This window comes from Oncorhynchus gorbuscha, linkage group LG11 (assembly GCF_021184085.1).
Source record: "Oncorhynchus gorbuscha isolate QuinsamMale2020 ecotype Even-year linkage group LG11, OgorEven_v1.0, whole genome shotgun sequence".
Classification (NCBI taxonomy): domain Eukaryota; kingdom Metazoa; phylum Chordata; class Actinopteri; order Salmoniformes; family Salmonidae; genus Oncorhynchus; species Oncorhynchus gorbuscha.
Window position 1 is genome coordinate 51938166 of NC_060183.1, and position 72089 is coordinate 52010254.

Genomic DNA, 72089 nt, shown 5'->3' on the forward strand with positions numbered 1-72089 from the left:
GCCCAAAAAGATCATCAAGGACAACAACCACCCGAGCCACTGCCTGTTCACCCCGCTACCACCCAGAAGGCGAGGTCAGTACAGGTGCATCAAAGCTGGGACCGATAGACTGAAAAACAGCTTCTACCTCAAGGCCATCAGACTGCTAAACAGCAATCACTAACTAAGATATGCTGCTGCCTACATAGAGACTCAAATCACTGGCCACTTTACAATGACACTTTAATAATGTTTACATATCTTACATTACTCATCTAATATGTATATACTGTACCTTATACCATATTTGCACCTTGCCTATGCTGCTCGGCCATCGTTCATCCATATATTTATATGTACATATTCTTATTTCATCCCTTTAGATTTATGTGTGGATGGTGAATTGTTAGATTGCTTGTTATATATTACTGCACTGACGGAACTAGAAGCACAAGCATTTCGCTACACTCGCATTAACATCTGCTAACCATGTGTATGTGACCAATAACATTTGATTTGATTGTCAGAGATCGACCTAATAAGAGAAACTGCCAATGCACAACCACATTTCGAAAATTGCACTTTGTGTATTCTACTCTTCTAACTCTCAACAGTAAATTGAGTCCCCAACTAAGGGAAACCTTATTCCTGTAGCCGGCCCTCACGTTTGCAAATGTGTTTGTTGTTGTTGCTAAAATACATTAACAAAATTAGCATAGACTTAAACTATATATTTCACTGCATACGTTATTTTTGCCAAACAAAACTAGAATATCTAGGCAATGACACACAGCAAGAGGGAGCTGAACGAGTCCACTATTAGGTGTGGGTTCATTTAATGAAAAGGGGCCATATCAAATCCACAGGGATCACCTGCCTCCTGTGTAATCATATAGGGAGTCAAAATATATCTGCATTTCAGCTAGGGCCAGCTCAGTTGAAATGGAAAAAGTTTAAGATTACTATTTTTGGGACCAGAGACAATGCTATTTCACATTAAACAAATTATCAACTGACTTTCAGCAAGCTTACAGGGAAGGGTACTCAACATGCATGGCACTTACATAAATGACTGATGATTGGCTGAAAGAAATTGATAATGTTCTGTTAGACTTCAGTGTAGCTTTTGACATTATCGATCATAATCTGCTTCTAGAAAAACTTGTTTTATGGCTTTACATCTCCTGCTATAGCGTGGATCGAGAGTTCTGTCTAACAGAAATGTCACATTCTTTATAAGGATCGGACCAAGGCGCAGCGTGGTGTGCGTACATTCTTATTTATTTAAAGAATGAACACTGAACAAAATAACAAAACGAAATGTGACGCTATACAACCGATTGCTGACAGGCAACTACACATAGACAAGATCCCACACCAGAAAGTGGGCAACAGGGCTGCCTAAATATGATCCCCAATCAGAGACAACGATAAACAGCTGTCTATGATTGGGAACCATATCAGGCCAACATAGAAATACAAAAACCCCTAGACCTACAATAACCCTAGACATACAAAACCCTAGACATACAAAACCCTAAACATACAAAACCCTAAACATACAAAACCCTAGACATACAACACTCGAGTACCCACCCTAGTCACACCCTGACCTAACCAAAATATATAGAAAAGCAGAGTTATCTAAAGTCAGGGTGTGACAAGAAAGCAGATGGTGTTTTTTAATGGAAGCCTCTCCAACATTATCCAGGTAGAGTCTGGCATTCCCTATGGCGGCTCTTTAGGCCCCTTCGTTTTTTCAATCTTTACTAATGACCTCGCACTGAGTAAAGCCTGTGTCTATGAATTCTGATGACATAACATCATACACATCAGCTACCACAGCATGTGAAATCACTGCAACACTTAAAACAAAGACCTGGAGTCAGTTTAAGAATTGGTGGCAAGTAATAAGCTAGTCCTAAATATTTCAAAGACTAAAATCATTGTATTTGGGACAAATCATTAATGAAACCCTAAACCACAACTAAATATTGCAATGAATGGAAATTGAGCAAGTTGAGGAAGGAAAGGAAAGGGGATACCTAGTCAGTTACACAAATGAGGCATTCAACCAAAATGTGTCTTCTTCATTTAACTCAATCCCTCTGAATCAGAGACTAAAGTGCTTGGTGTACCCCTGATTTGTAAACTGTCATGGTGTGAACATATTGATGCAACGGTAGCTAAGATCAAAGCAAATGTGTCACATGCGCTGAATACAACAGGTGTAGACTTTACAGTGAAATGCTAACTTACGAGCCCCTAACAGACAGTGCAGTTTCAAAAAATATGGATAAGAATAAGAGAAAAGTAACAAGTAATTAAAGAGGAGCATTAAAAAAGAACAATATACACAGGGGGTGCAGGTACAGAGTCAATGTGTGGGGGCACCGGTTAGTTGAGGTAATATGTACATGTAGGTTGAGTTAATTGGAGTGACTATGCATAGATGACAACCCTCTGTAGTGCCTTGCGGTCGGAGGCAGAGCAGTTGCCATACCAGGCAGTGATGCAAAAAGTCAGGATGCTCTCAATGTTGCAGCTGTAGAACATTTTGAGGATCTGAGGACACATGCCAAATCTTTTCAGTCTCCTGACGGGGAATAGGTTCTGTCGTGCCCGCTTCACGACTGTCATTGTGTGCTTGGACCATGTTAGTTTGTTGGTGATGTGGACACCAAGGAACTTGAAGCTCTCAACCTGCTCCATTGCAGCCCCTTCAATGAGAATGGGGACGTACGGAGTCCTCTTTTTCCTGTTGTCCACAATCATCTCCTTTGACTTGGACATGTTGAGGGAGAGGTTGTTGTCCTGGCACCACACGGCCAGGTCTCTGACCTCCTTATAGGCTGTCTCGTCGTTGTCGGTGATTAGGCCTACCACTGTGTCATCTTCAAATTTAATGATGGTGTTGGAGTCGTGCCTGGCCGTGCAGTCATGAGTGAACAGGGAGTACAGGAGAGGGCTGAGCACGCACCCCCGAGGGGCCCGTCTTGAGGATCAGCGAGGCGGATGTGTTGTTGCCTACCCTTACCACCTGGGGGCGGTCCGTCAGGAAGTCCAGGATTACGTTGTAGAGAGGTGTTTAGTCCCAGGGTTCTTAGCTCATTGATGAGCTTTGAGGGCACTATGGTGTTGAACGCTGAGCTGTAGTCAATGAATAGCATTCTCACATAGGTGTTCCTTTTGTCCAGGTACGAAATGGCAGTGTGGAGTGCAATAGAGACTGCATCTGTGGATCTGTTGGGGCGGTATGCAAATTGGAGTGGGTCTAGGGTTTCTGAGATTATGGTGGTGGTTTGAGCCATGACCAGCCTTTCAAAGCACTTCATGGCTACAGACATGAGTGGTTATTTAGACATGTTACCTTAGTGTTCTTGGGCACAGGTACTATGGAGGTCTGCTTAAAACATGTTGGTATTACAGACTCGGACAGGGAGAGGTTGAAAATGTCAGTGAAGACACTTGCTAGTTGGTCAGCACATGCTCGTAGTACACATCCTGGTAATCCATCTGGCCCAGCGACCTTGTAAATGTTGACCTGTCTAAAGGTCTTACCCACATCGGCTGCGGAAAGCGTGATCACACAGTCTTCCGGTCCATGGATGTTTGTGTTATTTGCCTCGAAGCGAGCATAGAAGTAGTTTAGCTTGTCCGGTAGGTCCGCGCCACTGGGCAGCCCTCGGCTGTGCTTCCCTTTGTCATCTGTAATGGTTTGCAGTCCCTGTCACATCTGATGAGCGTCAGAGCCGGTGTGGTATGACTCGATCGTAGTCCTGTGTTGGCGCTTTGCCTGTTTGATGGTTCGTCTGAGGGTATAGCGGGATTTCTTATAAGCTTCCGGGTTAGAGTCCCGCTCCTTGAAAGCGGCAGCTCTAGCCTTTAGCTCAGTGTGAATGCTGCATATAATGGGGAGATGTCGGCCCGTAATAAAGCACTGTTCTGCTTTCTTGACATTGCTATCAACAAAACAAGTCCTACAGGCCCTAGTTTTGTCACACCTGGACTACTGCCCAGTTATATGGTCAAGTGCCACAAAAAAGGACTTATGCATACAGTTGGCCCAGAACAGAGCAGTATGGCTGGCCCTTAAATGTACACGGAGAGTTAACATCAATGACATGCATGTCAATCTCTACTGGCTCAAAGTAGAGGAGGGAATGCATCACTACTTGTCTTTGTGAGTGGTATTCACATGCTGTAAGCATCGAGCTGTCTGTTCAAATGACTAGCACTGCACGGAACTTTATTCCACATCAAGTAACTCATGCAAGCAGTAAAATCATGTACAAAAACAGATAAACCTACACCTTGTGGAAAAATGCATACTATGACGACACACACGTACACACACATCCATACGCACACACCCGCCAGCACACGCACTCTACACACACGTAAGTATGGTGGTATTAGAAATGTTGTATTTTAGATATGTAGTGATATAATAATATTATACGTACTGTTTTATAAAATGTTTTATTTTTGCCTTAATTGGTTTGGACCTCAGGAAGACTAGCTGCTGATCCTTAAAGCATAATCAACAGGGGAACGTTGCACTCTCCCAGAGGTGTGGTTCGTGCGTAAAACCGGTGAATCCAGATAAACAAAAAGGTGTGATTGGTCTGCCCTCAAAAGATATATAACAACTGAGGCAGTGGGGGTTAACTTAAACCCTCATGCATGATAAGAAACACCTCCGTTCGACTGTACACTGGAGTGCATCATGGAGCACAGTGGATCTTACCGGACTCTCTCCCCAGTAATGAGTCTGCAGATATATAACAAAAGTTTGAATTATACAACCAATTTTTCAAAGCCTATAGTTATCAGAGGCCTGTGAAGTAGGTCTCAGCGAGATTACATACCAAGGACCGTGATTATTATTTTAAAAGGACATCTGAACCTTCTAAACCTATAGAGCTTAAAAAAGGATTCTATAGAACTGTAAAGAGGATTATCTTTGAGTTGAACTGCCTCCTAACCAAATGAAAATACTATTGAGCTACAACCCTATTCAGAAACGTGTACAACTATCCGAGGATGATGAAGGAGCTATAAAGACCAGTGGTAATTTAGCCTACATGTTGGGGATGAATCCCAATAAATGGGTATATTTATGTATATCCATGTCACATGTATTGCTGCTGGAGAGACGAAGCTAATAAGCTAAGTTAATAAATAACGGACATATGACGAGACAAGCACAGCTTCAGCAAACAGAAACTAAGACAAAAAACAATCAGTCCAACAGTGGGGATCAGAGCTGGGGAACAGACAGATATAGGGGAGGAAATAAAAGGGTGTTAAGTGAGTCCAGGTTAGTCCAATAACGCTGATGTGAGTGACGAGGGAGGGCAGGTGTGAGTGATGGATGGCAGGAGTGTGTGATGCAGGGTAATCTGCCGCCCTCAAGCGCCAGGGGAAGGGAAGTGCGGGAGCAGACGTGACAATACATGCAGGGTTGGACTACATGTTTGTGTATACCGACATCATATCCTATCAAAGGGTAGGAGACAGTTATGTGCCCCTCCTGAGAACAGTTCATATATATGGAAAGGATGGGGATGTGGTCACTGTCAACTATGACAAGCATCTCTACGCACCTGTAAGCAAGAAATATATTGAAAACATTCAGGTTGAGCTTAAAACAGATCAGAACGAAAATACAGATCTTACTTATGGTAAAACGATTATAAACTCCACTTTAGACCTGCCAAAGCTTCTCTACATATCTAATATATTATATATATATACATAATAAAGATAAATGAAAGTGGTTATGGTACACAACCACCATCTCGATCCTAACCGATATGTCTTATATTATGTTTGATCATGTGGGTAATGGATTTAGGCCTTAGCATAGCCAAACCTCATTTAAAATCATCAGCCAAAAATATAGTAAGTGGTGGTGGCTGATGCTATGGACGTGTGTCATCAGATCCTGAACATCTAGAAGGCTCAGGTCTTATGATGTCTCGAAGACCAAAGAAGAGACCTCCGGGGGGATGCAGAGGTTAAGGTGGTATATTTACGCCCGGAATTTTGTGTTTTCTTCATGTATTTTAGGATGGTTTTACCATTTATGAAGTTCTCAAAAGGCCTTAGCATTTAGCCAAACCTATGCTAAACCAGTTTAGCCAAACCATAAACATGGCCAAACCAGTTTTACTCTCCTTCACCATGATGAAAAGTGACAGAATCACCCACCACAGGACCAAGCAGCGTGTCAACAGGCAAATCGGAGGGATTTCTGGACTGGGAGGAAATCCTCCGGGAGAGGACCCTGGCAGCCCCAAATCTCTATGCAGGGGTGCCATCCAAAGATTGGAAAGGTTCATCCCCCTCTTCAAAGGGGGACCGACCCAAACTGCTACAGACCTATATCTATCCTCTGTATACAAACAGATTGAGGAATCTCACCATACCTTCTTGCTGTTGGGGAGTCTGGGTGATCCACTCAAGGTCCTCGATATCTTAACGCAGACAACAACCATTCTGTATACATCCTCCGGGCCCTTGGTTTTCAAATGATTTTGGACATTGTGTTCAAACAACCTCTGGCAGTCCTCCAGGCAAGCTTCAATGCCATGCAACTCTACGCAGACAACACCATTCTTCCGACATTGGCCTCCAATTGCTCTGGCCTCCAATTGCTCTTAAATACAAGTAAAACTAAATGCATGCTTTTCAACCGATCGCTACCTGCAGCTATCCGCCTGTCCAACATCACTACTCTGGATGGCTCTGACTTAGAATACGTGGACAACTACAAATACTTAGGTGTCTGGTTAGACTGTAAACTCTCCTTCCAGACCCATATCAAACATCTCCAATCCAAAGTTAAATCTAGAATTGGCTTCCTATTTCGCAACAAAGCATCCTTCACTCATGCTGCCAAACATACCCTTGTAAAACTGACCATCCTACCAATCCTCGACTTTGGCGATGTCATTTACAAAATAGCCTCCAATACCCTACTCAACAAACTGGATGCAGTCTATCACAGTGCAATCCGTTTTGTCACCAAAGCCCCATATACTACCCACCATTGAGACCTGTATGCACTCGTTGGCTGGCCCTCGCTTGATACTCGTCGCCAAACCCACTGGCTCCATGTCATCTACAAGACCCTGCTAGGTAAAGTCCCCCCTTATCTCAGATCGCTGGTCACCATAGCATCTCCCACCTGTAGCACATGCTTCAGCAGGTATATCTTTCTAGTCACCCCCAAAACCAATTCTTTCTTTGGCCGCCTCTCCTTCCAGTTCTCTGCCGCCAATGACTGGAACGAACTACAAAAATCTCTGAAACTGGAAACACTTATCTCCCTCACTAGCTTTAAACACCAAATGTCAGAGCAGCTCACAGATTACTGCACCTGTACATAGCCCACCTATAATTTAGCCCAAACAACTACCTCTTTCCCAACTGTATTTAATTTATTTATTGATTTTGCTCCTTTGCACCCCATTATTTTTGCACATTCTTCCATTGCAAAACTACCATTCCAGTGTTTTACTTGCTATATTGTATTTACTTTGCCACCATGGCCTTTTTTGCCTTTACCTCCCTTCTCACCTCATTTGCTCACATTGTATATAGACTTGTTTATACTGTATTATTGACTGTATGTTTGTTGTACTCCATGTGTAACTCTGTCGTTGTATCTGTCGAACTGCTTTGCTTTATCTTGGCCAGGTCGCAATTGTAAATGAGAACTTGTTCTCAACTTGCCTACCTGGTTAAATAAAAGGTAAAATAAATAAATAAAAATGAATCAAGCCACGTACAAGGTTGTCCTGGAAGAAAACATGCTTCCTTCTGCTCTGACAATGTTCCCCAAATCTGAGAATTGGTTTTTGCAGAAGGACAATGCTCCATGCCACACAACTTTCCAACTTCATTTAAAAGAAATCCTCAATAGTGGCAGTCATTCTGGGAGCACCCCCAGTCATTCAAACGTAGGAACTGGTTCCTCCAGGCTCCACACCCACCCCCGCCTGGCCATCTAGAGGTGTGAAGAGGACAGCCCACAAGTGGAGGAGGGCCAGTTCACCAGTTGCAATCACCGAGGTAGAGGCTTGTTGGCACACTGTGCTAGAGGATAATGTGGAGCCACTTCCACCAACATTTCGACCTAAAAGGCAGCCAGGACCTCAGCTGGACATGACTGGAATGTACAGCCCCTTCGTCTTTGTGTGTAAACATACATTTTTTATTACCATAGCATTTTTGTATGTTCTCTATAGTTATGTACTTGAAAACATAAATTCAGTGACTCGCTCCTGCAGGTTCATGCTCTACAACATCCGTAGAGTATGAACTTACCTCACACGGGAAGTGGCGCAGGTCCTAATCCAGGCACTTGTCCTCTTCCGTCTCGACTATTGCAACTCGCTGTTGGCTGGGCTCCTTGCTTGTGACATCAAACACCTGCAACTTATCTAGAATGCTGCAGCCTGCCTGGTGTTCAACATTCCCAAGTTCTCTCATGTCACCCCACTCCTCTGCACACTTCACTGGCTTCCGGTCGAAGCTCGCGTCCACTACAAGACCATGGTACCTGCCTAAGGAACAGCAAGAGGATCTGCCCCTTCCAACCTTCAGTCTATACTCAAACCCTACACCCTAACCCGAACACTGTTCTGCCTTCTCAGGTCTATTGACCCTCCCACCCCTACGGGAAGGCAGCTCCTGCTGAGCTCAGTTCTATGATTAAACAATCAAGGCCTATAAACACTTGTTGGACAACAATTGTAAAAATGAAATGCCTTTGATGGTCTCGCTGGGTGGGACTTGACATACATCAAATTAGCTGCATTTTGTGATTTAAAAAAATTCATTGGAGGTTGTTCCTCTGGAAAAGAGGCCATATGAAATCCACAATCTAGTCAAGAGAATCACCTCAAATGACGAGGCTCACATTCATCCAACCATACTTTAGCCTTACCAGCAGATAGTGCTATGGCCTTTCCAACAGACAGACTTCACTTGCCCTCATAAGGACTCACCCTAGAAGCAGAGAGGTAGCTAAATCAAAACGGGATATTGTATATGTCTATCAGGGGCGCAACTTTCACTGGGGATGGGGAAGGGGGACACCCCCCCCATTCTGAAATTGCATTTTTGTCTTCCCCAGTTTTATCATTAGAATGTGATACAAACGGTGGCAACGGTTTACTTTGGGACCATGCGGATGTGGCTCTGAGCAGTCAGGTAGGCTGTTTGGAGTGTTTATCCAACAAAATACAAATAATCATTATATCCCCCCACTTCTAAAACCAAAGTTGTGCCCCTGTGTCAAACTTTTGTCAAAATAAACTGCAATGCAAGCGTGGGCAATGTTTTCTGGTATTTAGTTAATCGTTTTTCAGTGTTTTATGGCCACGTTTGAATGCATAACATTGAGAGAAAGAGAACACATTTTTATTAGAGAATTTGCAAGACACAGTTGTACTCCGTATGGTATTCATACAAAAGTGGTGGGCTGTAATAGGCTATCATGCTCCGTTGTCATCTGTGGTTGTCATCCAGACAGGAGGGGTTATGCCGCGCTCATATGCTAGTCGGAACTCTGAAATATCCTATTTGCTAACTTTATACACCCTCCGCTTCCGACTTGCACTTGAACGCGGCACTTACATGCCAGCTTGATCCCCCTGTAGCGCGAGTGTCATTTAGGGAGTTGCTCGGCCCAAGCCAGACGCACCAACACACCCTGACAAGCGACACTGTCCTGACAAATTAAGCCCTCTCCTGCAGCCTCAAAACACCCGCCGCGGCCTAGAAAACGTCTAAATCACACAGCATACGGTAAGCAATTCATTTTAATTTGTGTACGGACACTCTGGCGCCTGTTACAATGATGCATTAAATCAATGAAGCAAGATAGATGCCACTGATAGCGGTGATTTAACCAGAACCGGACCGTTATTCTTTCGATGATCCTTAGGCTATACTCATAGGCTACGATTTAAAACATAAACTAAATATGCAGTCAGTCCTATTCAACTGGCGATGTTTCGCTGCTTTGATACTGCTTTTGCTGAAACTATATATTTGGTGAAAGATGATTTTTTTTGTGCGTAATTGTAGTAAAACAGCCATCATTATAAATTACAAAAATGTTATCGGAGACAATGACTTAAATTGAGCTATGCCAAATTATTATATCTGAGGATGCCATGTAATATATGGACCGACAGTGAAAAACTTGGATAAAACCATTGGAAAAAACAATGACATTTACCAATAAAAAGAGAACAAAGAAAAGACTCCAACATCAAGATGTCAGATTACATTTAGATGCACAAACCATTATAATATGTGGAAGAAGATCTTACACTCTGATGATTCCCCCCTTTGTGAACCATAGTTAATCAAACTGTTACAACTTTGTAATAACACAATAACTTTGTTAAAGTTGTATAAGAGTTTATAGGTTTTGCACGACACAGAGAGACGTGCTTCTGAATGCATGCTTCACTATGCACAGTGACTGTCAAATTATTCATGATCATTTTACAATATCAAAATACTCCTGCTAAATGTATATTGTTTGAAAGGGTGTGCAAGTGTGTGTCAATCAAATGGCACACACATGATTGGCTGTTTGTCTATGCCTACTGTTCATATCCCATCAACAGTTGGGCATTCTCATATCTATAAATGGACATCCTTAGTCACCATGGAAACACTCACAACTCCAAACACTGGCCTTGCATGATGAATAACCAATATAAGAGGAAGTTACAGTGTTGCGTGTTGTCCTTTGGTTGTCTGTAAACAAATAATGGGTGTGCGTGCGTGTGCGTGCATGCGCGTGTGTGTGAGACAGAGCAACCTGGAACTCAGTCAGCAGGGGAAGTGTCTGATTCTTACCCACACAGATGTGAGGGCCCAGACCAGGGAAAGCTGTCTGACGCCACAAATGACAGCACACCTAATCCCTCTGTGCCTCACTTTAACACACATTATCCACTGTGTTAGCTGGAGCCATAACCATATATAAGTGTTGTGAGTGTGTTATGTGCGTCATTACTTTTATGCGAGAGAGAATGAAAGAGAAGCCAGGTAAATAAGATGTTCTTTGTCCTTGACTTTGAACCCTTTTAGAAACGGTACCCGCCCACGCACAAGTTTAATGTCCGACCCTATAACCGGAGTTGTGTGTTTACACTGCCATAAAGTCAGTCTGGCTCTGATTCTCTTCCTCTCCAGGTGATATTATACTCTGTGTAAACACTGCAGTATGTAGATGGAGAGAAGGGGTTAAAGGAGCCAAACTGAATGTCTATCTGGGAAGGCCTGTAGAGTTGAGGGTAGGCACATGATACACACTCAGCTGAGGGAGAAGCCTGAGTGGAGAAAATGAGTCACCCCTAAATTAGTACGGAGGAATCTCTCTTCCAAACCGAACTCTAGGAAACTTAGGATGGACGTGAAGATCGTCATCAATGCATTGATTTGAGTACCAGACGAAACACTTGAACCCTATCAGATTGAGAGCAAAAATCGAGTTAACATTTTGGTTTTCCTGTTATGATTGTGTATTTCGTGTAATCTATAACGTAATTGGTTTATGGCAACAGCTCTCAGTACTTTGCAGTTTCTCGAATCCAGCATCCCTCCTTTCCCTGGGCCTCAGTAAAGACCTTGTAGCAGCTTACCCAGAACACATTCCAAGCTTTTTTCCAGTTCATCTGATACTGAAGAATAAAAAGGGGCTGGTTGGTGGGGGAGGGGTGTAGCGTACAGGCCAGCAGCAAGTCTCTGAGGGGCGGGAATACTGGAATGACTGACTAACTTTTATGTGGTTGTGGAGAAGAGGGACGGGTAATGACTTGCGTAAGTCTTGAGGATTTGCATGGGGCAGCTCTGTTATCCTCATGTGCCAATGAGACTGAGACCAGCAGTCAGGTGATCTGTTCTATTTATTCTCCCTCCTGTGGAGTATGAAGTCTACCAAACTACCCCCTCTGAGTCACTGACCAGAACACAGAGGAGATTATCATCAGAGAAGTGACTGAGTTAGAGTATAGTTTGTGTTGACAGTGACACATAACATAGGCATATAGTCATTTCTGCTAGTATAGCATTGCTAGTCAACACTGTGAGGCCCAGGGACATGATTTACAGTAAACAAATGGCATCCCCTCTCCGAGCACATAAGCAGACAAGTAATTACAGAGGAAGATACCGTTGCTTGCATCTAAGTAAAGTCGCAGCAGTGTCACTTGTCAGGTTGCTGCAATATATTTTGATGAATGCATGTATTCATATCATATACAGAAAATAATCATATATGCAATGCAACTTAATTAGCTGCTTTCTCTGATGAGACGTGACAGTGGGAGCTGAGAGGAGCTGGCCACACGCTCAAAGAAAGATAACTTCCTGCAGGGCTCTTGCCCAGATGATGTTTCATATGTAAATACCTTGGTAGTGATCTAGCACTGGGGGCCTTGATGTTCTCACAGAGCGAACAGTCCTCTCTGTCAGAGTAGAGATCACAGTTACAGGTATTTGGTCATGTAACATCATACTTCATACTGCAAGCACTTCAAAAAGTTTGGAATTAAAGTTTGGAATTCATTTAAATCAAATTGTTCAAGGCATGGAAACGTAGTGAGCTGCAGGTGTAGTTCTCCCCATATAAATAAGAATGAATAGAACGGGTGTCCCCATTCAAGTCAATGATGGCATAATGGGTGGATTAACGGTCATTGCGTGATGTACCCATAGGAGCAAAGCAGGAAGCAAAAGCAGGAAGTGTACCCAGCAATGTACCCAGCAATTTGTGCTGTGATTTGTTGAATCAACTCAAATTACATGAGAAAAAATGCATTCCATTGCATGAGCCACATCAGTTAGCATCATTTGAATGGACATTCTACCTTACCATGGAAATGACCTCATAATACCAAGCAACCATTGCGAGGGTACCCATGATGAGTTTACCAGTCGAATTGCCAGGGTTAGAGGTTTCAAGCGCATTCTATTCATTCATCATATATTTATATGGTTCTCTCTATCTGGAGGCATGGCAATGTTCATGGTGTTGGACAGAGTTTCAAGTAAAAGCTGACTTGGGCTGATCTGTCAATATACAGTAGTTCAAATCAAATTGTATTTGTCACATGCGCCGAAGACAACCTTACAGTGAAATGCTTACTTACAAGCCCTAACCAACAATGCAGTTAATTATTATTATTATTATATATTTTTAGCCTAAAAAATTAAGAATGAGAAATAAAAGTAACAAATAATTAAAGAGCAGCAGTAAAATAACAATAGCGAGGCTATATACAGGGAGTACCGGTACAGAGTCAATGTGCAGGGGCACCAGTTAGTCGAGGTAATTGAGGTGATATGTACATGTAGGTAGAGTTATTAAAGTGACTATGCATAGATAATAACAGAGTGTAGCAGCCGTGTAAAAGAGGGGGGGGGGGGGGCAAGTGTTAAGAAGCCTTTTGGAACTAGACTTGGCACTCCGGTACCGCTTGCCGTGCGGTAGCAGAGAGAACAGTCTATGACTAGGGTGGCTGGAGTCTTCGACAAATTTTAGGGCCTTTCTCTGACACCGCCTAGTATAGAGGTCCTGGGTGACAGGAAGCTTGGCCCCAGTGATGTACTGTGCCGTATGCACTACCCTCTGTAGTGCCTTGCGGTCAGAGGCTGAGTAGTTGCCATACCAGGCAGTGATGCAACCAGTCAGGATGCTCTCGATGGTGCGGCTGTAGAACCTTTTGAGGATCTGAGGACACATGCCAAATCTTTTCAGTCTCCTGAGGGGGAATAGGTTTTGTTGTGCCCTCTTCATGACTGTCTTGGTGTGATTGGACCATGGTAGTTTGTTGGTGATGTGGACACCAAGGAACTTGAAGCTCTCAATTTGCTCCACTACAGCCCCATCTATGAGAATGGGGGTGTGCTCGGCCCTCCTTTTCCCGTAGTCCACAATCATCTCCTTTGTCTTGATCACGTTGAGGGAGAGATGGTGGTCCTGGCAACACACGGCCAGGTCTCTGACCTCCTCCCTATAGGCTGTCTTGTTGTTATCGGTGATCAGGCCTACCACTGTTGTGTCATTGCCAAACTTAATGATGGTGTTGGAGTCGTGCCTGGCCGTGCAGTCATGAATGAACAGGGAGTACAGGAGGGGACTGAGCACGCACCCTGAGGGGCCCCCGTGTTGAGGACCAGCGTGGTTGATGTGTTGTTACCTACCCTTATCACCTGGGGGCGGCCCGTCAGGAAGTCCAGGATCCAGCTGCAGAGGGGGGTGTTTAGTCCCAGGTTCCTTAGATCCCCGGGAGCTGTAAATCTGACTTCATGATCTGGTGTTGATCAAATGATTATATTTTCAACTGAAACAGGAATCAATGTGTTGTTTATGGCCAATGGTTTGTTCTCTGTTTGCTCTCTCCGGTGGCAGATTGTTCCCCCTGTAAAATTTGTAACAGGGCAGATACCCGTGTGATTGAAAACAACATCAATATTGAACTTTACGATGGCTATAAGACATACTACCATGTCTTCATGTAAGAAAAGATATGGGAAATAAGTATGTGGCTGCTTGTGAAATCTGTCATAGGTTACAAAAGAGTAGAGGCAGAGGAAAAAGGAACATCATATTCTTCGGGGTTAGGGTTGCCTGAATTCTCTCCCAAACAAAGGTCACGTGTGAATTCTTTCCCCTGCTCTGATGCTGAGGGTTAGTCATACAAATTGAGAAGGAGACCCAAACGGCAGTCCTTCCCTAAATATATTAGTTGGAGACTTGAGTCCTGAGGCATGCAGATGGGCCCCGGTGCAGAAAACACTGTGTTTACTCTCTAGAACATGGCCTCATTTAAGAGCACAGAGCAGCCTGTTTGCGCTGTCTGGAATGTTGTGTGGATAGAATTCATTCAGGGTGTGTTATGCTATGTAGATGTAGGCCTACCGTAACAGTAATTTAACTTCTCATTTGATTTGAACTGTTGTTGTTGTGTGTTTCAAAATGGATAAGAAACGAGGCCTTGTAATCTTATCTTGATCGGTTACTGCTTTTGAAACCTGAGCAAATATAGATGTCTGACACTTCCCTTTCAGTGGGCATCAACTTATGTGTTTGGTTGCTGTGGAAACAGTGTGTGGCAGGGCTACTGTCTAAGTGCAGGAACCAACATAGGCATGATTACCTGGCATCTAGACCACTGACTGAACATTTTGAAATGCTTTTCTGTGGTCACTATAGTGATCTGCAAAGAGGATAGGTATTAAGTTCCCACTTGCCAAAATGAGCTCAAATACAATATGTGATAATCTCACTGAGCGTAGCCATACACCCCATGCTTTTAATACAGTTCCTCATTTTGGTGTCTGATATGACTGAAGTGTGATGTTTGTGGGCCTGTCCCATTGGGCTGCGTGCCTGACTGCGAGTGTGCTGTGTGTGCACTATGCCGTAGTTCATCTATGGTCTCTCTCCTCTCCTCTCTTCTCTACACACACTTATACTGTGGTGGCACCATTGCTGGGGCTGCCTGTCTCAAACCGAGTCACAGCACTTTCCCATCAGAGAGAGGAGGAAACACCCAACACCCAGCACAGGGCACCAATTAGTCACCACATCACACATTATTAACTCACGACTCTAAATGTTATCTTTATATCCATGACAACAGCTCTCAGTGAAGGGAGTGGCTCCCTTCTGCAAAATATGTCCATAAATTGTAGAGACAGACTTTTCTTGTCTTTCACTAGATCTTGGTCCTGAGGTCATATTTGTTCTTATCTTACTGTCTCTGTATAACTTGGCAATTGGTGAATTAATAGTGTTCCATATCATCAATATCTTCTATCAAAGCATGTGTGTGTGTGTGTGTGTGTGTGTGTGTGTGTGTGTGATCTTTCCATGCAGGCAGCATGGTGTACCATCCTGAGTTTGAGAAGGCTGGCCAGCAGGCGGGCCTGCAGGTGTGGAGGATTGAGAAGTTTGACCTGGTGGCCGTGCCAGAGAATCTGTATGGAAGCTTCTACACGGGAGACGCCTACCTCATCCTCAACACCATCAAGCAGCGCTCCGGGAACCTGCAGTATGACCTGCACTTCTGGCTGGGTGAGGACAGAACCAGGAGCAGAATGGGTTGCATTACAAACCCTGGTGGATACGATTGACGTCATAGAAATACTTTTACTAGAATGGGCATCCTCTTTCAAGTCACTGTGACTTGTGGTGGGTATGTACTGTAATTCTATCTCTATGATTGATGGGAAATGGACTAAGTGAGTGATACTCAAACTTGGTTCATTCGATGTACCGGTATGTGTCCATTGAGTTTTGCTTTAGGGAAATAGTCATCCATGACGTCTGTGGAATCTAGCAGGCTAAGTAGCCATTGGGAGTTGGGCCTCCATTGTACAAAGACAAGAGAGCAAAACATTGCAATTCAGAGGTTGAGTTTAACTTCTGTGGATTTTCTGCCCCAGGCGACTTTTGCACCCAGGATGAGAGTGGAGCAGCAGCCATCTTCACAGTCCAGATGGATGACTATTTGGGAGGTAAACCCATCCAGTACCGTGAGGTGCAGGGACATGAATCCAAAGTATTACTGGGTTACTTCAAGGCTGGACTGAAGTACTTGGTGAGGAGATCTTTGACAGTTTTGTCATTATTGCGCTTAAACCCAGGTCATGACACACATAATATTGCATTCATACCTCAGGCAGGGGTATTGTTATAAACTAGTCTCTATACCTAAATGGTTTTGGAGTACATCAACCGTTTAATAGGCATAAAGTCCTCCTTGTATTGTCCCCTTTAATCTAATCTAATGGTGGAAATATGCCCAAGAAATGTGAATGGCTAAATATTAACCGTGACATCTTTTGTCACTGTTTTAGAAAGGAGGCGTAGCATCTGGGTTCAAACATGTTGTTACCAACGAGGTGGTTATGCAGCGGGTGCTACAGGTCAAAGGTCGGCGTGTTGTCAGGGCAACGGAGGTGCCTGTCAGCTGGGACAGCTTCAACCAGGGAGACTGCTTCATCCTGGACCTGGGCAGCGTGAGTTACCATCAGCCTGAGGGAGACGGTGTACTTTTAATTTCATCGGACATAGCGTCATCAAACATTGGCGTCACATTTCAATAAAATAAACAGAGAAGCGTGCACATTGTATGTTTCACGTCTTGCTTAAGAGAAAAGAGAAATCTTTAATAGAGAGATTGTCCAAATACACATACAATTCTTGAAAACAAATTCCTGGTCGATGCTGACCACATCACGTATCCTGTTTGTTATGTATCCCTCCTCCCACAGGAGATCTACCAGTGGTGTGGCTCCCAGAGCAACCACTTTGAGAAGCTGAAGGCCACTCAGGTTGCCAAGGGTATCCGTGACAACGAGCGCAGTGGGCGAGCCCGCGTGTACGTGTGTGACGAGGGAGCAGAGCGAGACAAGATGATAGAGGTGAGATCATAAACAACTAAAGAACAGGAGAGTCTTCTTACTCTCTTTATCGCTCTTTCTGTCTGTGATTGGTTGACGTTTATTGTGGTGTTTAATGGTGCATAATGGACTTTTGAATAAACTCCAGCTGTGGTTAAAGCATTGTTTCATTTTCAACAGTATATCTAAAAGGGATCTTCTCTGTGCGTCTTCAGGTTCTGGGAGATAAACCCCACTTTCCTGAAGGATCTTCTGATGACATCAAAGCTGATGCCTCAAACAGGAAGATGGCCAAACTGTACAAGGTGGGAATACAGGGAACAATCTACTGAAACCAAGATCAACTGGTCTAGCTGCATAATGAGAACATCTCATATAGACCCTGAGGACTTTTCACTTACACGTCTCTGATCTCTCTGCAATTCTTCCTCTGTCGCTCCTCCTCTCCCCCAGGTGTCAAATGCCAGTGGAGACATGTCCATGTCCATGGTGGCAGCAGAGAACCCATTCTCCCAGAGTGCATTGGAGTCCAGCGACTGCTTCATCCTGGATCACGGCTCCGATGGCAAGATCTTCATCTGGAAAGGTCAGCTGGGGTCACCCAATATCAAAGACATATTTATGATCAGCTGATTTTTCACAGTTTGCAACACTCTCCACCAATTCAACCAGTCAATGAAAGCATAATACTGTAGCTGGAATTGTTTTGGCATGGTATGGCTGCTGTCGTGTCCATTTGGTAACACATAGCATTACAGACCACATTTAGAGAATGAGACATTGTCTTGGACAGTTTCACATGATAAACTTCCACAGAGAGCATATGATGCAACCACGGGTGTCATTTCAGCTTAACCTCCAAGAAATGTATATAAAATTGAAGCTCATTTACTGCATTTCTACACCATTTAAAAACTCAAAAATGCAACTTGGAGAACAGAAAAACAACTTCCAGCCATTATCATCTTGTTGCGGTAGCTTCAATCACCTCAGTCAATAGGGGACTTAACATTCGACAAACACGTCATACAATAATTAGTTGCAACGCACAAGGGATTAAAACTAGTTTAGTTTCATGTGAAGTCAAACAGCAGTTACCTAGCCAAAGCCAGCTACTACAGCCATCTTTAACTCTGCACTCTTTTGAGAAAAGTTTTCCTGTTCCCTGCAGCTGCATCGACACGCCTCCCATAAAGCCTACCAGCCACACAAACAACCTTCCCTCCCACTCCCAGGTGTCCGCAATGTACCACTAAAGTACATTTGCCTTGTAATCAGGATTGGAATGATTTTAGTAGCCTATTTGACATTTTTGGTATTGAGCTAAGGTATGGCGAGCGCCATACCCTACCGTACACAATTGATACCCCTGGATGCAACTGAAAGGTGTTGTTCTAAATTCAAAATTGTCCTCCGTTATTTATATAAAGTCCTCCGTCTTTATAGTTTCTAAGTGGTTGAATTCATTAAACCTACTTTTTGTATTTCTCACCCAACTTCCACACACTCTCACCCAGGTAAAGAAGCCAACCTGGAGGAGCGTAAGGCAGCCATGAAGGCAGCAGATGAGTTCATCAAGAAGATGGGCTACCCCAAACACACCCAGGTGCAGATCCTGCCGGAGATGGGAGAGACGCCTCTCTTCAAACAGTTCTTCAAGAACTGGCGTGACAAGGACCAGACGGAGGGTCTGGGCGTGGCCTATGTCTCCAACAGCATCGCCAAGATAGAGAAGGTGCCATTTGATGCTGCCACACTCCACGACTCCCCCGCCATGTCTGCCCAGCACGGCATGGTGGATGGTGGCAACGGAGAGAAGCAGGTGGGTGGACAAGACCAATGGCTGGGCCTGTGCCCACATTGTATGACAAGCCTTCCCAGTAATCTTTCTTAGAGTAACTATCAGGATGAGTATTTATTTTTTATTTAACCTGTATTTAACTAGGCAAGTCAGTTAAGAACTAATTCTTATTTACAATGATGGCCTAGGAACAGTTAACTGCCTTGTTCAGGGGCAGCACAACAGATTTTTACCTTGTCAGCTCTGGGATTCAATCTAGCAACCTTTCGTTTACTGGCCCAACGCTCTAACCACTAGGCTACCTGCCGCCCCAGTATTGCTTGTCACTATCAGCTTTATGTATTAGGGCTATTATACAGTATACAGTAAAAAATAATTATGTGAGCTAATCTATGTAGACTGAGGGAGGTATGCTAGGGTTTCAGACCAATGTAGCTGATAGAGGAAGGATATTGAAGTAGGAAATCTCTGATGAACAGATAGGGGCATGAATTTGTATTTACATATTTAGCTCTGTTTTGGTAGCCTGCCACCATTAGGGGTCACATCATGCGTATGTTTATGTACAGATCTGGCGTATTGAGGGATCAGACAAGGTGGAAGTGGACCCCTCCACACATGGACAGTTCTATGGCGGAGACAGTTACATCATCCTCTATAACTACCACCATGGAGGACGCCAAGGGCACATCATCTACATGTGGTAAGAGAGACACTAAAGTAAAAGTACAATTAAACAGTAGAGAGACAATCAGAAGAGATACATTGCTAACTAGAATGTCTCTCAGGCAAGGAAGTGACTCTTCCCAGGACGAAATTGGTGCTTCGGCCATCTTGGGTGCCCAGTTGGACGATGAGCTTGGTGGTGGGCCTGTGCAGGTAATGAATGCGTGTTTGTAAGTGGGTGGGTGTGTGTATAGAAGTGGCATATTCCTTTTTTCTATGGTTTCCTCTTAGCCTCATCTATATTTGAACCAGTAACCCTGTGTAACCCTGTGTGTCACTCTCCCTCTTCCTCACATTGTTTCCTGTCGTTCATTTGCTTTCTCTCCCCAGGTTTCAGGTGCTCCTATTACCACCCTGGTACTCCCCTCTCAGGGCTGCATAACTCAGTACAGAGCAGGGTATTTCACTGATAGGGCTCAGTGTGATTACAGAGCAATCAGCTGGTTGAAATCAACAGGGACCCAAAACAGGACATTAAGGGCCATGTTTATGAGGGTGTTCCCTTTATCCTCTCGGATTCTGTTGCTTCATCACTCTGGCACAGTTACTGTTCCCAGACGAGCCAATTCCCTGACCTGTTGTAGGGACAAAGAGCTGTCTTGCTCGTCCTTATGAGATGTGCTCAACTCAAGCAAGGACCATTGCATAGGTTATATAGAGGCCAACAGTGATTCTAGGTCAGCTTATCCCAAACTCGGTCCCCCAAGGGGTGCACATTTTGTTTTTTTGTCCTAGCACTACACAGCTGATTTAAATAAGGAACTCATCATCAAGCTTTGATTATTTGAATCAGCTGTGTCGTGCCAGAGCAACAACCAAAAGATGCACACCTTGGTGTCCCCGAACCGAGTTAGGGAAACGCTGTTGTAGTTTGTTTTATATACTGCAGTTCATTATAATTTGGCTAGATCATGCCCTGGCTCTGTATAAGGTTCCATGCTCTGAGAATGTCTGCAACCATCTCTTTCTGTGTACCTGTCTGTTTGTGCCTGTCAGTCTCACCTTCCTGTCTATAGCCAGTGTGAAAAATGGGGCCCTGCACTACGTAGTTATTTAATTGATTTGTTATAATGCATGACTAACAGTGATCCTACATTTGTGGAGAAGCCCACCAGGGTGGAAAAGTCAGTCACAAACCTGTTTATGTTCCATCAAACTATCCATGATGTCTAACAGCTGATGGCTACCCAGACCCCTCTTTTATGCTGCTGCTCCTCTCTGTTTATCTTCTATGCATATTCACTTTAATAACTCTACTAACATGTACCTAATTCCTCAACTAACCGGTGCCCCTGCATATTGAGTCTGTACCGGTAACCTCTGTATTTAGCCTTGCTATTGTTATTTTACTGCTGCTCTTTAATTATTTGTTCATTTTTTTTTTTTTTTTTTACTTATCTATTTTTTACTAAAGAAGTTTTAAGAAAAAAAAATGTTAAAGCATTGTTGGTTAGGGGCTTGTAAGTAAACATTGTTGGTTAGGGGCTTGTAAGTAAACATTGTTGGTTAGGGGCTTGTAAGTAAACATTGTTGGTTAGGGGCTTGTAAGTAAACATTGTTGGTTAGGGGCTTGTAAGTAAACATTGTTGGTTAGGGGCTTGTAAGTAAACATTGTTGGTTAGGGGCTTGTAAGTAAACATTGTTAGGGGGTTAAACATTGTTGGGGCTTGTAAGTAAACATTGTTGGTTAGGGGCTTGTAAGTAAACATTGTTGGTTAGGGGCTTGTAAGTAAACATTGTTGGTTAGGGGCTTGTAAGTAAACATTGTTGGTTAGGGGCTTGTAAGTAAACATTGTTGGTTAGGGGCTTGTAAGTAAACATTGTTGGTTAGGGGCTTGTTTGTAAACATTGTTGGTTAGGGGCTTGTAAGTAAACATTTCACTGTAAGGTCTACAACTGTTGAATTTGGCGCATGTGACAAATTCAATTTGATTTAATTTGACACACAATCATACATACATTTGTAACAGTGTGATTCATAGTCATTCAACAGAAACAGTATTTAGAGGAACTCAGTGCATGGATATTAGTCATCACACTAAACATCCAAGATTGCAACATTGCCTCACACATGTTTTCAGTACAGAGGTAGACTTCTTCATTAACTCTGTGCCTTATGCACCTAATCTCTATTTCTCCGATTAGTAGTCTCCAATTTTGAAAACAAATAAAACTGAACAAGGCTTTGTGCAGGCTCACCCAGGTCCCAAAATGTCAGGAATGGTGTTAAGAGGAGAACAAACACTCGAGAGACTAAACAGTGAGAAATGCACACAGTCAGACTTTGGATAGCCCATTGCTTGGGATAGTTAGGGACCGTCAATAAATTACACAATGTAAGTAGGATAACATTTTCATGTTGCACATCTTTTAGTTCTCTCATTAAATGCTTTTAATATTTGTATATGATTTTAGTTGGTTTGAGGTTATTAAGTAATTGAAATTTGGAGCTATGGACCTTTTTAAAATATTGTCCTATGTACATTGTGTAATTTACTGATGGTCCCTAACTAGCCCCATAGGGAAATCGAATGTCAAACTAAATTGACCATGGGCATTGCGTTTGGGTCGCATGCAACTGCGCTCTGAATTGATGATTGGGTGCTGCCAGCTGTGGGAACAATTCAAATAAACACAGCCCACTGAAAACTGTCACGGTACTCCTCATTCGGTGACATACTGCACAATTTATCCTATCATCTCTCAAATCTCAGTTTTGGACGAGACTGACATTATGATCATAATTATTATATTTACACTTTGTAGTTCATTTTTACACAAAATACATTTTTCTGACTCATATCGATGCCACATTGGCCATTTTCTAATCAAGAAGTTGCTTTTTAGGAGCAGTTGCTCTTTAAGGGGAGGAGAGAGAAAAGGCCCCTTTGTGCTGGCGGATGGCAAGACAAGCTTGCTGCATCCACTAAACAGGACTTCCTGTTGTCAGCCAGCCAGACAGATACACAGCATGCTGGGAGAGTAGTGTGGGGAGCGCTGTACAACACTTGGTGCTTAGTGTTTTCATGCCTTGTTGTTCAGAGCTCACTGCTGCCACCCTGTGGGAAATATTTGCAGACACATGCAAGGCTGCGTTGCAAGTATGTCCATAGATTTACAAATAGATGTAATTAAATACAATTATATTCTTCCAAAGTTCCACTTCTTTTTGTTTTTCACCACACTGGCCCATGTTGACTCCAATGCTTCCCACAGTTGTCAAATTGGCTGGATGTCATTTTGGTGGTGGACCTTTCTTGATACACACGGAAAACTGTTGAGTGTGAAAAACACAGCAGCATTGTAGTTCTTGACACAAACCGGTGCGCCTGTCACCTACTATCATATCCCGTTCAAAGGCACTTAAATGTTTTGTCTTGCCCATTCACCCTCTGAATGGCACACATACACAATCCTTGTCTCAATGATTAAACTCCTTATTTTGAATTATTTAACTAGGCAAGTCAGTTAAGAACAAATTCTTATTTTCAATGATGGCCTAGGAACAGTGGTTTAACTGCCTTGTTCAGGGGCAGAACAACAGATTTTTACCTTGTCATCTCGGGGATTCAATCTTGAAACCTTTCGATTACTAGTCAAACGCTCTAATCACTAGGCTACCTGCCCTGTCACCTCCCCTTTATCTGCAATGATAGAAGTGGATTTAACAAGTGACATAAATAAGGGATCGTAGCATTTACCTGGATTCACCTGGTCAGTCTGTCATGGAAAGAGCAGATGTTCTTAATGTTTGGTATACCCACGGTATGTTTGTTAACTCGTTTGCTCTGTGTGGTCCAGGTGAGGGTGGCCCAGGGCAAGGAGCCAGCTCACCTCATGAGCATGTTTGGGGGGCAACCCATGGTGGTGTACAAGGGAGGTACGTCCAGAGATGGGGGCCAGTCTGCCCCCGCAGAAACACGCCTCTTCCAGGTGCGCTCCAACTCTGCAAGGTGTACAAGAGCTGTGGAGGTGAGTGACATGAGGACAATGCCTCTCTTGTTTCTGAAATCAGCTACTAAACTGCAATATATTTACAGGCATGACACTCGTGGTCATTTTCTACCCACCATGTCTTATCCACCTCTAGGTTGATGCTGTGTCCTCCAACCTGAACTCCAACGATGCCTTCCTCCTGGTGACTCCTGGAGCCTCCTTCGTGTGGATGGGCCAGGGGGCCAGTGACACTGAGAAAAATGGCACCCAGCAGCTATGTGTTATCCTGGGGGTGTCCTCCTCAGAATTGCCTGAGGGCGGAGAGACCGGTATGTACATTGTGCCAATGACATTGGCTTACCTTTGCTCTGTGGCTGGCTGTGGCATGTCGTAACCAACTGACTATTGTGTGTGTCTATGCAGATGATTTCTGGGAGGCTCTAGGAGGGAAGGCAGCGTACCGCACCTCCTCCAGACTCAGAAGCAAGGACAAGATGGACGCCCATCCACCCAGGCTCTTTGCCTGCTCCAACAAGTCTGGAAACTTCATTGTGAGTCCCATTATTAATACCATAAGCCATTCATGGTTAAACATCTTTAACCCTGTTTTTTCAAATGCCTTGTCGCCTTCTCCACCCAGATTGAGGAGGTGCCTGGGGAGATGACCCAAGAAGATCTGGCCACTGATGATGTCATGATCCTGGACACATGGGATCAGGTAGATCAATTAGCATGTGGTATTTTCTGAGATGTGAATGTTATTAAGTATGCAGATATAGGATCTTAATTTGACCTATATTTTAACAGCAAAATAAGGTTGACTAAAGTAAACTACATAAAAAGTGCAATACTCTTAATATAACCCTGTCTTAGTGTGGGTTGTCAGTGAATTTATGTAAATTACAAAGCTCATCTGCATTTCCTGTGGTAAAGGAAAATTCTCAGCAACAAGAGTGAACAAATTAAGATCTTACACCTGCACAGTAACACAGTGGATAACATATGAATTGCTGTACATAGTCTAATGAAAGTTGAATATCCTCTTCTAGGTGTTTGTCTGGATCGGGAATGAAGCCCACGAAGAGGAGAAGACTGAGGCGATGGCCTCCGGTAAGTCGTAAAATTGAAAACTGCTTAATTGAATAAATGATTTATGAATGATCTTACAGACAGTTTTACGTAGAGAATGTTCATGCCATCTTTTCCTTTTGAGTGCATTACTCATGACTAAAATCATTTGATTGAGAAGTTTCCCACTGGGTAAACTGCTATCTAAAGAACTATAATTTAATCCCCTCCTCCCCCAGCTGTGCGTTACATTGAGACGGACCCTGCCAACCGTGACCTCAGGACACCCATCGTGAAGATCAAGCAAGGGTTCGAGCCACCCACGTTCACCGGCTGGTTCCTGGGCTGGGACCATGAGTACTGGACCAGCGACCCCCTGGAGCGGGCCATGGCTGAGCTGGAGCTGTGAACCCTCACCTTTAACCCCTAACCCTGCCGCCTGACTTTACCGCACGCACTGAGCAGCTCCAGCCATGAGACTTAATGGGGAACCCTCTATGCCCCGCCAACTTCCTTTCTTCTGACTGCCAGTGGGAGGAGGCTTTTTGTTGATTTTTTACATTTTGAAAAAGGAAATGTGTCAAAGAATATTGAGCTTTTAGGTTAGAATGTGTTGCTTTGATTAGAGTAGAAGAGGCTGTCATAACCCTGTATATCTGATACAGAGCACTGGTGCACAATTGCAATGCCAATAAGGTACTGTAATAGACTAGCTCTACTCCCCCACCACATGTAAAATGTATGTTTCTCATTTCATGTTTTCGTATTATGATAATGTTGTGTCATTATTTCAGCCCACCCCTGCTTCTAAATTCATCCAAGGATATTTAGGAGCAGTTACCCAATGCAGTCTTCTGATAATAAAATGGAGACTTTATTTGTCTTTTTTTAACGTATGCAAATAGCATGCACGTGACCAATAATAAGGGCTTTAATGGAACCACAGGTTTAGATAAGGCTTTGCACCTGCTACAATCTGCATTAAGATTGAAATATATTTTATACGACGTCAGCAACATTAGGCTGTTTCTATTCAGTATCTCACCATTAAGAAACCTAGAATATTACAATCATCTGAACCAGAGGCAGGGAGATAAAGCTTTGAGGAAATCACACTGCCAGACATAACCTCACTAGTTATCAATCCGTATCGCTACAGTTTTCGCAATAACAATTTAAAGGTCATTTTCCGATTGAGACGATATATGCAGTGTTTACCGTGAATGCAGTCTCCACCAATGTGGGAACATTGCCTTTAAATTGTATTTGTTTGGTGTCAGCCAGTCAGGAGTATAAGGATCACGCAATTAACGTAACAGCAGTCAATGTCAAGTTCAATGGTTTTCCTCAGGCCTTACTATTGTTTCAATAAAACCTTATGTCACCGACACTAGATGTGTTGTCTCCATCATATATATCATTTAAAGTGTATATAATTTTTATTTAAAGGCTGAATCATAGTGAAAATAACAATATGGCTTTGAAGGACAAAAGTGGAAGAGAAAAGTTCAGTTTCAAAATGTATGTCAATACATTTACAATTCATCGTAATCAACATTGACCTTTATAGAAACTGTTCAACAGCAAGTTTGATAAGGATATGAAAATATAAACATGATAAGAAATCATTTCAATGTGAGAAAAATAGGTTACAACAGAGTGGTTTAGTAACATGAAATAATGTAACTATGTCCTCCTTCACACATACAGTAACACTATACACCAGAATACACTGACAATACAAAACATTAAGAACACCTGCTCTTTTCATGCCAGACTGACCAGGCCATTTCAGGTGAAAGCAATGATCCCTTATTGATGTCACTCATTAATTCCACTTCAATAAGTGGAGATAAAGAGGAGGAGACAGGTTAAAGAATGATTTTTAAGCCTTGAGACAATTGAGACATGGATTGTGTATGTGTTCCATTCAGAGGGTGAATGGGCAAGACGGGGTATGGTAGTTTGTGTCATCAACTGCAATGCTGCTGGGTTTTTCACGCTCGACAGTTTCCCGTGTGTATCAAGAATGGTCCACCACCCAAAGGACATCCAGTCAACTTGACATAACTGTGGGAAGCATTGGAGTCAACATGGGCCAGCATCCCTGTGGAACGCTTTCAACACCTTGTAGAGTCCATGCCCTGGCGAACTGAGTCTGTTTTGAGGGGGTGCAATTCAATATTAGGAAGGTGTTCCTAATGTTTGGTAAACTCAGTGTATAACACATACCATGTATTATACAGTAATGTACACTGCATAGGTACTGTAAAGGCATGTAGTCTTGAGGATAAATACTGCTATTAAAACAGACTAAAATGCACTTACAATTTCCATCCAGGTATGCATAGAAACTGTGTGAGATGAGTACATCGACTCCATGGCAATGAGTTAAGGCTGTGAGCTGTTTAAATGGCCATAGTAAAGAGGTTGCTTCCCATGGGGGGGAAGAAGAGAGAGAGAGAGGAAGAGAGAGGAAGAGAGAGAGAGAGAGAGAGAGAGAGAGAGAGAGAGAGAGAGAGAGAAAGAGAAAGAGAGAGAGAGAGAGAGAGAGAGAGAGAGAGAGAGAGAGAGAGAGAGAGAGAGAGAGAGAGAGAGAGAGAGAGAGAGAGAGTAGAGAGAGTCCCTAGTACATCCTGGTCTCATAGCAGGGCTGGAAACACCACACCTCAGTAGTACTTGCGAGTGGTGACGCAGTTTCCCTTGTTTTTGTTCAAATCCTGTTTCTCTGTTCCATTCAATGGGAACTCACAATACAGAATATAGTCTTAACACACAAAACATTTACATGAAGTTCTTCGACTCATGAAGCTCAACCAAGCTCTTCAGCTAGCGTCCTCTGCACCAGCTGGCATTGACATAATGTTTGGCACAAGGGAAAGCAGCACACTATGATATACAGTGGGGCAAAAAAGTATTTAGTCAGCCACCAATTGTGCAAGTTCTTGAAAAGATGAGAGAGACATGTCATTTTCATCATAGGTACACTTCAACTATGACAGACAAAATGAGGGAGAAAAAATCCAGAAAATCACATTGTAGGATTTTTAAAGAATTTATTTGCAAATTATGGTGGAAAATAAGTATTTGGTCACCAACAAACAAGCAAGATTTATGGCTCTCACAGACCTGTAACTTCTTCTTTAAGAGGCTCCTCTGTCCTCCACTCGTTACCTGTATTAATGGCACCTGTTTGAGCTTGTTATCAGTATAAAAGACACCTGTCCACAACCTCAAAAAGTCACACTCCAAACTCCACTATGGCCAAGACCAAAGAGCTGTCAAAGGACACCAGAAACACAATTGTAGACCAGCACCAGGCTGGGAAGACTGAATCTGCAATAGGTAAACAGCTTGGTTTTAAGAAATCAACTGTTTGAGCAATTATTAGGAAATGGAAGACATACAAGACCACTGGTAATCTCACTCGATCTGGGGCTCCACGCAAGATCTCACCCGTGGGGTCAAAATGATCTCAAGAACGGTGAGCAAAAATCCCAGAACCACACGGTGGGATCTAGTGAATGACCTGCAGAGAGCTGGGACTAAAGTAACAAAGCCTACCATCAGTAACACACTACGCCGCCAGGGACTCAAATCCTGCAGTGCCAGACGTGTCCCCCTGCTTAAGCCAGTACATGTCCAGGCCCGTCTGAAGTTTGCTAGAGAGCATTTGGATGATACAGAAGAAGATGGGGAGAATGTCATATAGTCAGATGAAACCAAAATATAACTTTTTGGTAAAAACTCAACTCGTCGTGTTTGGAGGACAAAGAATGGTGAGTTGCATCCAAAGAACACCATACCTACTGTGAAGCATGGGGGTGGAAACATTGTGCTTTGGGGCTGTGTTTCTGCAAAGGGACCAGGACGACTGATCCGTGTAAAGGAAAGAATGAATGGGGCCATGTATCGTGAGATTTTGAGTGAAAACCTCCTTCCATCAGCAAGGGCATTGAAGACGAAACGTGGCTGGGTCTTTCAGCATGACAATGATCCCAAACACACCGCCTGGGCAACGAAGGAGTGGCTTCGTAAGAAGCATTTCAAGGTCCTGGGGTGGCCTAGCCAGTCTCCAGATCTCAACCCCATAGAAAATCTTTGGAGGGAGTTGAAAGTCCATGTTGCCCAGCAACAGCCCCAAAACATCACTGCTCTAGAGGAGATCTGCATGGAGGAATGGGCCAAAATACCAGCAACAGTGTGTGAAAACCTTGTGAAGACTTACAGAAAACATTTGAACTCTGTCATTGCCAGCAAAGGGTATATAACAAAGTATTGAGATAAACTTTTGTTATTGACCAAATACTTATTTTCCACCATAATTTGCAACTAAATTCATTAAATATCCTACAATGTGATTTTCTGGATTTTTTTTCTAATTTTGTCTGTCATAGTTGAAGTGTACCTATGATGATAATTACAGGGCTCTCTCATCTTTTTAAGTGGGAGAACTTGCACAATTGGTGGCTGACTAAATACTTTTTTGCCCCACTGTATGTGGGAATGTTTGTTTTGTGTGTGTACTGTATGTGTGTAACAGCACTCACACAGCACCCAACAGGCTCCCCTCAGTCTCTCTTCATGAAGGCCTGCATCATGTCCATTGGCAGGGGGAAGATGATGGTGGAGTTCTTCTCGGCAGCTATGGTGTTGAGGGTCTGCAGGTAGCGCAGCTGCAAGCCCGATGGAGACTCAGCGATCACCAGAGAGGCCTCCTTCAGAGCCCGCGAAGCGTTCATCTCCCCCTCCGCTGCTATCACCTACACACAGGACCCAGGGGACAGGAGGCAGGGCGGAGGGGGACAGATAGAGAGAGGAAGGGAGAGATGGAAGAAAAAGAGGTTAGGTAATGACCATTTTAAGTAACAAAGATAGATAATGGAGAGAGAGAGCAGGCTAGAGGTCATGATCACATGAGCTCCTGCATTTTTCAGCATTTTCTTTAAAAAAGATAGATTTAGAGTTAGATGAACTTGGATTTTTTGTCAGGAACATATACAGGATGCTACCCTCGACAACATAACCTTCACTCCAAATCAAAACTCAAAACCTACAACCTGATTTTGGACGGAATTAAGGAATCACCTGGAGGTTTACAACTACCAATGATTATTATTCTATACAGCGAATTCTCTGGAAAACAACAGAAACCTGAAAACACCATCCAACCTGGAACTGAGTGAGTAATGTTTAGTCTGAAACGGTATTTTATTTCAAAAAGCCAAGAAGAAAAATACACTACATTACTTTATAGGGACTGAATGGTAAATTAAGGGTGCCAAGTTTGATACAGCTTCAATTAGCACTGACGTGTCAAGTGAGAGGTGTCAAAGTCCTTTAGCCCAACAATGGCAGGAGAGTCAAACAGTCTACTCCAACCAAATGGAGAGGCCTTAGAAGCTGCCTCCCGCTGTTCAGAGGTAATTAAAATACAGTACCCTGTGTATGTAAAGAATGATAAAGCAAAAAAAGACTACAAAATGAAGCTCCTTATGGAAAATCAAGAGACACTTTTTGCTGACTATTACAAAAATGGGAACATCAGCAACCTCATCTTCCACACAAACCATCCCCTGGCATGGCACAGTGCTATATTAGCACACTACCCCTTTGTTACGAGAGGAGGTGTTAACGAGGGGTGGAAACTCAGGATACTTGACAACGAGGACTCTGAGTCAGCTAATATAAATCTCTATAAGTCTGGAACAGTAATGGTACAGGGAAACCCCAAACAGTTTCAGCTGGACTTTCACCTAATCAAATAATTAGCCCAGCAGGAGAAGCTCTCCCTTGAGAAAGATACCCCCACATTGAGCGGGTCAGACCAGACCTCTTATATAACCCCACAAACGAGCCACCCCCAGCGGAAATTCAATCTCCCAGCACAGAGTACTACTCTCTCATTGAAATTAAGGATACATTTACCCAGCTGGAGGTAAGGCAGGTGGAGCTGGAACAGCAGGTGATTACTATCCAGTCAGCACAGACCCAGACAACAGTCCAGCACAACAACACTCTCCTAACCAGACCCGGAGTGCTGGAGGTGGAGAGAGACATATCTGAATTCTGGACAGTGGTGAGACAACTTCAACAGAAAGAGCAAGAGCAGGAGAATAACAGAGCACTAGAGGAGAGGATCAGACTGCTGGAGGAGAGGTTGAGGGGGATGGCGTGTGACAGAGAGCAACCCTAGAGAGGTGGCCATCCCCGCAGAGAAGCCAGCAGAACAGCCCACCTCAGCATTCGACAAAAGTCTCGACACCACAGCAGAACAGTCCACACCAGACCCTGACCATAGCGTCGACATCACAGCAGAACAGACAAATGAAGAACCCCAAGCCCAGGGGCTCTCACCCCCTCTGAGCACCCCCCCCCCCCCCCCTGTCAGCCACCCTGATAGGCCTTCTGACAACCCCCCCACACCCACTGAGGACATACACAAGACACAGATTGTTCTCTTTATGGACAAATGGGAAATATATACAAGACAAAAAAACGTTTTCCCAAACACAGTGTGTCTAAACTCTGGTGTCCAAACACCCAGCGCCCTAGACCTTCTGTCTGAGGACCAACTAGGTTCACCTAGCCAGATAATAATACACACAGGCACAAATGACCTGAGAGCACAGCAGGAAAGGGTGGCCACAGCACTGAAGGGAGTGATTGAAAAAGCTTCTTCTACTTTCCCCAATGCACAAGTGATTATCTCCACCCTGCTAACACGAAAATACTTCCACCCTGCCACAATACAGCGGGTAAACGCAAGTATTTCCTGTGGCTGTGCCTCAAAACCAAATGGTTTCCTGGCCCACCACTCCACCCTGGACTTGAACAGCCTTTACGACCAGGTCCACCTATACAAGGCAGCAGTGCCCACCTTCGCCCGGACCCTAAAGGACATTGCTCTCAAACGTAGCCCCAACACTTCACACAGCAGCAACAGATCAAATGACACAACGCCCAGACCAGCGAGACACCCTTCCAGACCTGCGGGACCCCCCCTGAACCTACACATAGAGGACCCACACCAAGAGGACTTATATCCAGACCACAGCACCAACTAGCCACATCCACACCCCCACCCCAACCAATCAACACCCCCCCACATCAACCATGCCCACACCCCATTTAGGCCCAGTCAGATCAGACCTATATAAAAATCACAGTCTACTTGAAAAGAGCAATACTCAATCATGAGGCATCAAAGCCAAAGGAACTGAGTAACATTAAGAAATGCTATAGATGGAAGGAATGCAGTTTGGAAACCTACCAAAACAACAATTAGGCAACAACAAATTCAATCCCTTTTAGACAATTTCCTGGGTAAAACATTCCACTGTAATAGTGAAGGTGTAAACTTGGCAGTAGAACATCGTAACAGTATATATGACCTCTCAGCTTCCCTATCAAATCTAAAAATCTCAAATAGAAAACCGAAGAAAATGAACAACAATGACAAATGGTTTGATGAAGAATGCAAAAATCTAAGAAAGAAATTGAGAAACCTGTCCAACCAAAAACATAGAGACCCGGAAAACCTGAGTCTACATCTTCACTATGGTGAATCACTAAAACAAACAATACAGAAATACACTACGGAAAAAGAAGGAACAGCACATCAGAAATCAGCTCAATGTAAGTGAAGAATCCATAAACTAACCACTTCTGGGAAAATTGGAAAACACTAAACAAACAACAACACAAAGAATTATCTATCCAAAATGGAGATGTATGGGTAACCACTTCTCCAATCCTTTTGGCTCTATAACAAAGCATAAAGAGAAAAAACATCTACAAGATCAAATACAAATCTTAGAATCAACTATTAATGACCCACTGGATTCTCCAATTACCTTGAATGAGCTACAGGACAAAATAAAGACCCTCCAACCCAAAAAGGCATGTGGTGTTGATGGTATCCTTAATGAAATGATCAAATATACAGACAACAAATTCCAATTGGCTATACTAAAACTTTTTAACATCATCCTTAGCTCTGGCATCTTCCCCAATATTTGGAACCAAGGACTGATCACCCCAATCCACAAAAGTGGAGACAGATTTGACCCCAATAACTACCGTGGGATATGCGTCAACAGCAACCTTGAGAAAATCCTCTACATTATCATTAACAGCAGACTCGTACATTTCCTCAATGAAAAGAACGTACTGAGCAAATGTCAAATTGGCTTTTTACCAAATTACCGTACAACAGACCATGTATTCACCATGCACACCCTAATTGACAACCAAACAAACCAAAACAAAGGCCAAGTCTTCTCATGCTTTGTTGATTTCAAAAAAGCCTTCGACTCAATTTGACATGCGGGTCTGCTATACAAATTGATGGAAAATGGTGTTGGGGGTAAAACATACGACATTATAAAATCCATGTACACAAACAACAAGTGTGCAGTTAAAATAGGAAAACACACACATTTCTTCCCACAGGGCCGTGGGGTGAGACAGGGATGCAGCTTAAGCCCCACCCTCTTCAACATATATATCAACGAATTGGAGCGGGCACTAGAAAAGTCTGCAGCACCCGGCCTCACCCTACTAGAATCTGAAGTCAAATGTCTACTGTTTGCTGATGATCTGGTGCTTCGTCACCAACTAAGGAGGGCCTACAGCAGCACCTAGATATTCTGCACAGATTCAGCCAGACCTGGGCACTGACAATAAATCTCAGTAAGACCAAATTAATGGTGTTACAAAAAAGGTCCAGTCGCCAGGACCACAAATACAAATTCCATCTAGACACCATTGCCCTAGAGCACACAAAAAAAACAATATATACCTTGGCCTAAACATCAGCGCCACAGTTAACTTCCACAAAGCTGTGAACGATCTGAGAGACAAGGCAAGAAGGGCATTCTATGCCATCAAAAGGAGCATAAAATGCAACATACCAATTAGGATCTGGCTAAAATACTTGAATCAGTCATAGAGCCCATTGCCCTTTATGGTTGTGAGGTCTGGGGTCCGCTCACCAACCAAGATTTCACAAAATGGGACAAACACCAAATTGAGACTTTGCATGCAGAATTCTGCAAAAATATCCTCTGTGTACAACGTAGAACACCAAATAATGCATGCAGAGCAGAATTAGGCCGATACCCACTAATGATCAAAATCCAGAAAAAGCCATTATATTCTACAACCACCTAAAAGGAAGCGAAAACCTTCCATAACAAAGCCATCACCTACAGAGAGATGAACCTGCAGAAGAGTCAGTCCCCTATGCAAGCTGGTCCTGGGGCTCTGTTCACAAACACACCCCACAGAGCCCCAGGACAGCAGCACAATTAGACCCAATCAAATCATGAGAAAACAAAATGATAATTACTTGACAAATTGGAAAGAATTAACAAAAAAACTGAGCTAGAAAACTAAACAGAGAGTACACATGCTATTTGACTGACCCAAACTTAAGGAAAGCTTTGACTATGAACAGACAGAGCCCCCCTTGGGTTGAGTCGGAGATCTTTGTGGGCACTCGGCCTTGTCTCAGGATGGTAAGTTGGTGAAGCTAGTGGTGTGGGGGCTGTGCTTTGGCAAAGTGGGTGGGGTTATACCTCGGACCACTGACCCCTCCTGTCTCAGCCTCCAGTATTTATGCTGCAGTAGTTTATGTGTCGGGGGCTGGGGTCAGTTTGTTTAAACTGTCCTATTCAGGTGTCCTGTGTGAAAAGTGCGTTCTCTAATTCTCTCCTTCTCTCTTTCTTTCTCTTTGACCTGATAGGACCATGCCCCAGGACTACCTGACATGATGAGTCCCCAGTCCACCTGGCCCTGCTCCAGTTTCAACTGGCCTGGGCCCTAGGACCATGTCCCAGGACTACCTGAATGAGGCCTTGCTGTCCCCAGTCCACCTGGCCATGCTCCTGCTCCAGTTTCAACTGTTCTGCTACTATTATTCAACCATGCTGGAGAAGACAGGCTTTGTGCACAGCCAATGCCAACAAAACCTGAGAGGTGGAAACATGAGCTCCCCAGTCCACCTGACTGTGCTTGCTCCAGTTTCAACTGTTCTCCTTATTATTATTTGACCATGCTGGTCAATGAACATTTATGACCATATTAGAGACACATATTTCCCTCAGATTACACAGAATTTGAAAACAAACCGAAGGGCTATATAAATAAATTTGATTTTGATTTGATTTGATAGCCTTTTTGATAAACACCCATATCTACTGATTACACAGGAAAACAAACCCAATTTTGATAAACTCCCATATCTACTGGGTGAAATTCCAGTGTGCCATCACAGCAGCACGATTTGTGACCTGTTGCCACAAGAAAAGGTCAACCAGTGAAGAACAAGCACCATTGTAAATACAACCCATATTTATGCTATTTACTTTCCCTTGTGTACCCTTAACCATTTCTACATCGTTACAACACTGAATATATACGTAATATGACATTGTTAATTTCTTAATTGTTTTGAAACTTCTGTATGTGTAATGTTTACTGTTCATTTCACTTTTCTATATTACCTACATCACTTGCTTTGGCAATGTTAACACGTTTCCCATGGGGGGGGGAGAGAGAGAGAGAGAGAGCGAGAGAGAGAGAGAGAGAGAGAGAGAGAGAGAATTCCACATTGTCATGGAGCGCGTGTCCATGACTTACAAACAATGACACTGAAACAAATGATTGGATGGAGAGACTCTTTATTGTGTCTCTTTAAGGTATAGCCAAGAATCCTGCAACTAAAGAGAATATGTTGGATTGAGTAGCACATTCTGTTTGCCAACAATACCTTGACATAAGGCGTCAAAGTCGAGTGTTTATTATGCACGCCAGTTACTAAAACAATGTAACTTGTTAACCGTGGTTCTACCGTGTATAAAGCTGCCTATTTAAACATACATGCTCTAGTAATGTGAAAAATATTACTAGAATAACGATCAAAGTGTTGGTAGAGTATAATCACATCGTTTAACCAAAAATGTGTTTGTCTGAAGCACCACAATGTTTCCTTGTTGAAGTGCCACTGTGCATTACGCATTACGCAAATTAGTCTACGAGTCATCGAGGGACATGTATTGCTTGATGGGAATAACCAAAGTGGTGAATTATCCCGGGGGTGAATTACTTCATGAATGTGTATTGTGAGACTTAAAGAAGATTTCATGGTACAAGTAATCAAAGGGTTTGTTTATGTAAAACTTTTGTTTAGGATGTTATATGTCCATGGGAAATTACACATTTATAGTAGAAATGTGTTTTGGGGTGTGGGGTACTAACTTCTAAAGTCGAAATATCCTTATTCATGTTACCATTTTAAAACTGAAGGTAGGTAAATATACAGAGTGAGAAAGGGGAGAGCAGAAAGCTTAAATTCTGTCAGAACATGTTATTGTTAAATCTCATATGGAGAGGTGATAAGCCACAGTCTGGTGTCAGTCACTGGTAAGGTGGGACTGCAGTGAGTTAGGGAGAGGTGAGGACTGTGGCTTGAGGTAAGGTCAGAGAAGTGAAGAGGAACAGTTCTATGACATACACACGTAGGAGGCAGAGCCGTGACTACCCCAATGAGAGGAGCCACTTAAGTTCCTGCCTGGCAACAGAGATGTATTGGCTGTCTAGACTGCGGAATCAACTCCTTGCACCAGTAGAGGATATTCATATATGCACTTGTGTAAACATGTCTTTGTCTGTGCAGCTGTGTGTGAATAAACTTGGTTTGAGCTTTTACTAGTCGTTCGTGAGTTTCACAGGGGCTATCAGGATGGAACATTCCTAGCTGAAAGGAGTTCCTGGAAAGAATACTTAGGTGGTCAGTTGGCTTTTGTCTGGGGGAGAGCAGGCTGGGCGAGTAACAGGTTGGCTGAGTAGAGTTATACCTGAGTTTTGTTAGAGGCAAAGAGTTGTTGCCGGAAGAGTTTAAATTGAGAATACTTTTGATTTATTAAAGTCTTTTTAAATGTCCTGTTTTTTATTTTCCGTACAACCTTTATTGGCCAATTAGTCCTGCGCCTGGTAAAAGAAAAGCGTCTACGAGAGGTGAGCACCAAACCATCCTGTCTGTCTCCTCGCGGTCCGATCCGATTCGGCTTCTTCTTCACACACATATCAAGTGAATGTAAGCATACAGAGAGTAACCATAGTGAGTGGATGATTAAATAAATCAATCCCAGAGAGCACGCTTATCTTTAACCAGCAGATTGAAGATGATATCCAATTAGTGTAATGGCCGATGGGAGGAGACTCGGGCAGAGAAGCCCCAGCTCGTGACCTGCTATGCTCTCTGGTTCTTATGATATGACCACCGGTTGCTAAGGAACAAGGGAGATGACGTGTTGACCTGTCAAAAAAACATTTTCATCTGGATGATTTATTTTGGGAGTCAATCAAATCAACAAACGATATAATAGAAGCCAAGTGGGGATTTTTCACTCAGAGGAAAAGGATTTAGCTCAACTCAAGGGACTGAAAAATAGACTAAAGACCAATGCCTGTATATTCGAGTGTGTGTGTGACCCTGGTGTGTATCTGTGTCAGTACCGTACCTTTGCCCTGGCCTCACGGCTAGCCTCGGCCTCTGCAGCCATGGCCCTCTGGAGCTGCTGGGGCAGTTTGACGTCCTTGATCTCCACCCGCTCCACCTTGATACCCCAGTCATCTGTAGCGTCGTCCAGGGTAGTCTGAGGAAACACAGGGGATAAGACACGGAACTCTACATCCAACACGCTCCTTTTGAAACCTCAGGTCACAACAGGCCCAGACAGGGCTCAAAAGTGTGACCATTTTGGCCGCATATACTCAAAATATTTTGCTGTGTGACCTGAAATTAAATGCAATTTTAAGATCACCAGTGCGCCTAGAATAAAAAATGTGCCCACTTAACAATTGTCGTAATGATTAGGTTTCGTTGTACCTTTGTTTCCGAGTGCCCTAGAGAAAAAGCAGAGTGCAGATTCGTTAGTGTCACGGCTGAACCATTACTACAAAGAAAATTCATTGTTTCTGGCACAAACAGGTGAAAGGTAATTACCCGCACCATTACTAGTGGGTTTTGACCAACATCTGTCGGGACATACACATTGCCACAATCATACCCTGGATCTATTTTGTCCCGTGGAATAGATCTAAATGTTTATCCTCATAATTATGGACTATTGAATCACCATCTTATTAGGTTTGCAATCGGAACAAATAATTCCCTCAGATCCCAACCAAGTATTATCCAAAGCCGCACTATAAATTCTAGGACAACCCAAAGATTCCTAGGTGCACTTCCAGACTCCCTCCACCTACCCAAGGGCGGTGGAGTAAAAAAAATATGTTAACCACCTAACCTTAACCTTGCGTAATACCCTAGATGCAGCCACACTGCTAAAAACATAGAGGGGTGGAATATCCACGGCAGTGACAATAACCAAAGAAAATTATCTCAAGGGGTAATTGTTGAGATATTCCAGATCGGGAGAAGAAAAGGACTTGAGTTCCTTTACGCTACCACAATCACACCATGAGTTGTTAATCATGAGACATGCCCCTACATCTTTCCTACCTAGTGGCTTTTAGTGAACTCTAGCAACATCTCCTGTTTTATGGCATTTATGACTTGCTGCAAAGTGTGGTATTAAGTTTCTATTGCAAGACTAAATAAAGAACAGACGGTGCATTAGAGTACCTGCATGCTGTGGAGTATTGTGCGTGTGTATGGTCAGGTTATGGTCAGAGTGAGTGGTAGGATTCTGTGGTCCAGTACCTGCATGCTGTGGGCTATCTCCTCGCGGTCAGACAGGATCTCAGCCAGGTTCTTGGTGCCCAGGACGTTCCTCAGGGTGGTCTGTGCCAGCAAGCGGGTGGCAGCGTCAGCGTTGGTGATGTTGGCCACAGCCAGGGTGGCATTCTGAACACGGTAGTACACCACTCCATCAACACTGACCGTCACTGAGTCCTTAGTCAGAACCTGGGGAGAAGGGGAAAATCAGTTACTACTGACAGCACTGATCATAACTGGCATTTCATGATAAGAGTAATTAAGGTAATGGGGGGCGGGGCTCACCTCTTGTGGGGGGATGTCGAAGGTGATGGTGCGCATGTCCACATTGATGAAATTATCTGTGCACGGCAGGATGAAGAACAGGCCTGTGGGGTGATGTGCACACACACATGTTTAACAGTGAAGCCTAACGCTACAAATCAAGCCTCAGTTCCATTAGTCTCACAACTATTGTACAATCAGTACAGTACAAAAACAGAGTTCTGGGCAGGATGGTGTGTAACATACTGTAGCTTAGGGCAAACAAGCGGCTTAAAAGGATACTTTGGGATTTTGGCCTCGCTGCTAAAATCCTGAAGTATCCCTTTAACAGAGGCATTTGCCCCGTGCAACTTTCACTGATGTAAACAGCTCCTTCTTTTTCTTGAATAATTGTTCCCAGCTGGGACTTCAGCTAAATGCTAGCTGCTGGCCCTGGTTGTACTGTACTGCAAGTCTGCAACACAGGAGTATGCTCTGAATTCGCTATGCAAAGCATCATGGGATATGATGGAAAATTCCATGGATTCCCACCCTAAAAATGTAACTGGTTCACCCCCCACTCCAACTTGGTTTAAGGCTAATGCAGAGTAACACCAATGCATAAAGCATCAGGGAAACTTGCAAATGCAATGACTACTGACTAGCCCATAGCCTGACTTATAACAGTTGATTCTGTTGAAAGATCTTATCTGACAGTTGGACAAGACTTACTATGGAGGGAGGGGGAAAGACCAGAGATAATGAGCAGAGTTTAGTTGGCGAAACCAAATATTAAACTCAACTTTGGTGTTTGTGTCTCCGGGCAGCAGAGGCACTTGAGGGTCCCTTCGTGACAGATGGACACGGTTTATTATTACCCCTGGCTGTTATCATGCGGCTGTTCCGGAATCCTGCTAGATCATGTTTCACCCATGGAGAGCAATGCTTGAGAGTTTGATGTCCATAGCCTGGCTATGGTAGATAGACTACTGGGGCCACTTTATACTTACACTGAAGGTTGGAGATTTTTTAAGGGCAATAGCGTATCTTGCACATTGTTAAAGTGTAAATACAGCTAATTAATCAATTATCTTAAGAATGCCACCATCTACTGAGGGGTAAATGTCAACCAAACCTTCAGCACCACTCTTCCACTCAATGTCAAAAGTTGCACTTAAGTCTAACAAGACAGCCCCCACAATAATTGTATCATCATTTACTTTCAGCTAGTCATTTGTGTAAGTGCTGTGCTTGTTGAGTGTCCTTCCCTATAAGCATGCTGAAAGTCTGTTGTCAATTTGTTTATTGTGAAATAGAATTGTATCTGGTCAAAAAAAAAATCAGAAGTTTACTAAGGGTTGGTAACAGGCTGAATGGTCAGCTATTTGAGCCAGTAAAGGGGGCTTTACTATTCTTGGGAAGCGGAATGACTTTAGCTTCCCTCTAGGCCTGAGGGAACACACTTTCTAGTGGGCTTAAATTGAAGATGTGGCTAATAGGAGTGGTAATATCGTCCACTATTAGCCTCAGTAATGTTGCATCCAGATTCCCAGACAACAATAATTATTTCACCACTTCCACACTCACTTTACACAATTCAAAAGTATAATTCTTGTCTTTCATAATTTGGTCAGTTATACTTGAATGGTTAGTGTCAGCATTTGTTGTTGGCATGTCATACCTAGGTTTTCTTATCTTGCCAATGAAAAAGTAATTAAAGTAGTGGGTTTTGTGATTACTGAGCCATCTGATTCAATTAATGATGAAGCCGAGTTAGCCTTTTTTCCCAAATTGTAATTTAAGGTGCTCCAAAGCTTTTTGCTGTCATTCTTTATATAATTTATTGTGCACCTGAATATGGTAAGTCTGAATACCAACTACTGAGAAGTGCGTAGGAAAGGTGTGCGTAGGGAAAGCGTACACTAATTTACCTAGGAAAGTCTGAATACCAACCAACTACTGAGAAGTCTGAATACCAACTACGTAGGAAAAGGGGTAAGTCTGAATACCAACTACTGAGAAGTGCGTAGGAAAGGTGTGCGTAGGGAAAGCGTACATTTCCTAAGTCTGAATACCAACTACTGAGAAGTGCGTAGGAAAGGTGTGCATAGGGAAAGCGTACATTTCCTAAGTCTGAATCGGGCCATTCGAGAAATGAGGAGAGCCCCATTTAGGGAAAAAGTTAGCATCAAATGGTAATATCATTAGAGTAAAGGAAAACACACAAACAGGAGATGCACAAAATAACCTTCCGAATAGGCGGTTGGTAGTAGGCAAAAGAAAGATCAGAGAGAGCTGAGGAGGGATGTTGGTGTTTATTCTGCACTACCAGTCCAGTACTGTGACTCAGGTCCACTGCTTCTCATCAAGACATCAGTTTGTACAAGGACAGCAGTGGAGCTCTAAGATCACTTAGTTTAAGTCTCTTAAGATCATTAGTTAATTGATTGCAATAGCTGCCAAATTCTGTAACTTATTGTTAAATAGAGACCTCTCAAAGTATTCTATAAACATCGATCTGAAGGCCAACTATTGGTATATTTAGTTTGTCATGACAAATATACCCTGGACATATTTTACAGTGTTACCAAGGCAAAAAATCCTACCACACAAACTACGCTTCGGAAAACAAAGACCAGAACTATTTTAATTAATGTGCTTGCTGAAAGCAATTCTGCTATTCTGTTTAAACATAAGCTACTGCAGGACAGGAGTGGTTAAACTAGGACACAGAAGTGCAGAACAGATCCGTTGCAGTGAACTCCTACACAGTGGTTCAATGGAAGAACAATTATAGTGTGGTAGCCCACCACAATATAAAACAAATAGGTCAAAGCAGATTTACCACCTAACCACATTAACACTAAGTGGGGGCTTGAATCCTCCTCCTAACATACTTTCACAGTTAAGGTGGTTTCAAGACAGGCCCACATCCTGTTTACTGCGATTTTCGTCTATATCATACTAGTAGAGACTAAAATGTAATTTTATGGGACCTTGAAAGAATCCAATGATCATAGCTAATAGGCACAGAGTTTCTCCAAGGACGGTGGGTGTGAAGGTGATGATGGGGAGTATGTTACCTGGCCCTTTAGCTCTTCCTCGTAGGATCCGCCCCAGCCGAAAGATGATGGCCCTCTCATACTCCTTCACAATCTGGGAGAGAAAGTAACACAGGCTGGGTAGTCATAGTTCTCCCCTCTTTCGGCCAGGCCGATTAATCGGTCAACCTCTAGTACAGAGGCCCACTATCAGCAACCATCACTCCTGGGTTCCAATGGGACGTTGTGTTAGCTATTGCAAGTTTATAATTTTAAAAGTCTAATTGATCATTAGAAAACCCTTTTGTAATTATGTTAGCACAGCTGAAAACTGTTGTCCTAATTAAAGAAGCAATAAAACTAGCCTTCTTTAGACTAGTTGAGTATCTGGAGCATCAGCATTTGTGGGTTCGATTACAGGCTCCAAATGGCCAGAACAAATGACTTTCTTCTGAAACTCGTTAGTCTATTCTTGTACTGAGGAAGGCTATTCTATGCGAGAAATTGCCAAGAAACTGCAGATCTCATACAACGCTGTGTACTACTCCCTTCACAGAACAGCACAAAGAGGCTCTAACCAGAATAGAAAGAGGAGTGGGAGGCCCCGGTGCACGACTGACCAAGAGGACAAGTACATTAGCGTGTATAGTTTGAGAAACAGCCATCTCAGCTGGCAGCTTCATTAAATAGTACCCGCAAAACACCAGTCTCAACGTTAACAGTGAAGAGGAAAATCCGGGATGCTGGCCTTGTAGTGTATATAAAAAAATTTACCCCTTTTTCCTCCCCAATTCTGTGGTTTCCAATTGGGAGTTACAGTCTTGTCTCATCGCTGCAACTCCCGTACAGCTCGGGAGAGGCGAAGTTTGAGAGCCGTGCGTCCTCCGAAACACAACCCAACCAAGCCGCACTACTTCTTGACACAATGCCCACTAAACCCGGAAGCCAGCCACACCATTGTGTCAGAGGAAACACCGTACACCTGGCGACCATGTCAGCGTGCACTGCTCCCGGCCCGGCTCAGGAGTCCCTGCCGACCAAACCCTCCCCTAACCCGGACGGCGCTGGGCCAATTGTGTGCCGCCCCATGCGTCTCCCGGTCACGGCTGGCTGTGACAGAGCCTGGACTCGAATCCAGAATCTCCCGCGGCGCAGCTAGCACTGCGATGCAGTGCCTTATACCAGTGTGCCACTTGGGAGGCCCCCTCTCCCCTTTTTGACTAACTTTTCACTACACTGGTAATTGAGATATCATATGTAAAGTCTATGAACATACGGAGAAGGAACTGTCAGATGCGTCACAATAACCCCTGAACTAGCCGCATTTGGAGCCAAATTTGAAATGGAATACATTGAATACATGCAGCAGGGTGGAAAAAATAAATATAGGAATTTAAATGCATTTTCGAAAGGTCTGTGTCACCATTCATGAACTACATTAAATATATACACTGAACAAAAAATATAAATGCAACAAGTTGGCTTCAGGTTTCATGAGCTGAAAATGTTGTTCACAAGTTTGTTTAGATTCTTGTTAGTGAGAATTTCTCCTTTGCCAAGATAATCTATCCACCTGACAGGTGTGGTATATCAAGAAACTGATTAAACAGCATGAACATTACACATGTGCAGTTGTCACACAACACAATGCCACAGATGTGTCAAGTTTTGAGGGAGCATGCAAGTGACATGGTGACTGCAGGAATGTCCACCAGAGATGTTGCCAGATAATTGAGTGTTCATTTATCTACAATAAGCCGCCTCCAACGTTGTTTTAGAGAATTTAGCAGTATGTCCAACTGGTCTTACACCCGCAGACCACGTGTATGGCCTTGTGTGGGCGAGTGGTTTGCTGATGTCAACGTTGTGAACCGAGTTGCCCATGGTGGGGTTGTGGTATGGGCAGGCATAAGCTACGAACAATGAACACAATTTGAATGAACAGAGATGCCGTGATGAGATCCTGAGGCCCATTGCATGCATCTTTAGTAACCCTGTGCTTGGCGTGGCTGTTATGGGAAGAACAAAACATTCAATATGCCCTGAAATGTTTTGATATGCAACCTGGAACAAAAATGTAAGAGGACCAGTTCTTCTATAGTGAAGCAAATCTCACATCTGTGCTGTTTCCGAGCAATGTTGTTAGGCTACATTGTATAGTTCAAAATAATTTCACTTCACCAAGACGTCCAAGTTCTTCAAGTTTACCACTACAGTGCCTTCAGAAAGTATTCATATCCCTTGATGTCACGTCCTGACCTTAGTTCCTTTGTCCTGTCTCGATTTTAGTTTGGTCAGGGTGTGAGTTGGGATGGGCATTCTATGTTTTGTGTTCTATGTTTTCTATTTATATTTCTATGTGTTTGGCCTGGCATGGTTCCCAATTAGAGGCAGCTGGCAATCGTTGTCTCTGATTGAGAGCCTTACTTAGGCAGCCTGGTTTCCCACTATGATATGTGGGTAGTTATTTTCTGTTTAGTGTTTTTGGTGCGCCTTACAGAACTGTTCCTTTGTCGGTTTGTTGTTTTTGTTCAGTATTCATCTTTATTAAAATTATTATGAATTACGTACCACGCTGCACTTTGGTCCTCTTCTCCTTCTCCCGACGACAATCGTTACACTTGACTTGTTCCACATTTTGTTGTGTTACAGCCTGAATTCAAAATGGATTATATAGTTGTTTTTCTCTCACCCATCTACACAGAATACCCCATAATGTCAAAGTGAAAAAAGTTTAAAACATTTTTACTTAAGTATTGAAGATTAAATACCGAAATCTAGTTTACACCCCTGAGACAATACTTTGTAGAAGCAACTTTGGCGGCGATAACAGCTTTGAATCGTCTTGGGTATCTGTATCAGCTTTGCACAACATGGGTATTTTCTCCCATTCTTCCTGGCAGACTTTCTCAAAAACTCTTAAGTTAGATGGGGGAGCAGTGATGAACATCAATCATCAAGTATTTCCACAAATGTTCAATGGAATTCAAGTCTGGGCTTTGGCTGGGCCACAAAATGACTTTAACAGTCTTGTTCTGAAGCCATTCTAGCATTGCTTTGGCTGTATGCTTGGGGTCATTGTCCTGTTGGAACGTAAATCTTCGATCCCAGTCTAAGGTTGTTTGCACTCTGAAGCAGGTTCCCATCAAGGATTTACCTGTATTTGGCTCCATTCATTGTTCCTGTATCCTTGCTAATCGTTCAGTCCCTGCTGCTGAAAAGCATCCCCATAACATGATGCTGCCGCCACCGTGCTTCACGGTGTGGATGGTGTTAGACGGGTGATGAGCTGTGCCTGATTCTCTTCAGACACAGCGCTTTGCATTCAGGCCAAATAGTACATTTTTTGTCTCATCAGACCATAAAATCTTTTGCCTTATGCTCTCAGAATTTTTCACATGCCTTTTTGCAAACTCCAGGCGTGCAGTTCTGTGACTTCTTCTCAGGAGTCGCTTCTGTCTGGCCAATTCCCAATGATGGACACCACTGTGCTCTTGGAAACTTTCAACACTCTAGAAATGGTTTTATACACTCAGATATGTGCCTCATCAGAATTCTCTCTCAGAGATAAGGACAGTCCCTTGAACATCATGGAATAGTTTCTGCTCTGACATGCACTTTCAACTGTGGGGGTCGAAAAGTATTCAGACCCCTTGACCTTTTCCATATTTTGTTACGTTACAGCCTTATTCACATCAATCTACACATAATACCCAATAATACCCAATTTTCTTTAGATTTTTGCATTAAAAATATGTATTACAAATAAAAAAAACACAGGAATATGTTATTTACATAAGTATTCAGATCCTTTGCTATGAGACTCAAAATTGAGCTCATGTGCATCCTGTTTCCATTGATCATCCTGGAGATGATTCTACAACTTGATTGGACTCCACCTGTGGTAAATTCAATTGATTGGATATGATTTGGAAAGGCACACATCTGTCTATATTTGCCTACTCAACTTCCTAACCGGTGCTGGGTAAAATCACTGGGGAAGCCAAGCCAAGTCGGTAAAAAGCCATATTACAACCTAGGTTGTGAAAATTGCATTGTTTGCTCTATAACCCAATCATTAAAACGCCACCGTGACATACAATAAGGCAGAGACAACAGTCACACAGTGGCGGAATAAATTAAATTACACATTAGTTTGTATCATCACAGACCCAGAGAACAACATCTGTCCGAAGTCCACAAAGTAAATATTGCATGTAACAAACAGTTACATGACCTACAGCATGGTCCAGCAAGTTCATGTTTTCTATAAACAACTACTGATTGAACCACGGAGTTACCACAGGCACAATTTAAACATCATCAAATCAACTAGGCTATAATACAGTGAAAACTAACTTAAAGACAATTTAGTCCAATCAATGTTGCTAAATTTCACGTGGCTAGCCATGGTACTGATTTCTGTCTGTGTGTATGTGGTAAGAGTAAAAACATTTGACTCACCCTAATTGTGAACGCTAATTCCATTCTCTTATTCAAGTTGGCAAAACGGTCTATGGCTCTGTCATACAGTACGCTTTTAGTTTTTGTTGCCATAGGCTACTAAACTAAAATGCTTGCTAGCCTAATTTCCTGGCATGGGCAACAATGAACCAGCTAAGTTTGCAAGATAGTCAACGTGAGAGTACTAGGCTACATCTAGGACCGAGGTAAAGTTAGTTTTATATTCATACATTCGGACATTCAGACATTCAACAGACATTCGGGAAAAGCCATTTACAAATGTAAAAATCAATAGCTAATTCACCGTTTGTCACAGAATCATCAAACTAGATATGAGTTATTCTATAAATTTCAAGCATACTTTTGAAACCTTTGTTTTGAATACAAATTCCAGTTTTGATTTGATAGAAAAGGCGGTATAAATCAATAACGTGTTCACTGATTATTTAATTTTTATCTTTATTTAACTAGGCAAGTCAGTTAAGAACAAATTCTTATTTTCAATGACGGCCTAGGAACATTATGACATAATCATCAAAATAGGTAGGATTTATTCTATTACAATCTTAAAGTGTATGCCAAATCAATGTTTTCATTTTTAGTGCAACAGTTACATGACACAACAGTCATTTATTTATTTATACTTCTCTAATTTAACAGCAAAGACGCCCCTTCCAAGCATTTTCTATTTTGGCTTTGTTGAAGTCCTTCTTTGTCATCTCCATTCAAGCTGAATGGTACCATCTCCTGAGGGGGTGGCAGGGTAGCCTAGGGGTTAGAGCGTTGGACTAGTAACCGAAAGGTTGGAAGATCAAATCCCTGAGCTGACAAGGTACAAATCTGTCATTCTGCCTCTGAACAGGCAGTTAACCCACTGTTCCTAGACCAGTTAACCCACTGTTCCTAGACCAGTTAACCCACTGTTCCTAGACCAGTTAACCCACTGTTCCTAGGCCGTCATTGAAAATAAGAATTTGTTCTTGACTGACTTGCCTAAAGGGAAAATAAAAAAATAGATTCCGCTGTTCAACACTTACAGCCAAATGTTTAATACCCCGGGTATTCCCAGAACATATTCTGGAAAGTCTTTAGATTCAGGGGACACTTTATTAGGTACAGCCCCCTTTGCTTCTGGAACAGTGTGAATTCAAAACTGTTGATGAAACTGGGAAAGGAGATGGACTGTTCAAGTCCAGTCAGAGTTTATTACAGTCAGTACAAGTGTTTTAACTTTTCTGAGTTACCAAAGACCATCACAGACTGTGCTGTCATTTTGCACATTCTAAAGTCCAAACAAACAGTAACAGAATACCTGAATACTTCTCATCATGCTTTAGTGTCTAGCAAGCCAAGACCACGGGTGTCACGACTTCCGCCGAGGTTGGCTCTCCTGCCCGTTCAGGCGGTGCTCGGCGGTCGTCGTCACCGTCCTACTAGCCACTACCGATCCCTTTTCGTGTATCTGTTGGTTTTGTCTGATTGTTTTCACCTGTGTGTTGTTTAGTTAATTAGTGTCTGTATATAATGTAGGTAGTCCCGCCCTTGTTTTAAGCGGGATTGTTTATTTTGTCATTCGTTTCGTCTGTCAGTGTTTTTGTGTTTATTATTCTCCGGTTACTCTGTTATCCTGTTTTGGATAATTTCACCCTGTTTGTATTTGGGTTGACTGTTTTTATTTTGTTCACCGGAGAATAAACTTATTATCGCTATTTGCTCTCTGCGCCTGATTCCACCCACCTTGAGTAGACGTGACAACGGGACTTAGTGTATGTAGGAGCAATTTATTTTCGTGAATAAGGTGGTGAACCTAATAAAGTGGCAAGTGAGTGTAAATATCACAAACAACTCCTTTTGAGCAGTGTCTGTCTGTTATACGTTTGATCAATGGGTATAATGGTAAATCTGATCCCTAAGGTCCTCACAGGCTCACTTAGATACATAGAGTTGGAGGTAAAGAAAAAAATTTGAAACTAGGACATTAAAACACTGGCAGAATTCTTTCATCCACATACATTCACATAAAATATATATTTTAAAGTATAAATACCCTTCAAAGACCACTGTCTTTCTGGACATTTTAAAATGTTTGCAAATAGTTATTTCTACAAGTAATGTGAATTGAAAGAGATTTGGTAATACCTATGTAGGTGACGTAGTTTATACACTGGTATAATAGGTAATATGTGTGGTAATTGCACAGCTGCCTGCTGAATTATGTAGAGTTGATATTTGGCCAGTTTATATATTTTTTCATTAAAAAAAATTGGGTTTGTCCTAGATTTTAATGCTTAGCGCAAGTAGATTGCGGAGGGGTTCACATACAGTTCAGAGGCAAATCATAATGTATTAGCCAAAAAACAAAACATGTACCGTCCACTTCTTATATTTGTGTTTTGTTTTGTTATCCACCCCTGGTATCTTTCAATACCGATGCTAGTATATATATATTTACACAGTATACATGTACACTACCATTAAAAATGTTGGGGTAACTTAGAAAGAGTGACCCGGTGTCACACCCTGACCTTAGGGAGCCTTGTTATTTCTCTATTTGGTTAGGTCAGGGTGTGATTTGGGTGGGCATTCTATGTTTTCTGTTTCTTTGTTTTTGGCCGAGTTTGGTTCCCAATCAGAGGCAGCTGTCTATCGTTGTCTCTGATTGGGGATCATACTTAGGCAGCCCTTTTTCCCACATTTAGGTTGTGGGATCTTGTCTTTGTTTGTTGCATGTGTTGCACTCTGAAGCTTTATGTTTGTTGTGTTGTTTATTGTTTTTTTGGTGGAACATTTAATAAAGAAAATTCACGCCTACCACGCTGCACCTTGGTCCGGTCATTCTACCACTAACGACGGACGTAACACCCGGTGCACAACTGAGCAAGAGGACAAGTAAATTAGAGTGTTTAGTTTGAGAAACAGACGCCTCACAAGTCCTCAACTGGCAGCTTCATTAAATAGTACCCGCAAAACACCAGTCTCACTGTCAACAGTGAAGAGGCGACTCCGGGATGCTGGCCTTCTAGGCAGAGCTGCAAAGAAAAAGCTATATCTCTGTCCAGTGTCCGTGTTCTTTTGCCCATCTTAATATTTTATTTTTATTGGCCAGTCTGACATATGGCTTTTTCTTTGCAACTCTGCCTTGAACCTGTAATCGAACCCACAAATGCTGATGTTCCAGATACTCAACTAGTCTAAAGAAGGCCCGTTTTATTGCTTCTTTAATCAGTCCCTTCTAATAGGGTATAACAGACTCGTTAGAAGTTTGACCACACTCCCTCTAGTCCCTCTACTACATGCCCTCTATCAAATCAAAACTGGAATTCTTACTCAAAACAAAGGTTGTAAATGTATGCTAGACATTTATAGAATAAATCATACCTAGCTTGATGATTCTGTCATAATCAGTGAAAATGTTATTGATTTATACAGCTTTAGATGGCATTTTATAGACGTTATGTGTTTCTATCGAATCAGAAGTGGAATGTTTACTCAAATCAAAGGTTGTAAAAGTATACTAGATATTTATAGAATAAATCATACCTAGTTTGATGATTCTGTGACAAATGGTGAATTGGTTATTGATTTATATCGCTTTAAATGGCATCTATAAATTGTATGTATTTTTATCAAATCAAAACTGGAATGTTTACTCAAAGCAAAAGGTTGTAAAAGTATGCTAGACACTTATAGAATATATCATACTTACTTTGATGTTTGTGACAAACTGTGAAGTATTTATTGATTTATAAAGATTTAAATAGCATGTTAAAGATTTTATGTATTTCCATCTAATCAAAACTGGTATTTTTATTCAAAACAAAGGTTGTAAAAGTATTCTAGACATTTATAGAATAAACCATATCTATTTTTATGTTTGTGAATTAGTTATTGATTTTTACAATTTTAAATGGCTTTTGGTGAATGTCTGATGAATGCCTGTTGAATGTCCGAATGTGTGACTGTAAAACCAACATTACATCTAGGCTACATATTGAACTTATTGAATCATCTCAGGCCAGTGGAACAAGATATGACTTTATGGTTAGATCAGAATCGCCATCATAATCATTGGCCTGTAAAGATACTGTTAGTCAAAACAACAAGTCCAAATCACCATCTCAAATCAATGGCAAAAGGCCATATTTAGCAAGCTAGCTACTGCAGGACAACAACACAAGCAGACTAGAAACAGACACCTTTTTCTTTAGATGTGATTTGATTGGTGTGAAGGCCTCCCTTGGGGGGCATTTTACGGTGCCTTGACAACCCACTGTTGAGCTCAAGTCAACGCTGATTGGCTAATAATTTTATACTTTTTTAATCAAGGGAGGCAAAATGCTTGCTGGCATCAATCAATCAATCAATCAAATTCTACAGTGGCAACATGTCATACTCTTTTTTTCCATATATGTGGTCCTTCTGTAGCTCAGTTGGTAGAGCATGGCGCTTGTAACGCCAGGGTAGTGGGTTCGATCCCCCGGGACCACCCATACGTAGAATGTATGCACACATGACTGTAAGTCGCTTTGGATAAAAGCGTCTGCTAAATGGCATATATTATATTATATTATTATATAGCGTCAGATACATGGGCTACACATACTTAGACATAGGGGGCGCTGTTTCCCTCGCTCAGATTATTTATCTGGTGAGATTCAGCCACTTGTGAATTGAAGGGAAATTATGAAAACACAAAGACAAAAGATAAATGATTTTGGTCAAATATTTTGGGAAGCCTGGCTTCCCTTGGCATCCATGAATACACGCCACTGTTGCCCTCTGAAGAGGAAACAACGATATGTAGGCAAGTCTAACCACATCACTCCCAAATGGCACAGATCTGAGATGTTCTTTCACTATAGAAGCACTGGTCCTCTGAAATTTTCATTCCAAGATGCACATAAAGATATTTAGGGTTATATGATGGTCTGCTCTGCCATTCCTCCCCTTCACACCAGGGCTGCCAGGAATGGACCCATCAAAAAACTATAAAGCAGCTTCCCACTACCATGAGATGTCAATATTTAAGGTATTACATGAATGGTGACCCAGCCCTTCCAAAAATACAGTCCATTTAAATCATATTTTCTTTCCACCATGCTCCATGTATTCAGTGTATTCCATTTCAAATTTGGCTCCCATTGAAGCTTTACTTCCAGGCCATTATGACACATCTGGCAGTTCCTTTTCTATATGTTCCTAGTTTAAAGTGTGTAAATATCTAACAATATACAACCTTGACGGATGGTGCTGCATCACGAGTAGGAGAGAAAGGCCATTTAGATGGGCAACGAGGCATGCTGGTTCGCGATCAATTCACAGAATAAATAAGACTCACACAAATGACACCCCTAACCAGTTCTCAGTTCACAGACCATAAAGCTTGTGTAGATGTATAGGTAATGACTGTACCTTAATACACATCCATATGGAGAGAGGCAGAGTCGCGAGCATCAGAAGGATGGATAATCCGACAATGATCCACCCACATAAGCCAATACCAATATCTGGGCTCTCCAAGGCTGAAAGACAATACAAAAACATACCAACAGTGTGAAATATAACTGCAAACAGAAAATGTACATTCTCACATCCCAGCCAACCCAAGAGCAGCCCCTTCCACATCATGCATTTCTGGTAGCATCATTCTTCAAAATGTTTCATCCGTATTCTTCTGTGATCTGCCAAGTCTGGTTTATGTAGCTGAAATTGTGCATCAGCTACAGTACCTAGGCTACACACAATTAGGCTGAAAATGGTTTTAGAACTGCTGGTAATACCCAGATATGAATGTGTCTCAAGTTAGCAACCAGCGAAAGCATCCAATCCAGATGACTGAGATTTCACACTAACCTTTCCCTAAATTCACACCCTGAACCACCTACCACAACAATGAATCAATCAGACTATTGTTAGATTAGGATGAAAATAAACAGTCTAGAAGAGATTAAGTTTATCCACTGAGCAACTGTTCAAATTAAATTTGGTTAATGCCAACAGCCCTAAAGCTTTACTTGTTGAATTAAACCTACCTAGTTAGCTATCGAACAAGTAGCTGATTCCCCTGACATACTCAAAAGGAACCTACCTACCTGTATCAGAATCACATGCAAACTACAGAGATACTGTATACCATAATATTCAGACGATTCACAATGGTAACATTACAAGCCTTGGCGTTCACATGAGGGGGGATACACCACTACTGTAGCAGGGTTGGGTCAATTCTGAATTGAGTGGAGTGATTTCATGCCAATGAGAGCGGAAAATACTCTGGGTATCTCAGATTGATCTGACAATTGTCACATAGGCGCTTCAATGGGAGGAAGGATGTTTAACATGCTTTTTACATTTGTATCCCCCTTTTTGGGAGAAAATCATGATGAAAGTGGCCATTTCTGAACCTTTTTAGACCTATGTCTCCTGTAATACCCTATGATTTGTGAACCGTACATGATACAGACAACATATTGGTGTCATTATAATCCTTATAGCATTCTCTCAAAGATGGAGCATGTCTAGATTCTGAAATACACATTTACACATTCATTTGTTCAATATTAAAAATAAAATCTCAACTACCCTTTTGGATTTTGCTTATTGTTAAACATTATTTGTAACAATATACATGGCAAAATTCCGGAGTGTGATCTCTGGTTCTTTTAATGATATGACCCATTTTATACATAGACATTGACTTTATAGGTCATTAACCAATCACAGCTCTCTTTTAAGATTGCACATTCCTTAAGTCAGAAGCAAAGGGAAGCAAGAAGCAAGTTCCCTGTGAATCCATTTTCCCATTCTCTGTTGATGTTCATAAAATTGATCATACCTTCAGAATTAGCACAGACCCCACTTTGGAAATGTGATGTACATGTAAAGTATATTGTTCCAAATAATATGTCTTAAAATAAACTAAATCAAAAGGATAGTTTGGAAATATTCATATTAATATGTTTAATGTTGAATACATTAATGTGACATACTCCAGAATCTGTATCATGTACAGATCACAGATCATGGGGTCTTGGGGCGCAGGTAGCCTTGTGGTTAGAGTTTTGGGCCAGTAACCAAAAGTTTGCTGGATCGAATCCTCGAGCTTGACAAGGTTAAAATCTGTTGTTCTGCCCCTAAGCAAGGCAGCTAACCCACTGTTCCTGGGCGCCAAAGACGTGGATGTCGATTAAGGCAGCCCCCCCGCACCTCTCTGATTCAGAGGTGTTGGGTTAAATGCAGAAGACACATTTCAGTTGAATGCATTCAGTTATAAAACTGACTAACGTAAACTCACCCCATTCCGTACAAATGTGCGCAACCGGAACATTCAAACGAGGCTACAAAGAAAACTAATGGGACTGTAGTGACTGTGTTGACTTCAAAATCGGGGATGTGAACTAGGTTTCTATTCAAGTGTTGATCGACATGGTAATGGCTCTAAAGTATTGGGGAAAAGTTGAAAAAACTGACCCTCCTTTACATCGTGACGTGTCATTTCGTAACGTACAGCACGCATAAAGCAACTATTTCTGTCTTACAATCTCTCCCCACCAGGTGTAGCACTTCTCTCATCCTTTAAAAACAAAAAATGGACAGGGACAGGGGTAAGGGGGGATACCTAGTCATTTTTTGCGTCATCATTGCATGCGATCATCATTCTCAAAGCCGTTGTTTACTTATAAGATCACTTTAGCACCGCCTAAAAACCCGATTCAAATTCGACACAAACCTTCAAATAGGTATGTAATGACACATATAAATTCTTTATAGTGTTTTATTTACATTTTAAATGCAATAAGGTGATAAGTTGGACAGATCCGAGTGAAAAAAAGCTATTTTCCCACACAACATCTCTCCTTCTCACAACCACAAATTAGTTTCGCTTAGCATTTTTAAAAAGACCGACGGGGCTCATTATGTTGAATCATGCAGAAACGGGCAGCGTTTAGGTCATGTAATTGATTATTTTGGAAAGGGGAGAAATTGTGCTTTACAATGGTATTGACATTACAGTTGATCTGAAAGTATTACGTTTCTGGGGCGCTAAAATAAGGTCAATTGTACGGACCAAGGCGATGTACAAAAATGAGTGAGTTTACGTTACATGCAACTTGTAAAGAATCATGATGTAAAAACCATTTCAAACATCCTTCCTCCCAATTAAGTTTCTATGTGAGAATTCCCAGAACAATCTGAGATACCTAAAATATTTTCCGCTCCAGCTGGCATGGAATCACCCAGATGCAAAGTGCTCTTTATTTCCAATTAAATTCTTGAATTGAGTTAAATTCAGAAATGCCTAATTAACCCTAAACCTGTACAAGCAAGGGATAAGAATGTTGCCAGCCAATATGACAATGAAACATTTAGAACGAACGACTGGGTCAGGTCCATAGATGGAGAACAAAAAGACTGAACGACTGGGTCGCGCCTCGACGTTGGGCAAATAGCCTAACTAGGCAACTGCCCAACACTGCAGGCAAACTGTATTGAATGGAAAATAGCAATGTGGCAAAAACGTAAGTTAACCATTATGTCTGATACATAATGCGTGCATGCGTGCGTCGCACACCACAACGGTGTTTTGTAGGGTGGGTCTCTGTTCTTTGGTCATGTGTTGATTTGACCAACTAAAGATGACCAAATGTAGATGTCAGCAGACTTAAGTAAATAGACTGGATTATGCCTACCTGCTTGACGTTCCCGTCTTTTACTCTCTCTAATTGAAATGGTTTCTTTGCCGTCTTCCTCCATTGTAAAATACAGTTCAGTCACTGATCTCAGTACTGTCGCTTCAGTCGAGTATGTGTGTTGATGAAAATGAGCGTGTTTGTGTCACAAGATAAGACGTCCGCTGGGGGATGAACTGACATATCTTACTTCATTTTCATGCACTTTGGCACCCCCTACTGGGTCAAGCACACACACACGAAAAAAATATGATGACGTGGCTTTATAACAACAAATGATGTAGCCCGATAATTTGGCTTGCTGAAAAGGAAAATGACCCAGCTGCATTATTTGGCAACTCTTGGAGGACAGTTGCTAAAAAAACATGATTTAAGCGCTGAGGCCCATCATTTGGGTTTTACACACATAACTATTAGGAGGGTTTTAATATATCAAGTTTCAAGTTTTAATGTCACTTGAGCAATTACAATTAATTGCCTTTCTTGTAAGCGTTAATACCAACAATGCAGTAATCAACAGCAATGAAGTACTAAAAATAACATAAGGTAGAACAGAAACACACAATAAATAAAATAAGAAAAACACAAGTAGTAAGTAAGCTACAGTTGGAAGTCGGAAGTTTACATACACCTTAGCCAAATAAATTTAAACTCTGGTTTTCACAATTCCTGACATTTAATCCAAGTAAAATTCCCTATCCTAGGTCACTTAGGATCACCACTTAATTTTAAGAATGTGAAATGTCAGAATAATAGTATTGAGTAATGTATTTCAGCTTTTATTTATTTTGTCACATTCCCAGTGGGTCAGAAGTGTACATACACTCAATTAGTATTTGGTAGCATTGCCTTTAAATTGTTTAACTTGGGGAAAACGTTTGGGGTAGCCTCCCACAAGCTTTCCACAATAAATTGGGTGAATTTTGGCCCATTCCTCCTGACAGGGCTGGTGTAACTGAGTCAGGTTTGTAGGCCTCCTTGCTTGCACACACTTTTACGGTTCTGCCCACAAATGTTCTATGGGATTGAGATCAGGGCTTTGTGATGGCCACTTCAATACCTTGACTTTGTTGTCCTTAAGCCATTTTGCCACAACTTTGGAAGTATGCTTGGGGTTATTGTCCATTTGGAAGACCCATTTGCAAGCAAGCTTTAACTTGAACTGACTGATGTCTTGAGATGTTGCTTCAATATATCTAGAAGAAAAAAAGAAACGCACACCTATTAAGACGAGGTGCTGGCTAGCGGAGTAGAAACTTGAAAATAATAGAGAGAGCCGCACACGCTAGGAGCTCAGATGCAAAAATGTAATACCAACGTTTCGACAGCCAAGCTGTCTTCATCAGGGTATATTCACAAACATTGCGGGATAACTCGATTATATAGTGTCAAAAGACACATGTGTCTGTAATCATGGCCAGGAGTGGCCTAATATCATTGGTTAATAATCAAATATTAAAATGTCATACAAAGAACAGCATACAAACAAATGGATAGCATAGATTAATTTGACTATACAAGTTTACAAACAATTACAATGGCAAAGTCACAATAATCACAAGAATGGCTTCAGATCAAAGTCTACGTTGAGAGCGAAGGGTGCAAGGGTCTTTAATTTAAAGATCCAGGCAGCCTCTCGTTTTAACAATAAATGATCAAGGTCACCCCCTCTCCTAGGGAGGGTGACATGTTTGATGCCAATATAAGGCAGAGACTAAATCGAGTGGCCTGCCTCCAAGAAGTGGGCCGCAACTGGATAAGTACATTTTTTACACCTAAGGTGCTACGATGCTCTGAGATACGTACTTTTAATTCGCCCTGTGTTTTACCCACATAATTTTTACCACAAGGACAAGTTATAAGATGAATAATTGCCTTAGTGGAGCACGTGATAACACCTTTTATTGGGATCGATTTCCCTGTTTGTGGGTGTTTGAAGGCTCTACATTTATAAGTGCCATTGTGTCACGACTTCCGCCGAGGTTGGCTCTCCTGCCCGTTCAGGCTGTGCTCGGCGGTCGTCGTCACCGTCCTATTAGCCACTACCGATCCCTTTTCGGTTATCTGTTGGTTTTGTCTGATTGTTTTCACCTGTGTGTTAGTTAATTAGTATCTGTATATAATGTAGGTTGTCCCGCCCTTGTTTTGTGCGGGATTGTTTGTTTTTGACATTTCGTTTTGGCTGTCGGTGTTTTTGTGTTTTATTTCTCCGGTTTGTCTGTTTATTCCTGTTTTGGATATTTTTCACCCTGTTTGTATTTTGGGTTGTCCGTGTTTATTGTTGTTCACTGGAGAATAAACCTTTATTCATTATTTGCTCTCTGCGCCTGATTCCACCCATCTTGACTAGTCGTGACAGAATCCTGCACCTCCCATGGAATCAGCAGGAGCAGCAGCGTCTCCTCTCCCATCGATGGAGGAGAGGGTCCTACATCATACAAGCATGATTCACCGGATTGGTTCTGCTATGGACCAAATGATGGAGAGAATGGATCGATGGGAGAGGAGTGGCCTCCCCACCTCATCTCTAGCAACCCCTTCTCCAGCACCTCCTGTTTCTGCGACCACATCTGGCTCTGGGGCTCTTCGACTGACACTCCCATGGGAGTTTGACAGATCGGCGGCTGGGTGCCAGGGTTTCCTCCTTCAACTGGAATTATACCTGGCTACCGTGCGTCCTGCTCCCCTGGCACCCAGCCGCCGATCTGTCAAACTCCCATGGGAGTGTCAGTCGAAGAGCCCCAGAGCCAGATGTGGTCGCAGAAACAGGAGGTGCTGGAGAAGGGGTTGCTAGAGATGAGTGGGCGAGCCCTCGAGTGGGTCAACGCTGTGTGGAATGGTCCGGACTCGGCTAAGGATAATTACCCAGAGTTCACCCGCCGATTCCGAGCTGTTTTTGACCATCCACCCAAGGGTCGGGCGGCGGGTGAACGGCTGTTTCACCTGCGTCAGGAGACGAGGAGCGTACAGGATTTTGCCCTAGAGTTTAGGACGTTGGCAGCAGGAGCAGGATGGAACGACAGGACCTTGATTGATCATTTTAGATGTAGTCTCAGGGAGGACGTCCACAGGGAGCTGGCATGTCGGGACACCACATATTCACTGGATGGACTTATCGATCTGGCTATCCGTCTCGACAACCTGCTGGCTGCTCGCGGGCGTTCGGATCAGGTCCTGTCGTTTCCAATCCCCAGCCCCCCTGATCCTATCCCTATGGAATTAGGAGGTACGGCTTCTAGGGGGACCGGAGGAGGAGTGTCCTCCTGCACCAGTTGTGGTCGACGAGGGCACACGTCCGACCGGTGCTGGAGGAACTCTTCTAGGAGTCGGGAGAACAGGCAGAACACTGCTCGATCACCCCAGGTGAGTAAGCACCAAACTCATTCAGAGCCTCCTGTCGGTCATGTGTTTGTATTGATTTCTTTCCCTGGGTTTTCCCCCTCTCTACAGCATAAAGCGCTAGTCGATTCAGGCGCAGCTGGGAATTTTATGGATCGTGGGCTTGCATTAAGGCTAGGGATTCCCTGGTGTCGTTAGATCAACCTTTCCCCGTGCACTCCTTAGATAGCCGACCATTAGGGTCAGGAGTAATTAGGGAGGCTACGGTGCCGCTGGACATGGTAACGCAGGGTGATCATAAGGAGCAGATTAGCCTGTTCCTTATAGATTCACCTGCGTTTCCAGTGGTGTTGGGGGTTCCCTGGTTAGCTCAACACAGCCCGGTGATTTTCTGGCGACAGGGGGCTCTTAAGGGGTGGTCAGAGGAGTGTTCAGGTAGGTGTATAGGATTTGCCGTTGGTGCGACTACGGTGGAGAGTCCAGACCAAGTTTCCACCGTGCGCATTCCCTCTGAATATGCCGATTTGGCTATCGCCTTCAGTAAAGGGAGGGCGACCAAATTACCACCTCATCGTCGAGAGGACTGCGCGATAAACCTTCTGGAAAACGCTGCACTTCCTAGGAGTCACGTTTATCCATTGTCCCAGGAGGAGACAGTTGCGATGGAAACATATGTTTCCGAATCGCTGGGACAGGGGTACATTCAGCCCTCCATATCACCCGTTTCCTCAAGCTTCTTTTTTGTGAAGAAGAAGGATGGAGGTCTGCGTCCGTGTATTGATTATAGAGGTCTAAATTCAATTACAGTGGGGTTTAGTTACCCACTACCTCTCATCGCTACGGCAATGGAATCATTTCACGGGGCGCAATTCTTCACAAAACTGGACCTGAGGAGCGCGTATAATCTGGTACGTATCCGGGGATGAGATGAGTGGAACACCGCATTTAGTACTACTTCAGGTCATTATGAGTACCGCGTCATGCCATACGGTTTGAAGAATGCTCCAGCCGTTTTCCAATCCTTCGTAGATGAGATTCTCCGAGACCTGCTCGGTCAGGGAGTGGTAGTGTACATTGATGACATCTTGATCTATTCTGCCACACGCGCAGAGCATGTGTCTCTGGTGCGTAAGGTACTTGGGCGACTACTGGAGCATGACCTGTATTGCAAGGCGGAGAAATGTGAGTTTTTCAAACAGTCCGTTTCCTTCCTGGGGTATCGTATTTCCACCTCCGGGGTGGTAATGGAGGATGATCGCGTTACAGCCGTGCGTAATTGGCCGACTCCGACCACGGTGAAAGAAGTGCAGCGGTTTTAGGGTTTGCCAATTACTACCGGAGGTTTATCCGGGTTTTGGTCAGGTGGCGGCTCCCATCACCTCACTGCTGAAGGGAGGACCGGTGCGCTTGCGCTGGTCAGCAAAGGCGGGCAGGGCTTTCAGTCATCTGAAGGAGCTGTCACCAATGCGCCCGTGTTGGCGCATCCGGATCCCTCTTTAGCGTTCATAGTGGAGGTGGATGCGTCCGAGGCTGGGGTTGGAGCCGTGCTGTCCCAACGCTCGGGCGTGCCATCCAAACTCCGCCCCTGTGCTTTCTTTTCGAGCAAACTCAGCCCAGCGGAGCGAAACTATGATGTGGGGGACCGGGAGTTGTTAGCTGTAGTCAAGGCTCTGAAGGTGTGGAGACATTGGCTTGAGGGGGCTAAATACCCTTTTCTCATCTGGACTGACCATCGTAATCTCGAGTACATCCGGGAAGCTAAGAGACTAAATCCACGTCAGGCTAGATGGGCCATGTTTTTTACTAGGTTCCAGTTTACCCTCACATATGGGCCAGGGTCCCAAAACACCAAAGCTGACGCACTGTCTCGCCTCTATGATACAGAGGAACGGTCAGTAGAGCCAACTCCCATCATTCCACCGTCATGTCTTGTGGCACCGGTGGTATGGGAGGTAGATGCTGAGATAGAGAGGGTCTCACGGTCAGTGCCAGCTCCTCCTAACTGTCCAGTAGGGACCAAGTATGTGCCGAGGGTGGTCCGGGACAAGCTAATTAGGTGGGCTCATACTCTTCCCTCCTCGGGTCATCCTGGTATCAAGAGTACAGTGCAGAGTCTGAGAGGGAAATACTGGTGGCCCACACTGGCTAAAGACGTGAGATTTTATGTCTGCTCAGTGTGTGCTCAGAGCAAGGCTCCTCGGCACCTACCTAGAGGGAAATTACAACCCCTCCCCGTTCCACAACGGCCGTGGACACATTTATCGGTGGATTTTCTTACCGACCTTCCCCCGTCCCAGGGAAGTACTACGATCCTGGTCGTTGTGGATCGGTTTTCTAAGTCCTGTCGTCTTATTCCGTTGCCCGGTCTTCCTACGGCCCTGCAGACTGCTGAGGCTTTGTTTACCCATCTCTTCCGGCACTATGGGGTGCCTGAGGACATCGTCTCTGATCGGGGTCCCCAATTCACGTCCAGAGTGTGGAGGGCGTTTATGGAGAGACTGGGGGTCTCGGTTAGCTTAACCTCAGGTTTTCACCCCGAGAGTAATGAGCAGGTGGAGCGCGTTAACCAGGATGTGGGCAGGTTTCTGCGGTCCTACTATCGGGACCGGCCTGGTGAGTGGGCAAGGTATGTTCCATGGGCCGAACTAGCCCAGAACTCCTTACGCCACTCCTCTACTAATCTGTCTCCTTTTGAGTGTGTGTTAGGTTACCAGCCGGTCCTGGCTCCATGGAATCAGAGTCAGACCGAGGCTCCTGCGGTGGAGGAATGGGTACAGCGCTCCAAGGACACCTGGAAAGCCGTTCAGGACTCATTACGGTTAGCGGGAGAACGACAGAAGAGGAGCGCTGACCAGCACCACAGTGAGACCCCCGTGTTTGCACCGGGGACAGGGTCTGGCTCTCGACCCGAAACCTGTCCCTCCGCCTGCCCTGTCGGAAGCTGGGGCCGCAGTGTGTGGGGCCGTTCAAAGTCCTGAGGAGAATAAACGAGGTGTGTTATAGGTTACAACTTCCTAGCTATTACCGTATTAACCCCTCGTTTCATGTGTCTCTCCTCAGGCCAGTGGTGGCTGGTCCCCTGCAAGAAGGTGAGGTGTCTGAGGTCCCTCCACCCCCTCTGGACATCGATGGGCCCCCGGCGTATACTGTTCGAGGCATTCTGGATTCTAGACGTCGGGTGGGGGGCCTACAGTACCTCGTGGACTGGGAGGGGTATGGTCCGGAGGAAAGATGCTGGGTTCCGGTGAGGGACATTTTGGACCCTTCTCTCCTGATAGATTTCCACCGCCTCCACCCGGATCGCCCAGCACCTCGTCCTCCGGGTCGTCCTCGAGGACGGTGGCGGCGCACTGCGGGAGCCGCGCGTCAGGGGGGGAGTACTGTCACGACTTCCGCCGAGGTTGGCTCTCCTGCCCGTTCGGGCAATGCTCGGCGGTCCTCTTCACCGTCCTATTAGCCACTACCGATCCCTTTTCGGTTATCTGTTGGTTTTGTCTGATTGTTTTCACCTGTGTGTTAGTTAATTAGTATCTGTATATAATGTAGGTTGTCCCGCCCTTGTTTTGTGCGGGATTGTTTGTTTTTGACATTTCGTTTCGGCTGTCGGTGTTTTTGTGTTTTATTTCTCCGGTTTGTCTGTTTATTCCTGTTTTTGATATTTTTCACCCTGTTTGTATTTTGGGTTGTCCGTGTTTATTGTTGTTCACCGGAGAATAAACCTTTATTCATTATTTGCTCTCTGCGCCTGATTCCACCCATCTTGACTAGTCGTGACACATTGCATTGAGCACAGCCATTACATTTGTAATTTCCATCCAGTAGGGGTGCAAGTAGACATTGTTCAGGAATATCTTGGGGTGGTAAATCAGAGTTTACCAATTGGTCTCTGAGATTTCTGCCCCGCGAGAATACGACCAAGTGAAGGTCCGAAAACACATTACCGAGAACATCATCGGATTTTAGGATGTGCCAATGTTTGTGAACAATTCCCTTAATTTGTTCAGAGCACTTTTTGTGGAGTGGTTGAAAAACTAGTTTTAATGACTCCAACCTAAGTGTATGTAAAATTCCGACATCAACTATATATACAGGGTCAGTTCCAATACCCTATTTAAAATGGAGTGGTATAGGTAGAAATGTATAGGAGTAAGGTGACTAGGCTTCGGGATATATAAACAGAGTACTACCAGAGTATATGATGATTGTATGTGAGTGTGTGCTTGTGTGTAGAGTCAGTTTAAATGTGTATATGCATGTTATGTGTGTGTGATTAAATTAAGTGTGTGTGTGTGTGATAGTCGGTGTAGCCATTTTGATAGTGATTTGATTTTGGCTTGGGGATAAGCTGTTCGGGAGCCTGTTGGTGTCAGGCTTGATGCACCGGTACTGCTTGCCATTTGGAAGCAGAAAGAACATTCTATGGCTTGGGTGGATGGATTCTTTAATGATTTTCCGGGACTTCCTTTTACACCGCCAGGTCCATGGATGGCAGGGAGCTCGGCCCCAGTGACATACTGGGCAGTCCGCACAACACATGCAATTAAGAGTGGTGCTGTTGCCATAATAAGCAGTGATGCAGCCTGTCAATATGCTCTCAACGGTGCAGCATTTTGAGGATTTGAGGACTAATGCCAAACCTCCTGAGGGGGAAGAGGTGCTGTGAAGAAGGTGAGACAGCTCCTTGACCCGTTCCACTGCAACCCCGTCGATATGGATGGGGGCGTGCTCGCCCAGCCGTTTCCTGTAGTCCACGATCAGCCCTTTGGTCTTACTGATGTTGAGGGAGAGGTTGTTGTCCTGGCACCACACTGCCCGGTCACTGATCTCCTCCCTGTAGACTGTCTCATATTCACCAGTGATCAGGCCTACTACCGTTGTGTCATCAGCAAACTTGATGATGGTGGTGGAGTTGTGCGTGGCCACACAGTCGTGGGTGAACAGGGATTACAGGGGAGGACTAAGCACACACCCCTGTGGGGTCTCCGTGTTGAGGGTCAGTGTGGCGGAGGTGATGTTGCCTACCCTCTCTACCTGGAGTCGGCCTATCAGGAAGTCTAGGATCCAGTTGTAGAGGGAGATGTTCAGTCCCAGGGTCCTAAGATTGGTGACGAGCTTGGAGCGGACAATGGTGTTGAACACTGAGCTGTAGTCAATGAACAGCATTCTCACATACAGTGCCAGTCAATCTACCCATTCCATGTTTTTTCTTTATTTCGACTATTTTCTCAATTGTAGAATGATATTGAAGACATCAAAACTATGAAATAACACATATGGAATCATAACACATAACACATATGGAATCATGTAGTAACCAAAACAGTGTTCTTCAGAGATTCTTCAATGTAGCCACCTGTGCCTTGATGACAGCTTTGCACACTCTTCGCATTCTCTCAACCATCTTTATTTCAATTAACATGTGTGCCTTGATAAAAGTTAATTTGTGGAATTTCTTTCCTTCTTAATGCGTTTGAGACAATCAGTTTTGTTGTGACAAGGTAGGGGTGTTATACTGAAGATATCCCTATTTGGTAAAAGACCAAGTCTGTATTATGGCAAGAACAGCTCAAATAAGCAAAGAGAAACAAGAGGCAATCCTTACTTTAAGACATGAAGGTCAGTCAATGCAGAACATTTCCAGAACTTTTAAAGTTTCTTCAAGTGCAGTCGCAAAAACCATCAAGCGCTATGATAAAACTGGCTCTCATGAAGACCGCCACAGGAAAGGAAAACCCAGAGTTATCTCTGCTGCAGAGGATAAGTTCTTTAGAGTTACCAGCCTCAAAAATGGCAGCCCAAAACATTTTTTTCCACAGAGTTCAAGTAACAGACACATCTCAATATCAACTGTTCAGAGGAGACTGCGTGAATCAGGCCTTCATTGTCAAATTGCTGCAAAGAAACCACTATTAAAGGACACCAATAATGTCACGCCCTGACCTTAGAGAGACATTTTATTTCTCTATTTGGTTAGGTCAGGGTGTGATGTGGTGTAGGCATTCTATGTTTCGTTTTCTACGTTTCTTTATTTCTATGTTTTGGCCGGGTATGAATCTCAATCAGGGACAGCTGTCTATCATTGTCTCTGATTGAGAATCATACTTAGGTAGCCCTTTATCCTCCTTTCAGTGTGGGTAGTTGACTTGTGTTCGTGGCACTTAGCATTCGTAAGCATCACGGTTGTTTATATTGGTTCTTGTTTTGTTGGCGTCGTTCCAGAATAAAAGGAAAATGTATGCTGACCACGCTGCACTTTGGTCAACTTCTTTCGACGGCCGTGACAAATAAGAAGAGACTTGCTTGAGACAAGAAACACGAGCAATGGACATTAGACTGGTGGAAATCTGTAATTTGGTCTGATGAGTCCAAATTACACCGTTTTGGTTCCAACCACCATGTCTTTCTGAGACGCAGAGTACAGTAGGTGAGTGGATGATCTCCGCATGTGTGGTTCCCACCGTGAAGCATGGAGATGGTGTGGGAGTGCTTTACTGGTGACAACGTCAGTGATTTATTTAGAATTCAAGACAGACTTAACCAGCATGGCTACCACAGCATTCTGCAGAAAAAGCGCCATCCCATCTGGTTTGCACTTAGTGGGACTATCATTTGTTTTTCAATAGGACAATGACCCAAAACACCTCCAGGCTGTGTAAGGGATATTTGACCAATAAGGAGAGTGATGGAGTGCTGCATCAGATGACCTGGTCTCCACAATCACCCAACCTCAAACCAATTGAGGTGTTTAGGGATGAGTTGGACCGCAGAGTGAAGAAAAAGCAGCCAACAAGTGCTCAGCATTTGTGGGAACTTCTTCAAGACTGTTGAAAAAACATTGCAGGTGAAGCTGGCTGAGAGAATGCCAGGCGTGTGCAAAGCTGTCATCAAGGCAAAGGGTGGCTTTAAAGAATATACGATATACAATATAACATATTTTATTATTGTTTAACACTTTTTGGGTTACTACATGACTCCATATGAGTTATTTCATAGTTTTGATGTCTTCACTATTATTCTACAATGTAGAAAATAGTACACTTTAGGTAATCCTCTTATCTAGGTGGGTGATGGCAGTGTGGAGTGCAATTGAGATTGTGTTGTCTATGGATCTGTTGGGGCGGTTTGTAAATTGGAGTGGTCTAGGGTCTGGGTTGATGGAGTTGATGTGTGCAAATAACCAGCCTTTCAAAGTACTTCATGATTACAGATGTGAGTGCTACATGGTGGTAATAATTGTGGCATGAAGCCTTAGAATTCTTGGCAACAGCAATTATGGTGGTCAACTTAAAACATGTGGGGTTTACAGACTGAGACGAGGAGAGGATGAAAATGACCATGAATATGCCTGCCAGCTGTTCTGTGCATGCTCTGGGAACGCGCCCAGGAATACCGTCTGGCCCCCAGCCTTGCAAGTGTTGACCTGATTAAAGACCTTACTCACGTCAGCCTTGGATAGCGAGATCACGAGTCCTCTGGGTCGGTAGGGGCCCTCACGCATGGCACGGTGTTATTGTTGAAGCGTGCATAAAATGCATTGAGTTTGTCTGGTAAAATGCATTGCGTTCAAGAGGCATGGAAGAGTGGTATCGCTGGGCAGGCTGGGTAATTCCTTTGTAATCCATAATGGACTGTAGCCCCTGCCACATGTGGCGGGCATCGGAACCTGTGTAATATGATTCCACCTTCTTCTTAAATTGCCCTTTTGGTTGTTTGATGACTGTGGAGAGGCCATAGTATGACTTCTTGTACTGGTTCCTGTCCTCAGCCATAGCCTCAGGGTTGTCTGCAATAGTCTTGTGTGCTGTAGCCCTGTCCTTTAGTTTAGCGCCAACCTCAGTGTTAATCCAGGGTTTTTTATTGGGAAAGCAGCGAATCTTCACTGTGGGGACAACGTCACTGATGCATTTCCTAATGAAACCAGTGGCGGAGGTGTTCAGCTCGTCAATGTTATCGGGGTGTCTCAGAACACATTCCAATCAGCTCTAGCAAAGCAGTCCTGTAGCATAATCTCTAGTTCTGATGACACTGGCTGCGTTTCACACTCAAAGTAGACAGCCCTCGGCCCTAAACCCTCAGCCCTTGAATGACATTCTACATCGTTACATCCGAGCATACCTTAAATGTCCCTTGCCCAAGCAAGGGAGAGTGGTGATCAGAGAGGCAACGTCCTTAGTAGAAATCCGTAAACTAAGCTTAAAAACAACCAACCTAAGCGATTGTAATGTAATTGCGCCGGAGAGGATGGCTGCCGTTTTATTGGCTCTTAACCAACCGTGCTATTTTGTTGTTGTTTTTTGCGTTGTTTGTAACTTATTTTGTACATAATTTTGCTGCTACCGTCTCTTATGACCGAAAAGAGCTTCCGGACATCAGAACAGCTATTACTCACCTTGAATTGGACGAATATTTTTTTTTAATGAGTCAGACGAGAGGGATTTCCTCAAGACATCCGAACAGGCCCTCATCTGTATTTTTCGTAGCTGTCTACATACCACCACAGACCAAATGCTGGCACTAAGATGGCACTCAATTATCTGTATACCGCAATAAGCAAACAGGAAAACGCTCATCCAGAGGCGACGCTCCTTGTCACTTTAATGCAGGGAAACATAAATCCATTTTACCTCATTTCTATCAGCATGTTAAATGTGCAACCAGATGGGAAAAAACTCTAGACCACCTTTACTCCACACACAGAGATGCATACAAAGCTCTCCCTCGCCCTCCATTTGCAAATCTGACCATCATTCTATCGTCCTGATACCTGCTTACAAGTACAAATTAAATCAGGAAGCACCAGTGACTCCGTCAAATAAAAAATTGGTCAGATGAAGCAGATGCTAAGCTACATGAATGTTTTGCTAGCACAGAGTGGAATATGTTCAGGGATTCTTTCGATGGCATTGAGGAATACACCATATCAGTCATTGCCTTCATCAATAAGTGCATTGATGACGTCGTCCCCACAGTGACCGTGCATACATACCCCAACCAGAAGCCAGGGATTACAGGCAAAATCCACACTGACCTAAAGACTAGACCTGCTGCTTTCAAGGAGCGGGACTCTAACCCAGAAGCTTATAAGAAATCCCGCTTTGCCCTCCGATGAACCATCAAACAGGCAAAGCGTCAATACGGGACTAAGATTGAATCTTACTACATGAGCTATGATGCTCGTCTGATGTGAAAGGGCTTGCAAACCATTACAGACTACAAAGGGAAGAACAGCTGAGAGCTGCCCAGTGACACGAGCCTACCAGATGAGCTAAACTACTTCTATGCTCACTTCAAGGCAAATAACACTGAAACATACATGAGAGCACCAGCTGTTCCGGAAGACACTCTGCAGCTGATGTGAGTAAACAGGTCGACTTTCACAAGGCCGCAAGGCCAGAAAGATTACCAGGACATGTACTGCGAGCATGCGCTGACCAACTGGCAAGTGTCTTCACTGATATTTTTCAACCTCTCCCTGTCCGAGTCTGTAATACCAACCTGTTTTAAGCAGACCACCATAGTCCCTGTGCACAAGAACACTGAGGTAACCTACCTAAATGACTACCGATTCGTAGCACTCACGTCTGTAGTCATGAAGTGCTTTGAAAGGCTAGTCATGGCTCACATCAACAACATTATCCCAGAAACCTTAGACCCACTCCAATTTGCATACCGCCCTAACAGATTCACAGATGATGCAATCTCTATTGCACTCCACACTGCCCTTTCCCACCTGGACAAAAGGAACACCTATGTGAGAATGCTATTCATTGACTACAGCTCAGTGTTCAACACCATAGTGCCCTCAAAGCTCACCAATAAGCTAAGGACCCTGGGACTAAACACCTCCCTCTGCAACTGGATCCTGGACTTCCTGACGGGCCGCCCCTAGGTGGTAAGCGTAGGTAACAACACATCCTCAATTCTGATCCTCAACACAAGGGCCCATCAGGGGTGCGTGCTCAGTCCCCTCCTGTACTTCTTGTTCACTCATGACTGCAGGGCCAGGCATGACTCCAACACCATCATTCAGTTTTCCAATGACACAACAGTGGGTTTTTATTTTTCTTATTTTACCTTTATTTAACCAAGAAGGCCAGTTGAGAACAAGTTCTCATTTACAACTGTGACCTGGCCAAGATAAAGCAAAGCAGTGCGACACAAACAACAACACAGTTATACATGGAATAAACAAGCATACAGTCAATAACACAATGTAAAAATATATATACTCTATATATAATGTGTGCAAATGGCGTGAGGAGGTAAGACAATAAATAGGCCATAGTAGCGAAGTAATTACAATTTAGCAAATTAACACTGGAGTGATAGATGTGCCGATGATGATGTGCAAATAGAGATACTGGTGTGCAAAAGAGCGGAAAAGTAAATAAAAAAACAATATGGGGATGAGGTATGTAGATTGGATGGGATATGTACAGCTGCAGCGATCAGTTAGCTGCTCAGATAGCTGATGTTTAAAGTTAGTGAGGGAAACTTCAGCGATTTTTGCAATTCGTTCTAGTCATTGGCAGCAGAGAAGTGGAAGGAAAGGTGGCCAAATAAGGTGTTGGCCAGTGAGATATACCTGCTGGAGCGCGTGCTACGGGTGGGTGTTGTTATCGTGACCAGTGAGCTGAGATAAGGCAGAGCTTTACCAAGCAAAGACTTATAGATGACCTGGAGAAGTTGGAGGCCACGGAAGGAGTGTTGAATGGTATTTAAGCTTGTTTGGAGGGTTGTTAACACAGTGTCCAAAGAAGGGCCAGAAGTATACAGAATGGTGTCGTCTGCGTAGAGGTGGATCAGGGAATCACAAGCAGCAAGAGCGACAAAATTGATATATACAGAGAAAAGAGTTGGCCCGAGAATTGAACTCTGTGGTACCCCCATAAAGACTGTCAGAGGTCAGGACAACAGGCCCTCCGATTTGACATACTGAACTCTATCTGATAAGTAGTGAACCAGGCGAGGCAGTCATTTGAGAAACCATGGCTGTTGAGTCTGCCAATAAGAATACAGTGATTGACAGAGTCGAAAGCCTTGGCAAGGTCGATGAAGACGGCTGCACAGTACTGTCTTTTATCGATGGCGGTTATGATATTATTTAGTACCTTGAGCGTGGATGAGGTACACCCGTGACCAGCTTGGAAACTGGATTGCACAGCGGAGAAGGTACGGTGGGGATTCAAAATGGTCAGTGATCTGTTTGTCAACTTGGCTGCGGGGGGGTGCGGTGCTGCGGGGGGGTGCGGCGCTGTTGGCTGGGGTAGCCAGGAGGAAAGCATGGCCAGCCGTAGAGAAATGCTTATTGAAATTCTCGATTATCGTGGATTTATTGGTGGTGACAGTGTCACCTAGCCTCAGTACAGTGGGCAGCTGGGAGGTGCTTTTATTCTCCATGGACTTTACAGTGTCCCAAAACTTTTGTGAGTTAGAGCTACAGGATGCACATTTCTGTTTGAAAAAGTTAGCCTTTGCTTTCCTGACTAACTGCGTGTATTCGTTCCTGACTTCCCTGAAAAGTTACATATCACGTGGACTATTCGAAGCTAGTGCAGTCCGCCACAGGAAGTTTTTGTGCTGGTTGAGAGCAGTCAGGTCTGGAGTGAATCAAGGGCTACATCTGTTCTTAGTTCTACATTTTTTTTTAAAGGGGCATGCTTATTTAAGATGGTGAGGAAATTACTTTTAAAGAATGACCAGGCATCCTCTACTGACGGGATGAGGTCAATATCCTTTCCAGGATACCCGGACCAGGTCGATTAGAAAGGCCTGCTCGCAGAAGTGTTTTAGGGAGCGTTTGACAGTGATGAGGGGTGGTCGTTTGACAGAGGACCCATAGCGGATGCAGGCAATGAGGCAGTGATCGCTGAGATCCTAACTGAAAACAGCAGAGGTGTATTTGGAGGACAAGTTGGTCAGGATAATATCTATGAGGGTGCCCATGTTTACGGATTAAGGGTTGTACCTGTTGGGTTCCTTGATAATTTGTGTGAGACTGAGGGCATCTAGCTTAGATTGTAGGATTGCCGGGGTGTTAAGCATATCCCAGTTTAGGTCACCTAACAGAACGAACTCTGAAGATAGATGGGGGCAATCAATTCACATATGGTGTCCAGAGCACAGCTTGGAGCTTAGGTGGGTCTATAACAGGCGACAACAGTGAGAGACTTATTTCTGGAGAGATTCATTTTTAAAATTAGAAGCTCGAATTGTTTGAGCATAGACCTGGAAAGTATGACATAACTTTGCAGGCTATCTCTGCAATATATTGCACCTCCTCCCCCTTTGGCAGTTCTATCTTGACATAAAATGTAGTTTGGGATGGAAATCTCAGAATTTTTGGTGGCCTTCCTAAGCCAGGATTCACACACGGCAAGGACATCAGGGTTGGCAGAATGTGCTAAAGCAGTGAGTAAAACAAACTTAGGGAGGAGTGTTCTGATGTTAACATGCATGAAATCAAGGCTTTTTTTTCAACAAATGAGAGCGCCTGGGGACACGCAGGGCCTGGGTTAACCTCCACATCCTCAGATCCTCAAAGGGTTCTACAGCTACACAATCGAGAGCTTCCTGACTGGTTGCATCACTGCCTGGTAGGGCAACCTCTCGGCCTCCGACCGCAATGCACTACAGAGGGTAGTGCGTATGGCCCAGTACATCACCGGGGCCAACCTTCCTGCCGTCCAGGACCTCTATACCAGGTGGTGTCAGAGAAAGAAAGAAAATTGTCAAAGACTCCAGATGCCCTAGTCATAGACTGTTCTCTCTGCTACCGCACGACAAGCGGTACCGGAGTGCCAAGTCTAGGTCCAAGAGGCTTCTAAACAACTTCTACCCCCAAGCCATAAGACTCCTAAACATCTAATCAAATGGCTACCCAGACTATTTGCATTGCCTCCTCCCCTTTTATGCTGCTGCTACTCTCTGTTATTATCTATGCATAGTCACTTTAGTAACTCTACCTACATGTACATATTACCTCAATTACCTCGACTAACTGGTGCCCCTGCACATTGACTCTGTACCGGTACTCCCTGTATATAGCTTCGCTGTTGTTATTTTACTGCTGCTCTTTAATTATTGTAACTTTTTTTTCTTACTTTTTTAAGGTATTTTTCTTAAAACTGCATTGTTGTTTCAGGGCTTGTAAGTAAACATTTCACTGTAAGGTCTACACCTGTTGTATTCAGCTCGTGCGACAAATAAAATGTGATTTGATTGATGTACCTAATAAGCTAACGTATCTAGGTGGCACTCCTGTCATCTACATTTACTCATAGCTGGTTATATAGTTTGGTGATTTATTCCAATACATTTCAGATCTGCAAAAAGTCTGTTTATGAATCTACCAACGTTTTATACGCTTATTACTATGAGACTAAGGCAATTTGAAAATGTTAAAATCAATGTATATATATATATTTTTTTTCAGCCTTGTTGATTACATTTGACACTTCATGGCCACCAGAGTTTGACATGTAACTACAGTTTGCATTGAATTGTGGGTGTCGTGTCTTTGGCATCATTAAAAGTGAAGACTGTTATTTTATCATATCAATTCTCTCTTATTATTATTACGTGATTAAACGAATCATGTAAATGTA

At 43.4% G+C, this 72089-nt stretch overlaps 2 protein-coding genes across 3 annotated transcripts; one reads left to right on the top strand and one right to left on the bottom strand.

The window, feature by feature from the left end:
• Positions 1–9567: 9567 nt before the first annotated feature.
• LOC124048895 (gelsolin-like) lies at positions 9568–26348 on the top strand. Its single transcript, XM_046370063.1, has 16 exons — positions 9568–9801; positions 15899–16096; positions 16468–16622; positions 16882–17043; positions 17299–17448; positions 17643–17732; positions 17881–18013; positions 18945–19249; positions 19798–19931; positions 20017–20107; positions 23756–23926; positions 24045–24219; positions 24314–24441; positions 24531–24608; positions 24940–25000; positions 25198–26348. Exons 2-16 carry the CDS (start codon positions 15904–15906, stop codon positions 25365–25367), a joined length of 2196 nt encoding a protein of 731 aa, XP_046226019.1. The 5' UTR covers positions 9568–9801; positions 15899–15903; the 3' UTR covers positions 25368–26348.
• Positions 26349–29375: 3027 nt separating this feature from the next.
• On the bottom strand, positions 29376–55299 carry LOC124047867 (stomatin-like). Of its 2 annotated transcripts, XM_046368192.1 has the most exons (8): positions 55144–55299; positions 51866–51975; positions 42032–42104; positions 38991–39073; positions 38691–38894; positions 37854–37870; positions 37486–37620; positions 29589–29721 (listed from the first exon to the last, which is right to left on the bottom strand). In XM_046368192.1, the coding sequence occupies exons 1-8, from the start codon at positions 55205–55207 to the stop codon at positions 29718–29720; spliced, it is 690 nt and encodes a 229-aa protein (XP_046224148.1). In that variant the 5' UTR covers positions 55208–55299; the 3' UTR covers positions 29589–29717. The 2 variants fall into 2 exon arrangements, with proteins under 2 accessions (XP_046224147.1, XP_046224148.1); XM_046368191.1 differs by lacking the exon at positions 37854–37870 and having other exon boundaries at positions 29376–29721.
• Positions 55300–72089: the final 16790 nt, after the last annotated feature.

Coding starts and splice junctions, on each gene's coding strand:
- LOC124048895 (XM_046370063.1), top strand. CDS start 15,904: ATGGTGTACCATCCTGAGTTTGAGAAGGCTGGCCAGCAGGCGGGCCTG. Junction 17,044..17,298: donor TCATCCTGGACCTGGGCAGC/GTGAGTTACCAT, acceptor CTCCTCCCACAG/GAGATCTACCAGTGGTGTGG. Junction 19,250..19,797: donor GTGGCAACGGAGAGAAGCAG/GTGGGTGGACAA, acceptor GTTTATGTACAG/ATCTGGCGTATTGAGGGATC.
- LOC124047867 (XM_046368191.1), bottom strand. CDS start 55,207: ATGGAGGAAGACGGCAAAGAAACCATTTCAATTAGAGAGAGTAAAAGA. Junction 39,074..42,031: donor AGGAAGAGCTAAAGGGCCAG/GTAACATACTCC, acceptor ATCACCCCACAG/GCCTGTTCTTCATCCTGCCG. Junction 29,722..37,485: donor GCCGTGAGGCCAGGGCAAAG/GTACGGTACTGA, acceptor TCCTGTGTGTAG/GTGATAGCAGCGGAGGGGGA.